The sequence below is a fragment of the Notolabrus celidotus genome, chromosome 15 (assembly GCF_009762535.1).
Source record: "Notolabrus celidotus isolate fNotCel1 chromosome 15, fNotCel1.pri, whole genome shotgun sequence".
NCBI lineage: Eukaryota > Metazoa > Chordata > Actinopteri > Labriformes > Labridae > Notolabrus > Notolabrus celidotus.
Window position 1 is genome coordinate 3,698,227 of NC_048286.1, and position 72,089 is coordinate 3,770,315.

The following is a 72,089-nucleotide window of genomic DNA, read 5'->3' on the forward strand; positions in this document are numbered from 1 at the left end:
TAACTTGAACTAAAACATCACCAACACGGGACAGGTTGGGTTTTGGGGAGATGATTGTTGGGATACCACTTTGAATTCTTCCTTTCTTTCTGACTCTTAAGTTGACAGAAAAGCAGTAAGTGTGGTATAGTCTCTGATTTAGAGATCCCTTACAATCAAAAACAAAATGTTCAATGCCTATATAAACTTTAGACCTCCAGTCCAAAAAAGTACCAAAGCTTCTGCCTAACACAGCTATGAGGACATGTGAACTGGCTCCTGGAGTGACGAAAGTTAAGAAACTCCACCTCCTCCTACAATATTGTGGTTTCACTTTGATGCTGCAGAGCCAAGATGTCAAAGGTTAGAGCCAGACGCCAACTGCTCATATTCCAGATCAAACAGGTACGCAAACTGGCACGTGTTCTTCTTGAGAACTCACCGTGTTAGATTTAGTGTTTTTCTACCTCTGCATCCATCTGCTCTCCCTGCAATCAGTCTTTATTTATATCACGCCAAATCCCAACAAATGTTATCCTAAGACTCTTTCCAAACAGAGCAGGTCTAGACCGTACTCTATGTTCTATTATTAACAAAGACCCAACATTAAGACAGGATAAGATCCAGTCCCATCTTACAGACAGGACTCAGTCTGATCTCATCTTAATCCACCATGAGCAGAGCACTTTGCAGCATTTAGCAAGTTACAGTGGCAAGGACAAACTTCCTTTAACAGGCAGAAACCTCCAGCAGGACCAGACTCATGTTAGACACACATCTGCTGAGACCGTGTTGGAGAGAGGGATAGAGGGAGATGAAGAGAGAGAGAGAGATGATAGTGGTGAGACAGATAGTAGTAGTTGTAGCAGCTGGAGTCTGGCACGTCCACAGCACCAGAGGAACCTACGAGACAAGGGAGCTCAGGGACTCCAGAAAGGTCTATGGTTAGTAACTCAAATGGGACATGAAGAGTTAAAGTAAGAGACAGGCAGAGAGAGGGGATCCCAGTGTGTCAGTTTAAGCCTATAGCAGCATAACTAAGAGCTGGTCCAAGCCTGATCCAGTTCTAACTATAAGCTTTATCAAAAAGGAAAGTTTGAAGCCTACTCTTAAAAGTAGAGAGGGTGTCTGCCTCCAGGACCCTGACTGGTAGATGATTCCAAAGAAGAGGGGCCTGATAACTGAAGGTTCTACCTCCCATACTACTTTAACTGCATATAGAAGATGCGATTAGAATCTGAAAGCCTGCAGATTCACCACAGAGGTAGAATTTTGAGTTTGTCAATCAAAGTCACGTTCATCTTTGCAAGCCACTCAGGGTTCACTCTGCTCTACAGCTCATCTAATCCAAGAGAGTCGGTGTTTTCCGCTGTATCTTAAAATCTTAAAGCTCAGCTCATGTATAATAGAATATGTAGAGAATTTCATAAGCCTTGTGTACTTTACTCTTAAACACTGAGAGTATGAATTGTTAAAGGCTGGTTAGATAAAACTAAGATGTTTAATAAAGCTCAGTCTGATGGAAGAAAGAGGACAAAGAGAATAAAAGATATTAAAGACATTAAGCAAAATCTGTTTGGACTCTGAGGCCGTTATTGTGAAGCTCTGTCTATCGTACCGCTGGGTCATTATGCAATAAGAAGGAGAGGGAGAGGAAGAGAAGATATACCTTACATCATCCCTCAGGGTAATGATGCAGGACGGGAAGAATGAACAGAAGGAAAGACAGGAGGAGGAGGAGGAGGAGGATGGGAAGAGACAAAGACAGAAGCAACTGCAGAGAGAGAGATGGTGTGGGAAGAGGAAAGAAGGATATAGAGAGAGAGGGATGGGGAGGAAAAAGAGATAATGTGGAGGAGGAGAGAGAGATAAGAAAGATGAAGGTATGGAAAAAGTTTGGCAACAACAGAAAGGAGAGACGAAGGAGAAGAAGAAGATATAGGAGGGATGATAGGAAAAAAGAAGAGAGGATAAGAGGGCAGGCAGGAAGAAAGAGAGAGGGAAGAAAGCAGGAGGGAAAAGGTGAGCTCATGGGATAGACAGGGAGTTTGAAAGTGGATGGAAGAGGAGTGTGTGTGTGTGTGTGTGTGTGTGTGTGTGTGTGTTGAGTGGAGGAAGGAAGGAGGGAGAGGGGGGGGGGGCATCCCGTAGGGTTAATTACATCTCTGTTCTCTGTCAGTGCGGCTCGCTCCTCTGCGATCTGAGTCCCTGCTGCAGGCTGACAGGCCACACACACACACACACACACACACACTAATATGCACACTAATATAAGCGCACATTCTCATAAACACAGATAAATACACACAAACATCCGTGCACACTCATACATCATGACGCACAAACAGAAATGATCTCTTGTCTCCTCCTTTTTGTCTTTCTGTCACTGTGTCTCTATCTCTGACACACACTCACACAGACACACACACACACACACACACACACACACACAGTTACCCGCCGCAGCCTGTCCCAGGAGAACATGCGTTGTTCTGTACAGAGTTATACACGATGAAGAGGGCCCCCGCTCGTAATAGCTGTTAATTTTGCATAAATCATGCATAACATGACCCACATGTAAATCACTCATGTCAGCAGGAGATCACATCCCAGCAGCTGCTTCTTCTTCTTCTTCTTCTTCTTCTTCTTCTTCTTCTTCTTCTTCTTCTTCTTCTTCTTCTTCTTCTTCTTCTTCTTCTTCTTCTTCTTCTTCTTCTTCTTCTTCAGCTCCCATTTCCTGTTTAGTCTCGGCTTCTTTGTTTGTCTTTGACTCCTGAAGATGAAAGAGGAAGATGCAGAAAGTTCCAGTCCATAAAAACATTGCTGGCTCTGTGTGTGTCAGGTTTTAGGGAGTAGCAGACGTGTGCTCTGGCAGCCTCATTGAGGTTGTCTCACTTGTTTGAATGAAGGAAATACCTTTATGACATTCCTGGTACTCATTAGCTGAAAATGTGCCTACCTGCTTTGCATTCTGTGCTTTGAGGCTTTTCAAGTTGAGATGTTTGTCTCGTTAGTAGATTTCACTCTCTTGTTGTCAGTCTATGGCGTGTTAAGTGGATGGATATTAAAGATCATAATCCATACAAGTTTTGCAAAAACTAAACTTTTGACCCCCCTTTTAAAAGTGCTTGAAAAACATTTCCTGTTTTAGTGATTTGTAACATTTTCAAGCATGATCTAGAAGTGTCATATGTGTTCTCACTGATGCCCGCCCGGGGGTGTCTGTGCTGCTGCTCTCCCTGCCTTGGCTTTTCATGAACACACATCAAAAAGAGCAGAGATGTGCTCTCCTCAACCTCAGGTTTACGCACATGTCAAGGCTGAGGTGGTTCGGGCATTTGATAAGGATGCCTCACTTTAGAGGTGTTCCTTGGCCCTTGGGTAGACCCAGAACTCGTTGGAGGGATTACATATCCCACCTGGTCTGGGATCGCCTCAGGATTCCCCGGGAGGAGCTGGCAAGTGTTGCTGGAGAGAGGGATGTCTGGGTCGATCTGATGGACGACCCGATCCTGGATAAGTGGAAGTAAATGGATGGATGGATGGACATACACACATGGAAGGGCAGGGAGCTCCCAGAACAGAGCCATACCGCCAAATACAACGTATTGCCTGCTAAAAATTATTTTAACACGAGTGGTCCTGAATGAATACGTTAAAGTGAACATTTCCATTGAAGGTAACGTTAGACAAGGTGAACAAGACTTTGTTGTCCTCACTCAGCTCTCCTTCTTCTCAGTGAATTGCAAGACAGGATGTTGCTCCTCTTTTCCCTCTCAGAGATGGTTGGGGTCCAGTAGCTCCTCAGTCTGCTCTGTCCCCGTTGACTGTTATTATTTCCCCACTCTCAAGACCAGCCTGACACCACACTAACGTCTTTACCACAGTGTCAACAGGCAGAAGGGGAATAAGCCAGACTCCTATCTGGAGATTGATTTGATATGTGTGATCAGGTTGTCGCATGTTGAGAATTAATCACCTTTTTTTTGACCAATCAGAAACATTATATTCCATTTCGTTCTCCTTTGATCTACTGTTCCATTCCATCCATCTTCTTCCGCTTATCCGGGTCCAGGTCGTGGGGGCAGCAGTCTCAGCAGGGAAGCCCAGACACTCCTCTCCCCGGCCACTTCCACCAGCTCTTCTGGGAGGATACCGAGGCGCTCCCAGGCCAGCTGAGAGACATAGTCTCGCCAGCGTGTCCTGGGCCTTCCCCGTGGCCTCCTCCCAGTCGGACATGCCCGAAACACCTCCCCAGGGAGACGCCCGGGAGGCATCCTAACCAGATGCCCGAACCACCTCATCTGGCTCCTCTCGATCCGGAGGAGCAGCGGCTCTACTTTGAGCCTCTCCCGGATGTCTGAGCTCCTGACCCTATCTCTAAGGCTGAGCCCAGCCACCCTGCGGAGAAAGCTCATTTCGGCCGCTTGTATTCGCGATCTCGTTCTTTCGGTCACTACCCACAGCTCGTGACCATAGGTGAGGGTCGGAACGTAGATTGACCGGTAAATTGAGAGCTTTGCCTTCTGGCTCAGCTCTCTCTTCACCACGACAGACCGGTACAGCGCCCGCATCACTGCAGACGCCGCCCCGATCCGTCTGTCAATCTCCCGCTCCCTTTTCCCCTCACTCGTGAACAAGACCCCGAGATACTTGAACTCCTCCGCCTGGGGCAAAGACTCCCCTCCGACCCGGAGAGGGCAGGCCACCCTTTTCTGACTGAGCACCATGGCCTCAGACTTGGAGGTGCTGATCCCCATCCCCGCTGCTTCACACTCAGCTGCAAACCGTCCCAGCACGAGCTGGAGGTCACCGCTCGATGGAGCCAATAGGACGACATCATCTGCAAAGAGCAGAGACGGAATCCCAAGGCCACTGAACCGGAAACCCCCCGCCACTTGGCTGCGCTTAGAAATTCTGTCCATAAAAGTTATGAACAGAACCGGTGACAAAGGGCAGCCCTGGCCATTCCGTTTCATTCAAAGTTTTGTTACAATGTCAACAACTGAGGGGAAATGTGCCGGACTCATTACTGCAGATTGATTCGTTATGGCAGTGTGATCCGGTTGGCTCAAGCGTTGCCTCTGATGTAGAGTATGAATCACCACTGTTATGAGGTTTTGACCAATCAGAAGCATTCCATTCCATCCCATTCTTCTTTGATCTACTGTTCCATTCCGTTTCCTTCAATTCCATTCCATGCAATTCAAACATTTTTGCTACAGTGTCAACAGGCAAAAGGGGAATAAGCTGGACTGCTTTCTGGAGATTGATTTGACATGTCTGATCAGGTTGTCTCAAGCGTTGCTTCTGATGTTGAGAATTAATCACCATTGTTATGGCGTTTTGACCAATCAGAAGCATTCCATTCTGTTCCATTCCATTCCCTTCTATTCTATCCCGTTCAATATAATAAGCAGAAAGGAAATGCGTCCGACTCCTTATTGATTTGATTTGATGTGTGTGATCAGGCTGTCCACGGCGTTGCTTTTGTTGTTTAGGATTAATCACTGTTGTTACAGGCTTTTGACCAATCAGAATCAAGAAGTAAAACAGACTGGAAATAAGAGTCAGAGAGCTTCCAGCAGATCCAAGAGGTGTTTAATTGAAGGATTAGAAAAAGTGTATTTAAACTTAAAGATTCAGAATAAGTATGAGCATCAGAAAACTGGTCTTGAGATGACATTAAAAACAGAAACACCAGAGTTTAATGGACTGGTACGCGTAGGTAGGATTTTTCTAAAACTAGGGAGAGAGGAGGGAAAGTCTCAAAATACCCTGGGATATTTTTTTAAAAGTGTTCTACATTTTTAGATGTATTGGATATGATATTTCAGCAGCACATCATCCTCTTTATTCTTTTCCAGAGTGAGAAAAAAACAACAACCAAACAACTGCAGTTGTTAAGAGTTTTAAGGAGGATCTTCCTTTTAACTTCAAAAAGACTGCAGCTCTAACAGCTCACAGTCACAGCAGTCGTCTTCTTGATTCAGAATTCAAAAGGAAAGTTGACGAAACATCAAAGTGCTCGCTGTGAAGTCTGAAGATTCCTGTCTACATTAAAACGAGCCTTCTGCACAAATAACATGACAGGTCGTGTAATCCTCCTGACAAATCAGTGAATCTCCCTGTTGTTTGCACCTTTGTGCTGGAATCCTGCTGAGACGCGTCCCTCAGAGCCACGGCCTGCTTTATTAAGCAGTTTTGCCTTAATTAGCTAATAGGATTGTTTTAACCATGATCCAAGAACAGAATAGCCCACGGGAAGACAAACACCAACTCTGTGGAAGTGTGTGTGTGCTCGCATGTATCCTCTGCTGTGTGACTCAATGCATGCCCGTGAATGAGTGAAGTGTGTGCACATGTGTGATTCAGTGTGCAGAGGTTGCTGTTTGTGCAAGGTTTAGTACGGGTGTGTGCGCCTGAGCATGTGCGAGTGCATGTGTCATCTAAGGCGCCACAGTCTTCTTCTTCTCTCCCTTAATTAACGCGCCTTCTTGCAAGACTTTCTCTGGAATATGAAACAATTTTACCTGATGATGCAAACGGTTGAAAACAGCAGCGGGTTAGTGCCTCGCCTCCTCACCTGACACTTTCTCTTTATGCGAGAGCGCTAATGTATGCCGGCGCTACACTTGTAGTTTTTATATCCGTGTATTTTAGTGGCTCTGCAATCGCCAAAAGGCTTATTTTGCTGGAGGAAATGTGTGTGTGTAAGCAAAATCCTTTGTACTGTGTGATGAAAAAGAGCAGGCTGTATCACAGCTTGGCAAGGATGGTCGTGCTACACATTCGCACATACACATCCATGCAGTCACACTCACTTTAACTCACAAATGCCCACGCAGAGACACACATAAGCCCCAGTGAAGTCCAGGGAAAAACTTGAAAAGGGGGCAAGAAAGAGGAAACAGCGTTAGAAGGCACAGAGGAATGACGAATATGTTAATCCGCGCAATTGAGCTCTGGGTCCAGCTAACAACAGAAATCATTGCAGTGACTTTATACTGAAATAAATGCAGGAAAGTGCAGCGTCGTGCAATGTCTCTGCAAGATTTCAAACTGCACACATGAAGGGTTATTATGGAGATACTATATGTAAATAAAACTGAGCCCTGGAAGAAGAAAAGAACTTCATATGATACCTTACAGATGAATTCAACAGTGGTGCTTTTTCTTATTTTTCAATGACAGAATCTTTGTCCATGTTTGGTGGAAAGTCTACAGGTCTATGATATCAAACAGGAGCATCTACATAACCTTACCTTCTCGTATTTGCAACAGCTTAGGCTCATAATATCTCCTAAAGATCTGTCACATACACAAACACAGATCTTTCACTGCAGATCAACTGGCTCGAAAATGCCTGAAAATCTGAGGATGCCATTTTGCCAGATCTGTGATCAAGGTGATTTATTACTCTGGTACTCAGAGGGATAAGTCGCAGGATTTACAAACCTACAGTATCAGTTTGAGCATCATTGATGGATCAGATTGCCCTGTAGCTCGTTCTTTCTATAAATGTGTGGGACAAATTCATAAACTTGCATACCACTGAGTTTATTCATAGGTCAACTGTTTTTCTCTAAAGTGGAGCTTACCATCAGGCGTTGAGGTTGCATGTTTTTCTATTTTTTTAAGTACTCAGCAACTGGAAAGACAATAAAAATAATAATCTGGATGCTAAATCTCAAGAACCAACAAAATATTCAATAACCCGTTGGCTAGGAATGCTCTGAATCGACTCATTACCCAGCTGTTTAAACAGGAATATAAATTCTGAATAGCTGAAAAGTCCAAAGATAAGAAAACACCAAGAAACAGTCAATATGAAGCAGAATTTATTTCAGAGCACGAGGCCACAGAGTCTGTGAGTAAACAATGTCCGATTGGTTTTGCTGTGTGTGGCTAACACTAGCAGAGCTAGCACCACCTTGCAGGCTAACGTCCACATGCCTGTGCTTGTTACTCAATGGTCTGGTCCAGTGGCTGTGCAACAGTTTAGCCAGACACAGCCAACAAGATAACATCTGTGATCTGTGTTTGTTTACATCCAGGTAGTAGACCCATTCATCAGAGCTACAGCTCCTCCTAGTGGTGGGAGGCTGCACTACAGCTCTGCATGACAAACATTTCAAGCTTACAATAATAGAATATTAAAAACGTGACTGTTAGCTATACATTAATACAGACATCATGCCTCCATGCTCCTCCCACTGTGAGATGTGAAGCCAAAATATGCCTCGATGGGTAAAAAAATGGACGTAGTATCCGTGATGTCATCCATCTGTTCCAGAAGACTTGTTTTGAAGCCAATCGTCAGCAGGTGCCATATTGGAAATGTGGAACTCAACCTAACTTCGTCCGAGCTAGTGTGAGGTAAAGAGGCGGGTTTTAGCCTTTTCGCTAACAGCTACATGGTGCCCAACTGTCAATCAAGTCAGGCAGGCCCCTATTTGGGCAAAACTTGTATGTGTAATATCTTCAAAAATACAGAATACAAAAAAAATCACCCCTGTACAGTGTGTCCTGATAGAGAAATGAACTACTCAGACCTAAACTGTTTTTTGAACCAGGCTGTAAACATGTTTATTTCTGCTGTAAAGATCGTCTTCTTTGAATGGGTGTGTATGTGGTTTCAGGTGTTTCTGCAGCCAGCCTCTAGTGGACGCTCGAGGAACTGCAGTTTTTAGCACTTCAGCTTGAGCTTCACATTTTAAGACTGGAGGTTGCCGCTTGGTGCTAGCATAGTGCACTAGTGGAGCCGGTCTATTGCATAAACCAGCATCAGACTTGGATGTTTGTGTTTGTAGCAGGGTAGCTATGCTAACAGCAATGTAGCTAACCCCAAATGTTAGCAATACATCGTCTGAATGCTAGCTGTTGGGATTTAGCTCTTTGTTTGTACGATTTGCGCACAGGGACACTTCAGTGGGCCTAAAACAAGATGATAGCGTAGGATGATAGCCCTCAGTTTAACGTCATGATGCTTTAAAGGACTCAGATTATTCCAGGTTCAGATCCTGATTTTTCCAGCATCCCTCCGTTCAGCCAGAGGATGTGCATGAATGTAGGAATCATTGCTCTCTCTCATAAGAGGAATTCCACTCACACACAGGGTTCATATTAAAACATACTCACAATAAAAACACATAATAAAAAAGAGCAGTAAAAACAACATATACACAATAAAGACACAACAAATCACCCCAACAGCCTCCATATGGACAAACACCAGTCAATAAGAGCGGAGAGGGACCGTGTGGCTCGATACAGTGCAATAAAAGATGGCGGCTCACGGCCAGGTCACTATGAAAGGAACTTAAAATTGATTTCCCTCTCTGTCCCTCTGTTGCAGTGTGGTGCATTCGCTTCTCTCAGGAGCCCGCCGACCAGTCAGTGGTGCTGGGAGAACGGGTGGTGCTGTCCTGCGTGATCTTCAACTACAGCGGCATCGTACAGTGGACCAAAGACGGCCTGGCCCTCGGCATCGGAGAGGGTCTGCGAGGTAAGGAAAGGGGGGTAAGATCCTGAAGCGGGAGACGTAAAAAAAAAAAAAACTCACAGCTTCCTCAAGCTGCAGGGATCAAAGTGAAGGGAAGAAGGGGAATAACTCAGCTACGGTTTCGGTTCAGTTTTGACTTTAAGAACCCTGACAAAAGCTATTATGCCTGAAAGTGTAGGGGTTCTTAACATTAAGGGAATGAACAGTGTGCAGAGAGAGGGAGATTTAAGAGCCAAGAGGCGTGTGAGTGACAATCTGGGCAAAAATGAGTCCTGTATATCATGCTGAATTAGAGAAAATCCCTCACACTGCTGACAAAAGCAGACGCACATTCGCATAAGCCGACACGCACATCCAGAGTGACTTACTGTGAGTGCGACAGAGGAGCAGAATAGACTTCATTTCAAATATAGGGAAGCATATAATGCAACCCAAAGAGAGTGGAGTAAAAGGGTCAGCGCCACAATAGACGGAGAAAAGGTATTTTTCTACATGGCCAGAGGAAACTCAAGAGTACCAAAATAAGAGTAGTGGAGGAAGAAGTGTGGGAAATTGATGAAATGCTGCTCGTTTTCTTCACCCATTATGAAGTCAGTGAAATACTTCTGTAAGTGAAAATTATCTTGTGGACTTTTATTGATTAAACAATGGGAAAAAAAGACTCAGAATCATAACTCTGAGCTCTGCTGGATCATGGTTATAGAATATATTAAGTACTGAAGTTAAAGCCCTTTAGAGGAGGCTGAAAAACACACTTAACGTTGTTCTGTCACCTTGATCCTCGTACAGTCATTTCCTTTCTGCTTTGTAGACATTCCTGTTTGGTTGGACTCACTTAAAGATGGAGGACGCGTCTTCCTTTCTAGCTGTTGCATAAAAGTGAAGCTAATATAAGAATCTACCCCTGCACCAGCCGAGCACCAGCCCTGACATGTTGCTCGATTTCGCTCAAATAAACACTGTTTGATTCAGTACACGATTTTTTTTCATTTTCGGTTCAGTAAGCAAAATAAAAAAGCAACTCAACAAATTAATTTCCCTTTGCTAGGACCTTGAAGAACTTTTACTAACTGTCCGAAGTGCAGCATTGACAGTCCAGGCTTGTAGTCCTGCTCAGATGTCTTCACACTTTCGTACACGGTCCGTCTTCCACTCTGCTAAACCAGTGCACACAGCGCTCAACAAAACTGTTTGACTTTACGACCCCTACATCGGATTTCCAACAGATCCGTGTCCAGTTTGTCTCCATGCTCTCTCCCGTCTGTAAACATCCACCGGTCACGTTTTTGGAACTCAGCACAGAGCAGGACTGCCGGACAGCTGGAGTCATGTGACTGAGGTTTTCCCACAGTAATCACTGAATCAAGGATTCTCCTCCTCCTCTCCTCATCCATGTTGTCTTTCTGGTCCTCTGAAAACCTCTGACCTGTTGACTCCAGGCCTGGCTCCGCTCATCATGACGGTCTGTTGTTGTAGTTAAGTGAAATACGATCTGGTGATAACACAGAGTGTTTTATTCTGAAAATTAACCAGATGTTTTTATTTTGTTTTGGTGAAACCTGACTTCCTGTCCCGCTCCATCTGCTCTGTTGAGATTGATGCGTCGTGCTCCAGCATCAAAAATAGAAGTCTTGTTTTGTCTGATCTGGAGGACTCTGACCTGCCTGATCAGAGAAGCAGCTGGAACGCAACGGAGCGGATCCAGTGGAAGTTAACACAGTGACTAGAATAGAAACCTATCAGATCTGGTGCTGTGACGGATCGGAGACGGACCGGACAAAGATTTATTATGAAAAAGGTCCTTGGTTAATCATAAACCTTCACCTGTGAGTGTCAACACTGTCAGACAAGCCTTTCCTCACCTGCGTGCAGCTCGACATGAACGTAACAGAAAACATTCAGTCTGAAATGTCACAGAGATGTATTTTACTGAAGGATCTAATAACGAACAGACTGAACATGACATTATAAAAACAGGAAGTACATTAGCTCTCTCTCACACACACACACACACACACACACACACACACACACACACACACACACACACACACACAGAAGAGAGAGAGACACACAGTCACACAAGTGATGATCCGACGTGATGAGAATCTTGTGTTCGACTCAATTTAATTCACAGGATCAACAAAGGTCAACTTCTCTCTCTCTCTCTCTCTCTCTCTCTCTCTCTCTCTCTCTCTCTCACCCTCCTCCTCCTCCTCCCCTCTTATTTTTACCTTTCCATCTGTCCGTCTCATTCCTTTTTTTTCTCTCGTCTCTCTTTCGTTTTCTTTGTTCCTCCCTCTCACATACTGAATCTTCGTCTATCACTACCTTTATGACTCTCTCTCTGTCTCCCTTTTCGTCCCTCTTCCTTATCTCTCTTTCTGTAATTCCCCCTCTCTTCCATTCTTTTTCTTTCTTCCCATCTTTCTTTCGCTCTTTTCCATCTCTATCCCCTCTCTTTCTTTGTGTCTCTCTCTCCCCTCTCCTTCTTCTTCCCTTTCTGTCCCTCTTCTTCCTCTCTTTCTTTCTTTCTTTCTTTCTTTCTCTCTTCCCTCTCTCTATCTCTTTCTCTCTTTTTGTCCCTCTTCCTTATCTCTCTTTCTCTCTTCCCCTCTCTCCCCTCTTTCTTTCTCTCTTTCATCCCTTTCTCTCATTTCTTCCTCTCTTTTCGTCCCTCTTTCCCTTCTCTACCACCTTCTCTCTTTCTCTCTTTTGTTCCGCACTCTCTCCCCCTCTCTTTTTTCTTTCATTCTGAGTGTCTCCTCCCTCTCTCTGTATGTTTCTGTCTTTTCTCCTTTTTTCTCTCTTATTTTTTCTCTCCATCTCCTTTTTTCTTTTGTCCTTCCATCTATACCACTCTTTTCTTCTCTCCATCTCCTCCTCCTCCTCCCCCTTCTTATAAATCCCTCTCCTCCATCTTCCACCGACAGCTCCATCATCTTCCTTCATACATCTCCCAGATCTTCTCCCCTCTTTTCTTCCTCTCCCTCCTCTCCCCTCCTCTCTTTCTCATCTCCTCCCTCCTTCCCTCCTTCTCTCTGTAATGCTCTCTTTGTCCTTGTAGCCTTCTGCGAGCTCGGCTCTGCTGACAAACACACGGGTGTTTGATAAACACGTTGTCCTCTTTGTCTCTTTTCCTCTGCTTTCCAGCCATCCATCATCACCTTCTGTCCATTATTTATCCTTAAGTCGTCTGTGCTGCCACTCGTCCCTTCATCCCTGACAGACTGTCTCTCAATCTCCCGCTCCTCTGCTTTCATGGTGTGAACACAGAGTCATGTCTTAATGGAGGGAAGTGTGTGTGTGTGTGTGTGTGTGTGTGTGTGTGTGTGTGTGTGTGTGTGTGTGTGTGTGTGTGTTCATGTGTTGTTGCAGCAGCACGTAGTGTTAATGTACTCTGATCTGATGAGGTGTTACTGGTGCATGAAGTCTGACATATTAGAGCGTGTTGTTGTGTGCCCTGTATGATTTCATACAGCTGTTGATGACAGTGTGGGAGTGCAGATTGAGCTGTGAATTCATACCTGCAGTTTGCACGCCCACACGCGTGCAGGAGATGTGTGCTCATTCACTGACAAAACCTGCTTTCCTGACATCACATCGGATCACATGTGAAGATATTCGGCTTTAAATTTCAAGGACGCCCTCCAAATATATATGAGGTGATAATTTCACGTGTTTTATGTGTGCAGGTATCAATGCAAACACCCCAAACACATTGCACTTCCTGCAGGCATCAGTTTATTGTTCATCCTCCTCCTCCTCCTCGTCCTCCTCCTCCTCCTCCTCCTCCTCCTCTTCCTTCTTCTCCTTCTCCCTCTCCTTCTCCCCGGGGTGCTTTCACCTCTGTGGTTGCTATGCTGCGAGGTGCTGGAGTGGATGATGTAATCTCCACTAATACTTTTGCCCCCCTACACCCTCCTTCCTCCTCTACGCACCCCCAACTCCCTGCCTCCCTGCCTGCCTTCCTGCTGCCTCTGCCATCTGAATCCATGATGTCATGTTAGGATTGGGCACGGAGGATCAATGAGTGCCCCCTAGTGGGACGTCACGCTCAATTATGTCTTTGTCTGAGAGGCGAGGGTTCAAACAGGGAGAGGAGGGGGGTGTTGTAATTGGAACGGTGCTGCCTGTAGTTCTGCAGTGTGTGTAGCATACAGAAATTGATGTGGCATCATTGTTTATGTGTCAATGTTTGATCTGTGTGTGCGTGTGTGTGTGTGTGTGTGTGTGTGTGTGTGTGTGTGTGTGTGTGTGTGTGTGTGTGTGTGTGTGTGTGCAGAAACCCTCCAGCTGTTTGTGTACTGTGTGCATGTTTTTGTTTGTGAGCAGCTGTGTTGTTTGTGCAGAGTACATACTTTCATGTTCTCCCGAGTGGTTTACCCAAAAAGGTCAGAAAATAAATGCTACTAATGCTAACGGTATCTTCAAGTGGTTATTAATAAATGCATTTCCTGTTTGCTGCACTCTGACTCTGATTGATGGAGCTAATGCAACAACAATTCAGCTTTATCCTTTTCAGAGGAGTGATTCCGCCTGCTTTATCTTGTGAATGAGTCAGGTGTCAGCAGGAAACACAAACGCAGTTACTGACACTGAATTAAAGACTTTGGATGGTTGAGACTTTTTCAAACCATGTCTTCACTGTCTTGAAACTCGTTCCCAAGCCTTGGCTGGAGCATTGGCTCGCTATTACAACAAAACCAGCCCAAAACAGGACATATTTAGCAAAAAATGTGCTAGCTTTGGCAGAACTTCCACTCTCCACATGCACCAAGCTTTGTTCCATTGGGGCGCTAACTACTGGTATCAGGCCAGTGCATAGACCTGTTTACAGCCTACGTCATCAAAAATATGCGCCTGTGTTTTGCTAACAAAAGCAGCATTTTTGCTCCTTTAAACACAGAATTAAAACTGTCAGCAGCATCAAAATGCCTGTTGTTTTTTGGTCGGTTGTCAGAGTTAGCATTCTCACCGTAGACCCAATTTCTTCTGAAGTCAGGCAGGATCACAACCAGCTTCAGAACAACCTGCAATTTGAAGAGTGACCATGTTAACTTGGAACTTGTTCTCTAGTTTATTTATTATCATTGTTTACAAACTGTAAATGAGTCTACAGGTTAGGGGTGTGTGTATTTAGTCGTCTGAACAATAAATCTTTAACCTCACTAGTTTGCACTTTCACAGTTTACTAGTCGCTTAAACCATGATACATATGCCTAAACATTTTCATGCATGTAGGTTAAACCGTCTTGAGGGGCTGACTTTGTGAATGGAAAATTGAGGGGCAGTATTTAGCAGTTTTTTGAATTTTTGCACAACCAACCAGCCAATTTTTCGCCAGGCCTGATGTGTGTTCAATATTGTTGTGTTTCGGGTCATGATAAGGTCCCCTAAAAAGCGATCCTGTGAGCAGAAGTGCTTGATGCTCTGGCCCTGATTATTACAGGTGGGGGGAAAGCCAAATATGAACCTGGATCTTCCCCTCATCTATGCTTTAAAGTTGAAGATTGTGCTCAGCAAAAAAAACTCCAAGAGACTTTTGTACATCCATGATACCAAGACTGGGGACTTATAATGTATGACCATTGTGGACCAGATCCAACATTTCACATGAGAGTTACTAAGGTTTTAAGTATTTGGCGAATTGGCCAAAAACACAAAACTTTGACCCTTTGACGTACAAAAAATCCCTTAAACTCTTTTCATCATCAATGTGTCTTCAACACACTGAGCCAAGAAGGAGTAGATAGGATAAAAACCCTTGGATGAGTATATTCAAATGTACACCCTGTAAATCGGGCAATCAAAAATTCAACCCCAATTTCTGGACTTCCTGTTGGGATTTCACCCTGACCCTAAGAGGATTTTTTGTAGCTCTTGGGATGATACATATGCCTAGCCATTTTCATGAATGTAGGTTGAATCATCTTGAGGCTGAGTTTTGGGATCATTACAGATCAATACAGGTGGGAAAAATAGCCAAAATATGAACCTGGAGCTTTCTATCATCTGTGCTTTGAAATGTTCCTCTTGTGGAAGGAACTTAAAAACTTTGCTTCTAACCTTGAACAATGTTTATCTATTGTTCCGCATCACTCCATGTTTTTTTAATAAAGACATTATCCTCAGACACAGGTCTTTAGAGAAAGCAGTGCTATACCGATGACTCATCGCTGTAACAGCATCATGTAATGGGCCTTTTCTCTCATGCCAGCCACCATATAAAACAGCAGGTCATGTTTTCCAGGGGGTTCACTATTTTTAAATTACATTCCACAAGTTCTTCCAAATGCGTCAGGTTTTTCTGACCCGTAAATGAACACGCATGACTTACAGCTGAGCTAAAACAGACACTAACAAGCGTATGAATCACAAAGTGAGTCTTCTACTGAATCTCTCTGCATATATTTAACTATGTGTGTGTATGTGTGTGTGTGTGTGTTTCCTGCAGCCTGGCCCAGGTACCGTGTGCTTCGTGCTCTGGATATCGGCCAGTACAACCTGGAGATCTCCTACTCTGAGCTGTCTGATGACTCTCTGTACGAGTGTCAGGCCACAGAGGCCGCGCTGCGCTCCAGGAGAGCCAAACTCAACGTGCTCAGTAAGTCAACTGGCTGCTCATTCAGGGGCCACTCTCCTGACAAGTATTTGCATGCACACTCTTTGATTAAGACTTATTGTTTATTATTGACTTTATTTCATGCATCAATATTATATATATGATTTTATATCCCAAATGTGACCTTTGGAAAGAACAGCTATGGCTGTGGTGTATTGTACACTGTATTCTGGGCATACATGCTGTATTTAAACCTGTAGCTCTGACAGTATGCATGAATGCACTTTTGCATAAATGTGCCCTTTTTAAAGTGTGAGTGTGTGTGTGTGTGTCCTGCAGTCCCCCCTGAGGACCCGGTGGTCGATGGGTCCCCTGAGCTCCTGCTGATGGCCGGGACGCCGTACAACCTGACCTGTGTGACCCGCGGGGCCAAGCCTGCAGCGCACATCCAGTGGACCAAGGATGGAGTCTTAATAGATGGGGCCTACCAGTCAACGGTGACTCACACTCACACACACACACACACACACACACACACACACACACACACACACACACACACACACACACACCTGCACACATGAAGGTAAAAAGAAAACACACCAAGCTTCATGAAACACAAATAAAACCATGTCGTGCAGAATGATCTGCTTCATTTGAAATGCCTGAAAGTGGCTGCAAAGAGCGTTGAACACACTTCTAATTTGCTCTTTAATGACAGCCGCTCAGTCTGTTTGTTTGTTTGTTTAGATGCTTTTTGCTTCTGGCTTTGCAAAGGGGAATTACAGTATTTACACCTCAGGCTGCTCATCACCCCTGGAGTCCTGCATTAGGCAAATACAGTGTGCACTGGAAGCACTCTAGTGCAAAAAAGTCAACACAAGATTATGACAGTTTTTTGCTTGAGAAATTATAACGTGTTTATTGAATAACACCTCTGAAGGCTTGCAAATTGTAGATTGTGACCTGCTTACCTGTGGGTAGCAGGATTGTTTGGTGTGGGAGAACTAAGGACTTAAACATGTGGGATCAGATTGATAAAGTTTTAATATATGTGGCTTTAAAGAAAGAGCACAAACAGCACTTAAGAACATGAGTATGCTTCATTAAAGGTTCATTACAGGAGGGCCGCACGGAGCAGTAAGAAGGTTCGCGGCTCAGATCACTTGGTTCCTTTCTGTGTGCATGGACTCCTCAGCTTCCTCTCACAGTCCTAAAACATGCTCACCAGGTCGATGGTCATGGGTGTACCCCACCTCCAGCCCCTCACATGACCCTGTACTCTATATTCTATTATTAACAAAGACCCAACATCAGGACAGGATAAGATCCAGTCCCATCTTACAGACAGGACTCAGTCTGATCTCATCTTAATCCACCATGAGCAGAGCACTTTGCGTGTTGTGTACGACGTGTAGTTAGAATTAGTGTTTTCCTACCTCTGCAACAAACAGGCAGAAACCTCCAGCAGGACCAGACTCATGTTAGACACACATCTGCTGAGACCGTGTTGGAGAGAGGGATAGAGGGAGATGAAGAGAGAGAGAGATGATAGTGGTGAGACAGATAGTAGTAGTTGTAGCAGCTGGAGTCTGGCAGGTCCACAGCAGCAGAGATCCAGAGGAACCTACGAGACAAGGGAGCTCGGGGACTCCAGAAAGGTCTATGGTTAGTGACTTTAATGGGACAGGGAGAGTTAAAGTAAGAGGCAGGCAGAGAGAGGAGAGAGAGGGAAAGACAGGATCCCAGTGTGTCAGTTTAAGCCTATAGCAGCATAACTAAGAGCTGGTCCAAGCCTGATCCAGCTCTAACTATAAGCTTTATCAAAAAGGAAAGTTTGATGCCTACTCTTAAAAGTAGAGAGGGTGTCTGCCTCCCGGACCCTGACTGGTAGATGACTCCAAAGGAGAGGGGCCTAATAACTGAAGGCTCAACTTCCCAAGAGGAATAGAGGGAGATGCAGAAGTAGTCGGAGCCTGCAGGTGGATGCGAAGGAGGCGTAGACTGGAAATCCTGCAGCTTAAATAGACCTCCTGATTGGGTGGACACTCTGTCAGGTGACTTGGCGATAAGGAAAACAGGTGGATGGATACCACCTGCTTGGCTTAGTTGAAGATTAAAGGTCAGACAACACATACTGTTTTTTTTAGTATCTGGAAAAACAACATCATACACACATTTAAATGAAAACAAATCTGTTTTATTGAAGAATCATTAATAAACTAGAATCTAACATTTTTCCTCCATTGTATGTTTGATCGTCTTTGGGCCTGAAATTGCAGCTCAGTCATCCCCGCTCTGTCACTCAGTGTTATTAAGCTGTTGAACATTTCATTTGATTTGTAATTGAAGTGTTTGAGCATGACAACAATCCTGGAAAATCATAGTAATCATATTTAGGATTTCTTAATGTTAACATGTTTAGAAAGTGAACTGAAGGAAATGAGGTTTGAAATGAAACTTGATTGAAACTGCGTGGTTACTCGTGCTCTGCTGGGTCGTAGTTTTACATTCAGGTTTATAAAATATGTGACAATGACACATCTAAAAGAGTATAAGACAAGGCCAGGGGCACATCCTCTGTTGCTACCCACTGTATCCACACAAAGGAATACATACACACCGACTGTTAGACATCTGGTTCAGAGCTGGTTCAACTTGACCCCTTTTTACTAAGTCAGTTCCAAGGCTGGTCCAGAGCCAGTGCCTGATCTGGAACCAGTTCTGTGTGTTTCAACCACCAAAGAACAGGTTCCAGAGTAGCACCAACTCCCTGCTGGGCTAGGAGAAAGAACTGCATACATCACAACAAACGTTATCAGAAGACTCTTCCCAAACAGAGCAGGTCTAGACCGTACTCTATGTTCCATTATTAACAAAGACCCAACATCAAGACAGGATAAGATCCAGTCCCATCTTACAGACAGGACTCAGTCTGATCTCATCTTAATCCAGCATGAGCAGAGCACTTTGTAGCATTTAGTAAGTTACAGTGGCAAGGACAAACTTCCTTTAACAGGCAGAAACCTCCAGCAGGACCAGACTCATGTTAGATACACATCTGCTGAGACCGTGTTGGAGAGAGGGATAGAGGGAGATGAAGAGAGAAAGATGATAGTGGTGAGATGGATAGTAGTAGTTGTAGCAGCTGGAGTCTGACACGTCCACAGCAGCAGAGATCCAGAGGAACCTACGAGACAAGGGAGCTCAGGGACTCTAGAAAGGTCTATGGTTAGTAACTTTAATGGGACAGGAAGAGTTAAAGTAAGTGACAAATGCATCTACCAAGACAAATACATCAGGGGCTGGAGGCGGGGCTATCGTGGCCAGAATTACACCACACAAAACTTAGTTGTGGCTAAAGCAGTCTAAACATGTGACTGATTGTTTTAATGTTGTTTTAAGTTTACTGTATTAAATCCTGTAGGTGACGGAGGAAAGACGGTTGTGTTTTCGGCGTTAATTTCCACCTATAAAGCCGGCACAAGCAGCAGAGTAGCTATCATTATAGGAGTTTGTGCATCTGAGTATCTGAAGACTGATCTGAATACTTAAGGCAGTGTTCACTTGGTTTAATAACTCCTGAACATCCGTCTCTTCTGAGCCTGATAGTGTGAATGCGTCTCCGTCAGCTCCCGGTGTTCCAGCCTGAAGAGTGACCCTGTAAACTGGAGACCTTCAGCTGAACATGTCAGTGTTTGTGGAGTTTACACAGCTGTTGAAACACAGAGGGAGTTCCTGGGAATGCAAACTAGTTTAGTTTTATTAAAGTGTCAAAATATCCTCATCAGATATTTAATCAGCATCTAAAGACGTTTGTGAGGGATGCATCCGGCTGAAAGTCTCCAGTTAACAGGGTCGCTGTTTAGACTGGAACACCGGTTGATCTCTGGCATGGCTTTTAAAATCTGTCTTCTTGCTTTAAGTTGAGCGTTTCACGAAAGCTGGTCTCCTTTTAAATGTTGATCCAGCTAATCAATTTGCAATAAAGCACGATAGTAATCTCCTTCATGCTAACAGGTTAACTGTAGTGTCACACTTGAGGATGCCGGCCTGTCTGTCTCCTTCTATTGCGTCATCTTTGTTGTGCCCTCGTCTCTTTCTTACCGCCCTCTACTGGTCCGCCGGTGTAGTACGATCACTTTTATTTCTTCTTCATACGTCACTGGCCTGATCTGCATAATCTCCACGGGACCTAAACACAGACGCAGACTGACTCTCACACGCTACATGCAACACTCATACCGTCTGTCAGAGATACACATGGTGACACTTACATTCCCAGTGATGCATTTTGCTCTCTTTCTTCCCACTATCACACTCTCCATGCTCCCATATACCCCCTACACACATGAAACCATGCCTCAGAGCGCTCACACACACATTCACACATGCATATGCGCACTCATGCTTTTATATGCACACAGAGGCAGCAGCAAACAGTGACTCACACATTCAGACACAGATGTTTTTACATCTTGCAGCCAGTTTTCTGCCCCCCACACATGCTCATACATATTGCATGCTGCTCTTATGCTACTGTGTTACTGACCACGCACTTACACTGCTGTGCACGATGCACACACTGAAACACAAATCACCTCCAGAATCTGAAAAGGAAAGGCTTCTTAACGTGCAGGAAAGGATTCATATCTTCTGTTTTAATTATTTCCAACTAATTCAGCAGGGAGAAGGGGATAAGGAGTAGGGAGTAAGGAATAGGGAGTAGCTAGTAGGGGGTAAGGAGTAGAGAGTAGGTAGCAGGAAGTAAGGAGTAGGGAGAAAGGATTAAGGAAGAGGGAGTAAGAAATAGGCAGTAGGTAATAGGGAGTAAGGAGTTAGAAGTCGGGAGTAAGGAGTAGGGGATAGGGAGTAGGGAGAAGGAATTAGGGAATAGGGAGTAAGGAGTTAGGAGAAAGGGGTAGGGAATAGGCAGTAAGGAGTAGGGAATAGGCAGTAAGGAGTAGGGAATAGGGAGTAAGGAGTTAGGAGAAAGGGGTAGGGAATAGGCAGTAAGGAGTAGGGAATAGGGAGTAAGGAGTTAGGAGAAAGGAGTAGGGAATAGGCAATAAGGAATAGGGAGTAGTTAGTAGAGAATAAGGAGTAGGGAATAGGGAGTAAGGAGTTTGTAGTAGGGAGTAAGGAGTAGCGAGTAGGGAGTAAGGAGTAGGGAGTAGGAAGTATGTAGTAGGGAGCAGGGATTAAGAAGTATGGATTAGGGGTTAGGAGGTAAGGATTGAGGAATAGGGAGTAAGGAGAAAGTAGTAGGGAATAAGAAGTAAGGAGTATGGAAAAGGGAGTAGCGAATAGGGAGTAAAGAGTAGGGAATAGGGAGTAAGGAGTTAGTAGTAGGGAGTAGGGAGTAATGTGTAGGGAGTAAGGAGTTAGGAGTAAAAAGTAAGGAGTAGGAGGTCAGGAGTAGGGAGCAACGGGTAGAGTATAGGGAGCATGGAGTAAGGAGTAGCTGGTATGGAGTTAGGAGTAGGGAGTAAGGAGTTAGGAGTAGGGATTAGGGAGAAGGGCGTAGGGAACATTCAAACAGCAACAATAATGAAAATAATTCAAACTATGTCAGAGTCTGACAGCAAAGCAACAGAACTATATTGATTAATGAAAGCCAATTAATAAAGCTTCATCCCGCGCTCATGGAGCATATGGCCTCCATGTTTTAATGATAATTAAATGCATTCAAATCCTTTAATATAAGAGACGTCAAACATTTGAAAAGTGTCCATCACAGGGTCCAAAAGCCCGAGATGATGTCTGCGAATTCCGTCTTCTGTCCAACCAATTATTCAAATCCCCAAATATATTAAATCTGCAGAAACATAAAAGTGAGGACAGCAGCGGTGTGGTTGTTTGAATCAATGAAATGTTTCAGCTCCAGCGTGTTATTCCTCTTTTCTTTTGAAGTGTTCAGCTCTCATTATCAATGCAAATTCCTCTGTCATTAGAAAACTGAATTTCTTGTGTAAATCGGAGGAACATTTTGTAGACAGTTATTTTCCTGCACCAACGTTCAACTTTTGAACCGTGAAGATAAAGTACAAGACATAGGTTTCTTTTATTTGATGTCATCAGGTCTTATTAGTAACCCCCTTGTGTCTCCCGTCCTTCCCCATCCACCGTGCTGCTCCTCCTCCTCCTCCTCCTCTTTGATCATCCTCTCCCCCATCACTCCTCATTTCTTCTCCATGCAGGAGGTGCTCCCAGACAGGAAGAGGGTAACGACCAGGAGCTACCTTCCCATCACACCAGCCGACACTGACAGCAGCCGCAACTTCACCTGTGTGGCCAGCAACCCTGCGGTGCCGATGGGGAAACGAGCCACTGTTACTCTCAACGTCCACCGTATGTTGCTCTTTTTCTCCTGTCAGAGCGGCTCAGTACACTCAAACTAAAAGATATACCCTGTATATCAATTCACTTCCACTTCTTAGAGCATTTTCAGGCTTGAGCTGGCTCCAGGCTCCCCGTGCATTGATTTGACACCCTCCTTTGGGCGGATAGTTTTCTCGCTTAATCAGTCCAGCGTGTTGATTTTCTTTAGCATCCGGAAAACTTGAAACTTTTTGTGTTTAAGAGGATTTCAGTCAGAGAGAAACGAGCACTGATTGCCCCCAAGAAAAACTGAACTTTGAGTATTCAATCAGGAAGATTGATGAGTCTCAAACCCGGTGTAGTTTGTAATTACTGGAACAATAGCAGCAGTAGATATTACTGAACAGTGCTGCGTTAGTGAAGGAGGCTGCAGAGAACATTAGATTTTATTGTGAAGGTTATCGTTCGTTTGTGCAGGAATCAATCACCATCCTGCTTTGCATCACTTACCTTTTTTCCATCTTTGTCTTTGGGCGCACGTTACATATGTGTCTCTCTTCACAGACCCTCCCATGGTGACGCTGTCCATTGAGCCTCGGTCCGTCCTGGAGGGTGAAAGAGTCTCCTTTACTTGCCAGGCCTCTGCCAACCCTCCCATCATGGGCTACAGGTAGGGAACAAGTTGACACCAACCTTATTTTTTAACATCTTATAAGAGTTTTTCTTTTAAAGAATATATATAGTTAAAATAGGTTTCACAAACCCAAAGAAATACTTCATGTTTTGGCACATCAGAAACACACCCTTAAAAGTCTCAGGATTCAGAAAGATACATAAAGGCTAACCATGGACTAAATCACAACATTGTTTGAGAAAGATCATGACATTTTTTCTCATAAATAAGTAATAAGGTGCATTTTTATTAATGTACAACTTTATTCTCATTATGTTTCAACCTTATTCTTGTAGTGTTTTGACTTTATTCTTGTAATATTAAGATTTGATTCTCCAAAAACTTTATTCCAAAAAATCAATGACTTTGTTCTTGGATTTTTTTTTACTTAATCCTGATAACTTTAAGACTTTATTCTCATAAATCTTCAACTTCATTGTCATTATTTTAAAAATGTGTCTGTGTAATTGTAAAATGTTATTCTCATAATTGTACAACTTGTATGTCTTAATTTTGGGACTTATACTAATGGTTTTATGACTTTATTCTAATCATTTATAACATTACTCTCATAATTTTACCACACAAGGTTTTTTAAAAATAATTTTAAGATTTTATTCTAGTTATTTTACAACTTCAATCTCATAGTTTAAGGACTGTATCCTCTTAATTGTACTACTTTAATCTCCTAATTTAAGGAATTTATTCTCTTAATGTTAAGAATTTATTATCTTAATTTTAGGACTTATCCTCTTCTCATAGGACTTTATTCTCTTAATTCTTTTTTTATTTCTTCTTAATTTTAGGACTTTATTCTCATAATTTTACGCCTGTATTCTCAGAATTTTAGGACTTTATTCTCCTAATTTCACATTTTTTAAAATAATTTTGGGACTTTATTCTCTTTAATTATAGATGTCATTCTCATATTTTACCAACCTTTTTTTCTCATACTTGTACAGCTTTTTCCTCTTAATTTCACAACTTGATTATTATTATTCTATAGTTTCAATCTCATTATTTTAAGACTTTGTTTTCCTAATTTCACGACTTCCTTTGCGTTATTTTTCAACATTATTCTAATTAAAGTACAACTTACAACAACTGAACAATATTTTTCCTGTAAATGTATATCATTCTTATTAACTAACACTTTATCTTTGTAATATTAAGACAACATTTTCCTTAATTTGTGAATTTACTCCCAGAAATCTATTGCTGTAATTTTTTTAATTCATCATATCAAATTATGACTTTAGCCTGTTACATTTACGACTCTACTCTTAAATTGTCAATGTTTCTCTTCCTTAATGTGGCGGTTAGTTCGTGTGTTGGTATTGTTGCGGGGCATTAGTGTTTAAAATGGTAATTTACGATACAACAGCACATTAGAAAACACATGAGCCACCTGAGACAGAAGTAGAACAGCAATTCCAGCAGTCAAGCTACTATTTCTGTTAAGATTGTAAGCTATTTTTTTAATAAAATCACATCTTATTTCAACAAAAAAGGTCCTTACTGTCAGGGATTCTCTTTGTGAAGCTGTTGTGCGCTTGGAAAAACAATCTGAGTCAGTCTGCGGCTTCAGTAAGCCCCTTTAGGCATTACGATGTCACACGATTACCCTGAGAGATCATTCTGAACTTGTTATACTGTTTGAGCTCGAGTTGAAAAACATCAGAATTGTCCTTTATTCCTTCACTTTCTGTTTTACTAATTATAAACTTTATGCTGCTACTGACTTTGACAGCATTGTTGCACCTTTATGCCAACTTCAGACTGTGATAGACTTTCTGAAGGTGCCGGATACTCTATGGGGACGGGTTTCATTGATACCTGCAGTCTAACTCCAGGAGCCAGACTGCACTTCTGTCTAATGCCGATAGATTTTCTTTCATTTATTCCAATCTTCTTGTAAGCACCACCTGGAGGAGACCCTGAATCCTAATTTCTGCTTGCAGAACAGAATTGGTGAAAGTATTGAACAATTGTACAATTAAACATTGACTTTTATCTAAAGTGACAGCACTGAGGCAGGGAAATTGCTAAATGCTAAGGCTTTAAGTCAGTGGTTTTAATCTGAGACTCCACCAGAGGGTCCTGCTGTGGGCGCTCTGCCAGGTACTTAAGCTCTGAGCCTATTCAGTGTATATGAGTATGTCATCTGATGGCAGATGTGCAATACGGTTGAATGATTTTGAGCCATATATCTGGGAAGATATAGGATGTTTGACAGAAATGAAGATAGATTTATTTCTCAAACTTGCAATCACTCCTGCAGGTTTTGACACCCAGGCTCTTTAAATGTTGGTTTAATAGCTTTAATTGATAATATAGAAACACTCATTGTCTCATAGAGGAGATCTAACATTTGGATCACCTCCAAAGAGTTATTAAAACCCACCATGCCTCAGAGGTCTACCTCTGTCACAGTGAAATAACAATGATTTGTAACACTTGAATATTTGTGTAATGGTTATGCGTGTGTCTGTCAGGTGGGCGAAAGGTGGCGTGCTTCTGGAGGGGGCCAGAGAGAGCATGTTTGTCACCACAGCAGATCACTCCTTCTTCACTGAGCCTGTGTCCTGTCAAGTCTTCAACGCTGTGGGAAGCACCAACGTCAGCATCCTCGTAGATGTGCACTGTGAGTAACGACGGAGCTAAATGTATGTTTGCTTGAAGCCTCCGGTCTTGAAATATATGAAGCACATGCGGAAGCACTAAAAACTGCAGTTCATCAAGCATCCACTAGAGGCTGGCTGCAGAAACATCAAAAACCACATACACACCCATTCAAAGAAGACGATCTTTACAGCAGAAATAAACATGTTTACAGCCGGGTTCAAAAATCAGCTTGGGTTTAATTTCTCTATCAGCACACACTGTACGGGGGTGAATTATTTTCATAACTTGTCATATTCAAAGATATTAAAGGTGACATATCATGCAAAATGGACTTTTTAATGGTTCTCTACCTGAAATATGTGTCCCTGGCATGTCTACAAACCCCCCGAGAATGAAAGAAATCCATTCTGTCCCTGTTTTGATTTCTCCACCTTTCTGTAAATGTGTGTGAAACGAGCCGTTTCAGACTTCAGTGTTTTTGTTACGTCACAACAATATCCGGTCTGTCACGGAGTCAGAGCTCGGAGCTTGTTCAGCCCATAGACTGTATAAAATACAACTCAACCCCTCCTCTGTTTTTCATTCCCTGCACACGTGTGCTAACAAGGAGCTTAGGAGGGAGGCATGCTAGTTGTAGGCTGTCTTAATAAACACGGAGGTCGGTTTTACTCCCCACGTCTGCAGATTTGAAGATCTAGGGGATGATTTTTATTTATCATGGATAAGTTCTAGCGCTAGTTAGCATAGCTACTTAGCTACATGTCGTAGCTGTAGCTGTGTACCAAGACACACGTCGACATACTGACAAATAAAACAACAAGAAACACAGAATCTGTGACCAATCCTTCAGAAAAGGTCCCGCTGTCTTTCTGGTAGAGGTCGGTTTTACTCCCCACGTCTGCAGATTTGAAGATCTAGTTGATGATTTTTATTTGACATGGATAAGTGCTAGCGCTAATTAGCATAGCCACATAGCTACCTGTTCATAGCTGTAGCTGTAGCTGTGTACCAAGACACACGTCGACATACTGACAAATAAAACAACAAGAAACACTAAATCTGTGACCAATCCTTCAGAAAGGTCCTGCTGCCTTTCTGGTAGAGGTCGGTTTTACTCCCCACGTCTGCAGATTTGAAGATCTAGTGGATGATTTTTATTTATCATGGATAAGTGCTAGGGCTAGTTAGCATAGCCACATAGCTACATGTTCGTAGCTGTGTACCAAGACACACGTCGACATACTGATAAATAAAACAACAAGAAACACAGAATCTGTGACCAATGGTTCAGAAAGGTCCTGCTACAGGCGCCTCTCCGTCAGGATCAGATTCTGGATCAGATTCAGAGGGTTGAAGAAACGCGATCTCTGAGCAGCCGTGTATATTCAGCCAACATGTAAACATTAGATCAACGTGCTGGACAGCCGAGGCACATCCACTTCCTGAGGGGGCGTGGTCAGAGAGAAAACAGAGTGTTCTGAGGAGGACTGAAGAAGAGGGCTTTTCAGGCAGACCAAAATCTGATTTCAAAGTGTTTTTTTGAGCATAAACTTTAAAGACATGTTTTGGGGACCTCTTAGACCAATATATATTGATGAAAAAAGCGTGATATGTCACCTTTAAACGTACAAGTTTTGCCCAAATAAGGACATGACTGAATTGATTGACAGGCGGGCACACTGTAGCTGTTATTGAGCAGGCTAAAGGCCCGCCTCTTTACCTAGCTCAACAGAAGTTAGGTTGAGTTCAGCATTTCCAATATAACACCCACCGGCGATTGGCTTCAGGAACAGATGGGTTATGTCCCGGATACTACGTTCATTTATTATACAATCTATGTTAAAGATCCATGTTGTGTTTGTTTTGTTACAGTGCATACTGGAAGTGCAAAGGGGTAGTGGACAGAGAGAGTGCTGTTACTGGGTGGTTTTAAAGAACTGGGGCGCTGATTTTATTTTATAATGATAATAAGAATAATGATAAAAAAATGAAATAAAATAATAATAATAATAATAACTTTTACATATATAGCACCTTTCAAAACAAATGTTTACAAGGTGCTTTGATTAACAAAGCATGGGCAGGATTCAGGAGGATTACGGAATAAACCTTTAACAGACAGAGTGGAGAAACTATGCAAAAAAAAAATACAACACAAAAGATTTTGAAAAATTAATTAAACAGAATAAAGTGGTGAAACAGTAGACCATTACATCATTGTTATGGAGGTTTTAAGAATAAATAAATATGATAAATTAATAAATGGATAAATAAAAATGAATAAATACAAATAAATAAATGAGTAAATACAAATAAATAAATACAAATAAATACAAATGAATAACTAGTTAAAATAAATACATAAATAAAAATATTTTAAGAATAAGATTACATACCATCAGAGAACATGGAAAAATATTGATCAAGAACATTAAAGTAATAAATCAACTTCTTTGGTCGCCTGTCGTCAACGCAGAGAGTTTGAAGAGTTCCACTCGAATAGCTTCTGCAGGAAATTTGAGGCAAAATGTATTTTTAATCTTTCTTAGATTTAAAGGTATTGGACTAAGAAAAAAAGACTCCTGTCTCCACTTTGCCTGTTTCCGTTTCAATCATTTATCTCAGCCTAACCACAGATTGTCTGTCTCTCTCTCTCTTTCTCTCTCCCTCTGTTGCTCTCAGTCGGCCCAATCCTGGTGGTGGAGCCCAGGCCGGTCACCGTCGACGTGGACTCCGACGTCACGCTGAACTGCAAGTGGTCTGGCAACCCGCCGCTCACCCTCACCTGGACCAAGAAGGGCTCCAACATGGTGAGGGGGGAAACCAGCAGACCTCTCTCTGACCTTTGGCCTTCTCTTGGGAAATGATCAAATATTAAAATTCGAAACGTTACATGTATTTGGGAAAAAAACTCATCTTCAACCCTTTTCAATATCCAAGAGCCAGACCTCATAAATGTTTGCTCGGTTGCAAAGCAGACGATTAGAAGAGAGACTCCGTCTTCATATCTTAAATCTTTAATTCATGGCTAACAAGTGAAGAAAAGCTCCAGGAAAAAAAAACTAATGGAGCCTGCTGAGTAAATCAACATGTTTTATGAATTAAATATAGATCTTCCTGTCGCCCTCCCCTCCTCCCCTCTTTTTAACATCTCTCCCTCTCTGACTGTCTCTGCTCTCCATCTCACAGATCTACTCTCCTGCTCTTTATGCATACTTAAGCTTGTGTTATGTGTATGTGTGTGTGTGTGTGTGTGTGCAGGTGCTCAGCAACAACAACCAGCTGTATCTGAAGTCAGTGAGCCAGTCTGATGCAGGCCAGTACGTCTGTAAGGCCATCGTGCCCCGGATTGGAGTGGGAGAGACTGAGGTCACACTTACAGTCAACGGTTAGTATTTTCTGTGGCGATGATAATCCTGACTTTAGCAAGATTATAACCCATACCTGATAGATATTCCTATGGATGAGGATTTTAAAACACCTTCAGGATTTCTGTTATGAGCTTCTATCATTCTGTGCAACATGTATGCATCTACCTCTCCCAGAGCCCTCCATGAGCCTTTGCCCGTCTGATTTATCCCAGCTCAAGCCTGACCCCAACCCAACAGATAATTCGTCATGCCTAAAAAGTTCTGAGGCCCTTCATCGTCAGGACACTTCATAAATCAGAACAGATTCAGGATGACCCGAGCATAAAAAACTGAGCTCAGATCTACTTCTTAAATCTGCGTCAGACACACCAAAGAGGGGTCAGCGACATTCACTGGCACAGCCTTGCGAAATATGTGGTCCTGAAAGCTTGATGAGAGACTCTTTCAAAACAAAGCAGGTCTAGACCGTACTCTATGTTCCATTATTAACAAAGACACAACATCAAGACAGGATAAGATCCAGTCCCATCTTACAGACAGGACTCATGACTGATCTCATCTTAATCCACCATGAGCAGAGCACTTTGCAGCATTTAGCAAGTTACAGTGGCAAGGACAAACTTCCTTTAACAGGCAGAAACCTCCAGCAGGACCAGACTCATGTTAGACACACATCTGCTGAGACTGTGTTGGAGAGAGGGATAGAGGGAGATGAAGAGAGAAAGATGATAGTGGTGAGACGGACAGTAGTAGTTGTAGCTGCTGGAGTCTGGCACGTGCACAGCAGCAGAGATCCAGAGGAACCTACGAGACAAGGGAGCTCAGGGACTCCAGAAAGGTCTATGGTTAGTAACTTTAATGGGACAGGAAGAGTTAAAGTAAGTTTCTGCTTCAGCGTAGATTTTCCTCTACACAGATTCATGTAAGCCGTGATTGAGACGTCTTAAACATTGCTACCTCTGTTGACAGCTCTTGTAGAATACTTGTAGAATACTTCCTGTACGATCCCTCTTATGTGTGTATGTCTTCTCCAGGCCCTCCCATCATCTCCAGCGATCCGGTCCAGTATGCTGTCAGAGGCGAGAGAGGAGAGATCAAGTGTTACATCGCCAGCACGCCCCCGCCTGATAAGATTGTAAGTCCATCCTTGGAAGTTGTAATCTGCAGCAGAGGTGCTCGACCTCAGACAGATTGAATCTTTCCTCAGACAGAATCCTGATAAGAGTAACCCCTCGTCCACCTTGAAAACAAAATGATTTGTACGTCTTGTATTCGGCTTGTGTTACTATCTACACCATCAGCCCGACGCCGCTCGGTCCTCTGACTGTGTCACGAGGATGTGTGAAGCATCTGTTTTTCCTCTGTGGTGAAAAGTGTGACTCATCAAAATCAGCTTCTGGGTGTTTTGTTGAAGTGAAAGAGGAGATGCAGAGTGCTGGGCTGCTGGAGTGCCGCAAAATAAGTCAAAGAAATCTCAAAACGAGGACAGCGTTTTGTTTTAGCATATTTTAGCCTTTTCATTTTAGATATGTTAAATATTTGGACCGTCTAAGGTGAGTACATCAAATTTTCTCTTAACAAATAGGATATTGAAGAGAAAAAGAAACCAAAGCAAGAATCCCAAACCTGGTTAGTGACCAAAAATGATCAGCCAATCTGTGATCGGCTGTGCAAGAGCAACATTTTGTGATATTTTGTTTTCAGCTGCATTCAATCATCAACAATCAACAACAAAGATAGAGTTAAGAAGAACAAGAACACTCAGATTCAAAACTCATTATTTGTATATTGGAGCATAAATACATGAAGATAGAGAGAGAAGGAGAGCCTATAGCAGCATAACTAGGAGCTGGTCCAAGCCATGCCTGAGCCAGCCCTAAGCTACGGTGGCTGGGAAATGCAAAACAAATTTACAAAGGATGAAACACTTTTACAAGCAATGGAATATTTTTACCAGTCCTAAAACAAAATTAGAAGCAGCAGATTGTGACAGACAAGGAGAAGGAAAAAGTCCTGCCAATCACAGGTCATTCTGATGTGTCCTTTCAAAATAAAAGCCAAATGGAATTTGAGGAAATAGCAATAATTCTGGATATTTTCAATCAGAGATGATGAACAAAGCTCAGTTTCCTCTGAGTCATTTTAATTAGACTAATAGTGGAACACTATTCAGTGGAAACTGTTATTTTGTTCATCATCTCTGATTGAAAATATCCAGAATTATCACTATTTTTTTCAAATTTCAAATGGCTGATATTTTAAATATACACATCAGATCAAGCTGTGATTGGTTGGATTATGCTATGAGGTTGTCCACTATTAGTCTGAAATATAATGTGTCAGTGGAAACTGGGATTTTGCTTATAATCTCTGAAAATATGCAGTATTATGGCTTCGTTACGTAACAACAATATCCGGTCTGTCACGGAGTCAGAGCTCGGAGCTTGTTCAGCCCATAGACTGTATAAAATAATACTGAACCCCTCCTCCGTTTTTCATTCCCTGCACACATGTGTACTAACAAGGAGCTTAGGAGGGAGGCATGCTAGTTGTAGGCTGTCTTAATAGACACAGAGGTCGGTTTTACTCCCCACGTCTGCAGATTTGAAGATCTAGTGGATGATTTTTATTTATCATGGATATGTGCTAGCGCTAGTTAGCATAGCTACATAGCTACATGTCGTAGCTGTAGCTGAGTACCAAGACACACGTCTACATACTGACAAATAAAACAACAAGAAACACTAAATCTATGACCAATGGTTCAGAAAGGTCCTGCTACAGGCGCCTCTCCGTCAGGATCAGATTCTGGATCAGATTCAGAGGGTTGAAGTAATGTGATCTCTGAGCAGCCGTGTATATTCAGCCAACATGTAAACATTAGATCAACGTGCTGGAGAGCCGAGGCCACATCCACTTCCTGAGGGGGTGTGGTCAGAGAGAAAACAGAGGAAAACAGAGGACTGAAGAAGAGGGTTTTTCAGGCATGCCAAAATCTGATTTCAAAGTGTTTTTTTGAGCATAAACTTTAAATACATGTTTTGGGGACCTCTGAGACCATCATATATTGATGAAAAAAGCGTGATATGTCACCTTTAAAGGCCACCATAGATTCACCAACAGGAGGGGTGAGCAGGGGAGCGTTTTGATTTTGAAACTGATGGATAAATATTTCCCTTTCTGCACCCTGTACCCTCAAAAAAGTAAAAAAATAAATCCATAATCAACAAGAGGAGACGCTGTTATCACATAAAGTTATACATACGCTGGCTTTAAAACCACCAACAGTTACTTTGTCATCATGAAAGGTTCAGCGCACAATCCACACCATCTTGATTTCAGTATAAATTGGACCAACCAGCCAAAACCGTTCCAATTCAGTGATCCCTTTCCAAGTGGTGGCCATCTTTACTTGACAGGGAAGTGTTCACCCAGATTGCCTCAGCAGCAGACTGTAATGAAATACCCTCCTGAATGTGCAGTAACTGCAGCACTACCTGCTGTGTTCTCATTCCTCCTCATCTTTGTCTGTGCGTTAAGTAACAAAAGGAGGCGTTTGGCATGCGATATAAACCTTCGAACGGGGAGGAAATACCAGAATTCCTTGAATTATGAGCCAGAAAATGGAAATAAATCCAGTAAGGACATTTGAGTTTGAAAGCTGGAACGGTGGGAGAGAGTGTGAGGGTGAAACAGATTGAAACGAGAGGCAGAGAGATGGAGGGAGGGTAAAATTCTGTACCTTTCAGCGTCAATTATCCAATTGTGCAGTGCCGACATGACAGAAATCAGAGCTTTTAGAAGCTTCAGCCCCCCGCTGCAGTGGCAGAGAGCTCAGAGCGTATAATGTGATATGACATTATAGTCCTGGCTTAATGCAGAGACACAAAGACTTATAAAATATGGAGTATGATGCTGTGTGTGTGTGTTTGTACAAGGAGCAAGTGTGTGTGTAAAAGAGGCAAAAAGAGATTGAAGAAGAAAGACAGGAAACAGACGGTGTGGGGACAAAGTTATTTTGAGAGAAAGTGATAAAGACAGAAGAGAAGATGATTCTTTTTTTAAAAAGAGGTAGCACGAGGAGACGAGAGAGCAACATTACGTAAGATTGGTAGAAAAGCAGCCGCAGCCACTCTTCATCATATTCACCTTTTTTGTTTCATCAAAATCAGGTTAAAAGGTACATTAGCCTGACATATGGCTCTATGTATATTTGATATCACCACGCTCCATATTTAATATCCTCAAATTTCTACCTCAGCAGATTCAAAGTAGAAACACCTGCTTGAGTTTTTATCGCCCATGTACACTGGGTGCACCGTGTGTGTGTTTCCTAACATACTCTCGAGCAGTCTCTCTCTTTCACAAGCTGCACAAGTTTTAATCAGAGACGCATGAAGCCAAGATCAGAGTAGCAGAGGTCTGAGAATATCATTTGATTGCTTAAATATATTTTGCTTAACCTTTCTTAATACACGTCCATCTGTTTGAGAGTTTATTCATGATTTGTGTGTTTGTCTGAGTCCTTCCACTTAACACAACATAAGATAAGATAAAGTCAAATTAGCATTATTGATCCCCGAGGGGAGATGGAGGGGGTTGCAGTTGGAGTTTGGATAGAAATCAAACAAACATACAAATAAGGAAAGTTGTGTCTTTGTGGTGTTAACGCAGAGCTCCTATCCCCTTAAAGGATTCTGCCCGCTGTGTTGATTAGCAGCAGATTTATAGATTTACAAATGTTTCAGAGCCCAGATGTAGAAAGCCTTTGATTTTAACTTAATCCTAATTTGACATGGACCTTCTTTTCCATTTTAATGCACTCCTTTAAAGCAGCAGAGTCAGGTTTAGAGCATGTTTTGCATACAAAGTGCTCTCTAATGGCCTTTAAGAGGCGATCACACAGAAGCAAACACAAATGTTTACATATTTGCCGGAGCTGAGACAAGCGGCAACCTCTGGTCTTAAAATATGAAGCCCATGCGAAAGTGCTAAAAACTGCAGTTCATTGAGCGTCCACTTGAGACTGGCTGCAGAAACACAGAAACCACATACACACCCATTCAAAGAAGACAATCTTTACAGCAGAAATAAACATGTTTACAGCCTGCACACACTGTACAAAGGGTGATTTTGTTATAACTCTGTATTTTCTAAGATATTAAACTTACACGCTTGCCCAAATAAAGGCATGACTGACTTGATTGACAGGTGGGCACCCTGTAGCTGTTAGTGAAAAGGCTCAAGACCCACCTCTTTACCTCACTCTAGTTTGGACGAAGTTAGGTTGAATTCAGAATTTACCGGCATTTACATGGCACCCGCCGACAACTGGTTTCAAAACAATGCTTCAGGAACAGATGGGTGATGTCTTCAATCAATCAATCTTTATTTGTATAGCGCCAAACCACAACAACTTTTATCCCAAGACGCTTTTAAAACATAGGAGGTCTAGACCACTCTATGTCAAATTATGAACAGAGACCCAACACCAAGACAGGGTAAGACTCAGTCTGACCCCACCTTAATCCTCCATGAGCATCGCACCTCGCAGTATTTAGCTAGTTACAGCAGAGAGGACAAACTTCCTTTTAACAGGCAGAAACTTCGAGCAGAACCAGACTCATGTTAGACAGCCATCTGCCTTGAGCGAGTTGGGTCTTGAAAGAGGGATAGAGGATAGTAAAAGAGAGAGGTGATAGTGATGAGATGAGTAGTAGAAGCTGCTGCCACTGGAGTCCAGCATGTCCGTACCAGGAGGATGCCTACGGCAGCTCAGAGGAACCTACGAGACAACAGAGCTCAGGGACTCCAGAAAGGTCTATGGTTAGTCACTTTCAATGGGACAGGAAGAGTTAAAGGAAGTTTGGGGAACGGGAGTGAGATAGGATCCCAGTGTGTCAGTGCGCAGTCTAAGCCTATAGCAACATAACTAAAAGCTGCTCCAAGCCTGATCCAGCTCTAACTATAAGCTTTATCAAAAGGGAAAGTTTGAAGCCTACTCTTCAAAGTAGAGAGGGTGTCTGCCTCCCAGACCCTGACTGGTAGATGATTCCAAAGGTGAGGGGCCTGATAACTGAAGGTTCTACCTCCCATACTACTTTTAGAGATTTTAGGTTCGACCAGCAGGCCTGCATGTTGGGAGCGTAGCGTTCTAGAGGGGTATTAGGGCACTATGAGCTCTTTAACATACGAGGGTGCCTGATTTTTAAGGGCTTTGGATACTACGTCTATTTATTATACAGTCTATGATCTCACAAGGTGGAGCCAGTGGAAGTTAAGACATTGACTAGAATTTAAACCTTTCAGCTTCTGTGCCATGACGAACTCAACATGGATCTGATGGAATTTCGCTATTTGCCTCCTCGCTAACAGCTAAACAGCTGCCGTCTGTCAGCCAAGTCAGCCACGCGCCATGACTAAAACTGATTTTTAAACCAGGCTTTAAACATGTTTATTTTCGCTGAAGATCGCCTTTTTTTCAATGGGTGTGTATGTGGCTTACACTGCCTCTGGAGCCTTCCTCCAGTGGATGATTGGGGAACTGCAGTTTTTGGGACTTCAGCACTGGCTTCATATTTTCAGTCTGGGTTTTTTTTCTTGATTTACAGGGTTAAAAGTGTTAATTTTAAGGGTAGTGTCTTTTGTCCATCTATGGCTTCATGTGTGGAATTTTTTTTTTTCATTTCACAAATGTATTAGTACCCCGTAACTTTTCCCCTTTACTTTTGATTCCAACTTACAAACTATGGGAGTAACTGCTGTACCATGATGATTGCTGTTTTTGTGTGTCGCATGAACGTTGTGTTGGATCAATTAAAATACAACACAAAATCCCTTGAAAACTCAAACAAACAAGAAAATCTATCTATTTGGTCACTGGCAAAATCAAGCACTTTGTTTCATTAACGTACTTTGATTTAGTAGTCATTAGATTGAAGCCATTGCAGCCTGTTTTGCTGCTGCAGGCTGAGGTTATGAGGTTATCCATCCATTAGATGTACAATGTGCAGGAGGTGGGGTACACCCTGGACTGGTAAACAGTCTATAACAGGGCTAACAAGAGACTTTTCCTCACCGCTGGTTCGACTCCTGGCCTCAATACTTCCCTCATGTCCCCTCCTTTCCTGTCTCTCTTTACCCTACTGAGGCTTTGCTGAACTAAAGAACACCATGAGTTAACAATCCCTCTACCGTGTGTTCCAGGTCTGGGCGTGGAAGGAGAACGTGTGGGAGAAGGAGAAGGGCACCCTGATGGAGAGGTACACGGTGGAGCAGAGTAAACCTCCATCACAGGGCGGGGCCGTGCTCTCCACCCTCACCATCAACAACGTCATGGAGTCAGACTTCCACTCGCCTTATAACTGTACCGCCTGGAACTCCTTCGGACCCGGGACCATGATCATCACCCTGGAGGAGACGGGTACGGATAGTGACAAAATCCAGGGTGCAGTTATTGTCTTGCTTTTGAAATATCACTGAGCTAACATTAGCACGGTGAAATATGAGTGACATAAAGTGTAAAAAATGTCCCAGGTACCGTCACACTGTGCCTTAGGTTTTTGTGAAAGCCAAACATCTCTCTCTCCCGAGCAACGTTTTCCAGCTTCTCCTTGGGAATTCTTAGGCGTTTCTAGGCTAGATGGTGTAGGTCTAAATCATGGCCTCCAAACAGGTGGATGTGACTAAAACACCTCAAAAGACAGGCGTCCAGTTGATCCACTTCAACTGACTCTTTTTGATGCGAAGGAGCAGCGTCTCCACTCCAAGCTCCTGACCCTCTCTCTAAGTCTGATCCCTGGAAATTGAAGAAACTCATTTGAGCAGCTTGTACCTGCAGTCTCATTCTTTTGGTCACTGCCCAAAGCTTGTGAGCATAGGTGAGGGTCGTAACGTAGATTAATCTGTGAATAGAAAGCTTAGCCTTAGGTTTTTATGAAAGCTTATCTGAGATTTCATTGCGGGGGCAGCAGTTTAAACAAGGCGGCCCAGACATTTTGCTTACTAGCAACGTTTTCCGGTGTCTCCTTGGGAATCCTTAGATGTTCCTAGGCTAGATCATCTAGGTCTACATCAAGGCCTCCAAACAGGTGGACATGACTGAAACACCTCTAAAGAGAGGCGTCCAGTTGAACCACTTCAACTGACTCCTTTTGATGCAAAGGAACAGTGGCTCTACTCCAAGCTCCTGACACTCTCTAAAAGTCTGAGCCTAGACACCCTTCAGAAGAAACTAATTTTGGCCGCTTGCACCTGCTATCTGTTTGACTCTCGCCCCCTGTAAAGTACCACATCACCTATAAGCTCCTCCTCCTCACCTACAAATCCCTGCATGCCCTCGCCCCCCAATACCTGGTTGACCTCCTCCACCAACACACTCCATCCTGGAACCTAAGGTCTTCGGACCTGGGTCTCCTCTCCATCCCCCGGACTAAGCTGCGGACCTTCAGGGACAGAGCATTCAGTGTGGCAGCCCCTACTCTGTGGAACTATCTCCCTCCCGACATCCGCAGTGCCCCAACCCTGGACAGTTTTAAGAAAGCAGTCAAAACGCACCTTTTCCTCAAGGCCTTTCCCCATTAGATATCCCCACCTATCCCCCAGACCCCCTACCTCACCCTGTGAAGCGACCTTGGGTGTCTTAAAAGGCGCTATACAAATATCAGTCATTATTATTATTATTATTATTATTATTATTAGATTTTTATGAAAGCTTCTCTGAGATTTTGTTGCGGAGGCAGCGGTATAAACAAGGCGACCCAAGCATCTCTCTCCCCAGCAACGTTTTCCAGCTTCTCCTTGAGAATCCTGAGGCATTCCTAGGCTAGATGGTCAGTCAGTACCCAAAGCTTGTGAACAAAGTTGAGACTGGTAACGTAGGTTGACAGGTGAATGGAAAGCTTTGTGTCACGACTCAGCTCCCTGTACACCACGGCAGTCTGGCACCATGATACGCCTGTCCATTATACCCCATACAGGGAACATGCCTAACCCTAACCCCCCCCCCCTTCCAGAGAGTAATCCAGTGTTTCCTGGCAGAAATCACACTGCCAGACGAGGGCACTCCAATGCATGAGTGTGTAGTGCTCACTTCGTCGATGCTACACTGTAGAGTCAGGGATACACTGTAAAGTATAATGACACTGGAAAGTGATTTAAATCTCACTTTAAAAAGACCGTTTGTGAATCTTCTCTATGCTCTTAATCTCCTGGTGAGACCAGACTCAGTAGTAGCTCTTACAGGCTTTAAAACAACAGTGTAGAAGTAATCAGTCTCCTGGCTGATGGTCTTGTTTGCTTTTGTAGCTGGAGAGTTCATTTCAGTCTGTTTCATAAACAGTGGAAATCTCCTCACTGGAGCTTTAGAAATCACTCTGAAAAAGTTGCATTAGAAGAGAAAGAGCTCTCCTTTAGTTTCCCAGGATGACGACACATTACCCTGTGAGTTGAAACAACAAATTTCCACCCTGTATCTTTAATGTCGCTTTGTGTATGATGCTCTCCTTTCTGCCACAAACTGAAGTGCCCTTGAGCAGCGCTGTTTCGCGGTGGCCTCAGCTGGAGGACACACAGGATAGATAAGAGTGTTATGAGTCCATTTGGGCTACGCGTTTTTATTTTGAGAGCGTGCAGTGTCACATTACATTGAGAAAATGATTCCTTCATGCTCTGTCAGTCTTATCTGCCTCTTATTCTTTCAGCTGTCAGATTTCGCAGGCTTCAGAAAATCTACCAAAACATCTCAGAGAGAGAGAGAGAGAAAGAGGGGGCTTGGATTTGTCCGCACATGTGCACTAACAGCGTTTTTATCCGCTGTCTGACTTGCACGCCTTATCAACACAAGCAGCCCTCGGAGATCTAGCGTAAAGCTACTGTAGGACACAACAGGATTCATGCTTAAACGACGCAGGTTTCTGTTACAGTGAGGCAGCAGCTGTCCCTCAACCCCTCGACCCTGTGCTGCTTGTGTTTGTTTCAGATATTGTTCCGGTGGGAATCATCGCCGGTGGTACGGTGGGCTCCTCCATTCTGCTGCTCATGTTCCTGCTGGCGCTCGCCTTCTTCCTCTACCGCCAACGCAAAGGCAGTGAGTGCACACAGTGGTTGTACGGGCGCACACACACATATGTTTTCGCGATGTTATGTGTCTATCACTCTTTCTTTCATCCACTCTCCCTATCTGTCACTCTCCCAGTGTTGAAGAAAGGAACACACACCAGTGTTGTAGCTTTTTATTCAAATGAGATTAATGAATATTCATATAATGTGGCAAACTGCCGTTAAACGCCTACTGCATGTTCCTCCTTTCATGCAACTGACATGCAATTGTGTGATGATTTTTAAAATAAATCGTATTTATGTTGCCTGAGATAAAGTACAGAGCTTCAAATGAGCATTCAGAGGTGAATAGTATTTAAATGATGAATACCTATATGTTATTTATACAGCCTGCGGCAATCCAATCAGCATTTATGAGCACAAACCAGAGCACTTCAACAAACCGGAGAGGGAGGAGAACATGTGCTGCCTTTAACTCGTTTCATTTTCAGCTGTTCTGACGCAAAGAGAGAATTGGGAAAGACAATGAAGGTGACTGGCAGAGTCCCCAGAGGGATTTTCGAGGGATGAGAGTGTATTTTCTGCTTTAAAGACGATAACACCACAACAGAGGAGATATCATTTGGAAATGGAAACTCAAACGAACATTGTTGTGTCTCCAGATAAGCCGTCTCCCATTTGTTGTACAACTTCGGTCTCTACTTTTAAGGTTTCTGCTCTTGGAAGATTGTTGTTTAGGATGACAAATATTGACAGCGCTGTGCAAAGGATATGTCACCCAAAATGAGCGGTGTACTAAAGGTTAAAGGAGGCGGTGTTTCACCCTGAAATGTGCCTGTTTTATTGCCCCAGAATCCAAATGTTGCCTCTGTTGCAGACGTCTGTGTGACTAATCTAAGCGAAAGCCTTTTAATGAAATGACATTAAACTTGTTTAATCTCTACCTGTGCATATTTAACCTTGTGCTGCTGCAGCCTTTATGTTAATGTGACAGCACTCAATTCAGACTTGTGTCACACTACAAGGTTAATAAGATTGCAGCCGTGACTTTTATGTAAAAGTGACTCTGGCGCTTATTCAAATATGAGACACACATATAAATTTTCCAGCACGTTGGGATACAGTAACAAGATGCGGGTCTGAAAGGGGTTTAAAGTGCTAATAGTTCATGTTTTAACAGATTATGTTGACTGTTTTCTCTGTTGCATCTCGTTTTTTTTACGGAAGAGATTAAGAGCCACTGAGGCGAGAAAAAAAAAAAAGCATTTTATTTTAAATTCTGAGACTAAAGTAAGTATTCTGACTTTTTCTCTGAATAAAACAAATATTGCATCTTAATTTTTTTCCAGTGGCCCTTATTCTCTTCCGTATTTTTCCTAGTCAGTAGTCAAAGTAGATGTTTTTAAATATTGGAGGACTCACACGTTTAGTAAGATTGAAACATTGTGTTTTCTATATCTGAGTGATGAAGTCAAATATTCCTTATCCTGACGTCTGAGACGAAATGGCTACTGCTACTTCCTAAATGCAACAAGAAAAGTTTGACTCGTGCAAGCTTATAGGCCGTCGACAGCAGAGATCCTGGAGTCTAGCAGGTCCACAGCAGCAGAGATCCAGAGGAACCTACGAGACAAGGGAGCTCAGGGACTCCAAAAAGGTCTATGGCTAGTGACTTTAATGGGACAGGGAGAGTTAAAGTAGGTGATGGGGGGTTGAGACAGGATCCCAGTGTGTCAGTGTGTCAGTTCCCCTGGCAGTCTAAGCTTATAGCAGCATAAGTAAGAGCTGGTCCAAGCCTGATCCAGCTCTAACTATAAGCTTTATCAAAAAGGAGAGTTTGAAGCCTTCTCTTAAAAGTAGAGAGGGTGTCTGCCTCCCAGACCCTGACTGGTAGATCATTCAAAAGGAGAGGTGCCTGATAACTGAGGACTCTACCTCCCATACTACTTTTAGAGACTCTAGGTATGATGAGCAGGCCTTCATGTTGGGAGCATAGTGTTCTAGAGGGGTAATAGGGCACTATGAGCTCTCTAAGATTTTATGGGGAGCTAGTGTAGAGAAGCTAACAAGATAGAGATGTGCTCTCTTTTCCTTGTTCTAGTCGGTGCATCAGATCATTTATCTCTCTGGCTTCAATGAAGATCCCAAAGAAACAAAGAGACACCCTCAAAAGCTCCTCATGTATCCCTCGGTGTACGATACAAAATATGGACAAGACAAATCCAACAAAGGAACATGCACCACACCACAAGTTTTGTTGTTTTAATTGCTTCTTTCAAACTGGCTGTTTAATAAATCAACAACATGGTCCTGACACTGACCCTGAGGCTGTGTTCCTCTTCCAGGCCGTCGGGGTGTCACCCTGGGTAAACCAGACATCAAGGTAGAGACAGTCAACAAAGAGACCCACAGCCTTGAGGAGGAGGCGGCTGACGTCTCCACAGCAACCCGCATGGTCAAGGCCATGTACTCCGTGAGTAGACACCCATCTCTGAGTCACCTGGGGGCCGAGGAGAGGAGGAGGCGTACGGGTCAATGGCCTTAAATGTACAGAGGCACCGACACAAAGGCCACAACACATGGCAGGAGACAAACACACACACATACATATTATCACACTTTGGGTCCACAAGGCGTGACTGAAAACACATACACAAACAGCTCTCCTACGCACACACACATAAAACATAAGGTTCAGTGAGGACTATCTGCAGGCATTAAGTTATATTTGGTAGTATGGCTCTGTTTTAAGAGCTCCCTGTACTTCCATGTGCCTACGTGGAATGCCAAAGCCTGAGGTTGGGAGAGCACACCCCCCCTCCCTTTCAAGGCAGGGCGAGCAGCAGCAAAGACCACACAGGGTACAGAACAGAGCGAGCATCAGTGACAATATATATGACACTGGTAAAATCAGACACAGCAGAAAGGTGGAGCTGCTGTGGAGGCGGGTTGCAAAGCGGTTTGCAGCTGAGCTGTTGTTCTGTCAGCCGAGCCTGACTATGTGGAGTGCCTGAACTAACGTGAGGCTCAATTTCTGTCCATCTTTTAAAAACTTGTCAAATTAAAAAGTAAAGTACTAAAGAAACATAACAGACCTTAATTACTGTCACATACGCACAAAAAAACACTGACTTCGACATCTTGGAAAAATGGAATCAACCCGATCCAAGATGCTTTTTCCAACGACTTATCGTTTCTCGTCTTCCTCTCTCTTGGGATGAAAAACCTGAAACTCTGTTTTCCTCTCCCTCCCTCTCTTCCTTCTCCTTTCCTTTTCTCACCCTCCCTCTTTCCGTGTGTGTGTTTTGTTGTTTGATGGTTTAGTTTCTGCCCTCTGTTTCCCTCTCTCCCTCCACTCAGCCGTTCAAAGACGACATGGACCTGAAGCAGGACGTGCGGAGCGAGGGCGACACCAGGGAGGAGTACGAGCTCAAGGTAAGACGGCTGATTGCTGACATCCTTTTAGAGTTCTTGTTTTTTGCAGCATCTTTAAATTTAAATCATACGTGGTGTACAAACATATCATATTTCATAGATATGCAGTGCATGCTTGCAGTCATCTCCGTCATGAAGTGCCAACTACCAGTTTCCGCTTTCTCCTCAGGTTGGGCATGAGCACTTAAGGTTCACTGCTTGATTCTCATGATGATGATATTTTTCATCAGAATCTTTGCTATTAAAGCTCCAAAAGACAGACATTGTGATTCTTACTGCACTGCAGGTTTCTACTGGTGCAGAGCGCGATCAACCCTACATAATGTTTTCTTCTAAACTGAACTGCAGCTCCACTTTCATGATAACCTTTACACTTTGCACCCTAGTAGAAGTTTTATTCCAAAGCATCACAAATATAAAAAGTGGACAAAGTCTCTTGTCTTTAAAATATAGCAAATGCCAAAGTGTCAGAAACCTGCAATTTTTGGATTGGCCAACAGGGGGCGACAGCAGAGGTTGCATAAAGGATATGATTATAGGAAGCGATGACAAAGATGGCCTTGTTTTCAGTTGAGTCAGCATTCTTCTGATGACTTTATAGTTTCATTTGCTACTTTTTAAATCTTCTTTAATACATCATAATGTTCAGTTTGTAGATTATGATCCCATTTAGAGTAAAATATACAAAAAGCAGGGTATATGGATGACTTCTCCACAGCAACACGCATGGCCATGGTCGTGTGCCATATCTGAGTCAGGGTACACATCAATGGCTACCTGCTTTTTGAAAGTTTCAGCTGCTTTTTGTATCAACAATGTCATCTATGCACGGACAAATCTGGTCACAAAAAGAATGGGGTGGCTTAAGTGCAGAGGAATTTGGATTTGCAAACTAATGCCCGACATCACAGTAGCTAGCTGCTTCTATAGAGCTAATGTTTGTCAGAGATGGCTGTGGCCCAGGTAAGCTTCTTGCCCTATGCATTAGAAATTATGTTTACGGGGCGCTGGTGTCGGTCTAAGCGCCCCACGTTTAGAGGCTACAGTTCTCGTCGTAGAGGTCGCCGGTTCGACTCCCGGCCGGTCAGTCATTTGCTGCATGTCCTCCCCCACTCTCTACTCCCCACATTTCCTGTCTCTCTTCAGCTGTCCTGTCATTAAAGGCAAAAATGCCCGAAAACATAATTGACGGTCATTACATATTGTGCTCATACACAAAATGAAAGCTACATTTCTCACACCAATGCATTATTAATAAAGCATGAACAACAGCTCACTACCAACTGCATCAACATCACCAACCATATCAGCCTCCAATGTGACTGAGAATATTTTGTACGAACAATATGGGAGGTAAGACTCATGGCTAAGAGAAAAGAACCATTTGATCACAGCAAACTAGGTCTTTCTTTATGATTTATTCCAACACAGGGTTATAAAGACACAAACGTGAAAGCACTGTCATGCTTAGAACTTGTTCAATTTAGACAGAAGGACTAACATCTCCCCTCTAATCGCAGGATCCAACCAATGGTTACTACAACGTCAGAGCCACCACCCACGATGAGGCACGCCCCCAGTCCCGTGCCATCCACTACCAGGGAGAGTTTCGTTCCCCGAACTCAAACAGCGGACCAGCCGGTGCAACTTCCAGTGGACCTCCAGCTGCTGCCAGCGGTGCCGTCCCCCCTAGTGGAGTGCCAGGATCTAGAGCAGGCTGCTATGACCCCCGCCCTCCTTCAAGGATGTCCCACGCCACCTACGCCCAGTTCAACACCTTCACCAGGGTGGCACAGAGCCAGCAAGCACCTCCTAATCCAGCTCTTCAGTCACCTGGAGATTACCCTGGAGACTGCGGGCTGCTGGACAGCAACACCCAGCTGGCCTATGACAACTATGGATACCCCTCCCAGTATCCCAGCTACCGTATGGGCTTTGCTCCACCCATAGAGGAAGGACCAGCATATGAGATGTATCCAACAGGACAAGGGCCCGGACCAGGGCAAGGACCAGGGCCAGGACCTGGGCCGGGGCCGGGTCCAGGGCCTGGACAACAGAGTCCAGAAGCAGGACTAGGGCAATATGGAACCTCCACTCGCTTCTCTTATTCATCACCACCCTCTGACTATTCCCAAAGACACACGCAGAGGATGCAGACTCATGTTTGAGAAACATACTCACACACACTCTTTGACTTGCTTTTGGTGATAGCTGAACTTAAAAAACATCAAACAAAAACATAAATAAATATAAAAAAATCATAGACAAATCCGTTTCTGGTTTCAGCAGTATCCAGTGCATGGGATTCGGTTCACTTTCTGAACCATGGAAACACCTCAACAACCAACGCACAGCAGTTAGCAGCATCACATCTAATTGTTTGCAGCAATACATGAGACACATGCAAAGCAACATTTACACACATTTGCGGAGACCTTCTGTTGCGTGCAGTGTTTATGCTCCAACAAAGCAACAGCGAGAGCCACAATCAAGAGAAAAGAGACAAAAGAAGAAGAGCACTTTGAAAGCAGGAAGAAGAAGATGAAGAAGGCGAGCGCCGGGAGCAGAAGGAGGAGCAGAGGGACCGATTTTCCTTCCTGCAATTCTTATCTTGCTCTTGGATCATCTGCATCCCAGCATCACATTTTTCCTCCCAAACCCATCTCTGTAAATAAGTGCAAATGGAGATTTGGGTCATATTGAATTTCTTTCCTTGTACAAACCTAAACAGTGTGATGCAGTACAGTGACCCACAGCAAACCTCCCAATAGTCCAACACTTTCTGCAAATTCTGACTCAAACGTCCTGCAAAAAAACAAACACACACGCAGATCTCTGAAGACTTGTATGTTTATATGTATTGCAGCAACAGGGCAGCTCGGACTAAAGTTTATCTGGCACTTTTTGATCCTATTTTCTCACTGAAACCTGCCCATTGTTACGAGATGTACCTTGAATTAAGTGGGACAGAGTTTTGTAAAGGGGTGTAGTTAGCGACCGGAGTGCCAACGCTTATGTGCCAACACACAAACTACTAAGGTGTGTCTTCTTTTGTAAAATTGGACAATGAGATGCTGGAGAAGGAAAGGTTTTGTACATGCCACATCTGGGAGCAAGCGGTAGCAAGTGTCTCTGTATGCTTATTCTCCTCTTCATCTCCCATTTTTTATCATCAGGATGCTTTTCTTAACTGAACATGTCACTCAAAGTCAATGCTGTCTGTGTACAGTGTTTGTGAAACGAGGTGTGATGGGAGCGCTTTCTCATTCAGCAAACTTCTGCAATTTGTACAAAAAGATACCTCCCCTACCCTCAAGTGTCATTTGTTTCTCTCACTTGCACAGTAGAGTAGATTTTTTTCCATATTTATACGGAAGCGTATGAAAAAAAAAAACGGCATTCAAACATTTTATAGTATTTTTATAAGGAGTTGTGGACCAAAGGTTCAGCATTTTGGGTGAAACTCACTTTTTATGTGTATGTGGCGAAGTGATCGTTACTGGAAACGTTCTGAGTTTCTTTAAAAAGCGATGGACGGAGTTTCTAAGGTGGATGCTGCGTAGATTTAAATTTAAATTGAAGAGCTTCTTCCCAAAATGATGACTATCCATTAATCAGTTTGGTGGATATCTCTATTTGGTGTGAAACTCTTTCTTTGACTTCCAGTCTTCTGACTGGACTGCCTTTTTACGATGACGACATTCAAAATGATGGATGGGAAAAAAAAGCAGCGGCAGATTTTGAGCTGCGCTGAGAACTTTGTAAGCAACGAGAAGGTTCAAGTGATGTCTAACATATCAAAATGAAGGTACAAATGGTTCTATCTAGCTCATATGGTACTTTGTACATTTCTATGTAAGTATGCTGGTTTGTTCAGTGCAACAGAAAATTTGGTGGCATTTTTTGTCTGAGATTTTTCTTTAAATTGTGTACGCTTTGGTTCATGTGATTCGCCTTTAACAGCATGGGTTCATAGCTATCTGCTTTTAAAATGTTGCTTCTCTACTCTGACTTCTCTGGATGCAGCTGCTGTTCAAGTCCCGTGTTGAATAATTCTTCTTCACCCCATTGTGTAGCCTGGATTTTTAGATGCTCCACTGGACTAGCAATGATGTCAAAACGTAAACATTGGCGAGAAATTTACCATCAAGGTTGATATTCATTTGATTTTGGTTGAAATTGAAAATGCTTTTTGCAGACGATGTGGTTCTGTTGGCTTCTTCCAGCTGGGACCTTCAGCAGGTATTGGGGCGGTTTGCAGCTAGGTGTGAAGCAGCTGGGATGAGAGTCAGTACCTCCAAGTCTGAGGCCATGGTTCTCGGTGGGAAGCGAGTCTCTGCCCCAAATGAAGGAGTTTAACTATCTCGGGGTCTTGTTCCCGAGTTGGAGTTGATGGAGCGTGAGATCGACAGGCGGTTATGCAGGCATCGTACCAGGCCATTGTGGGGAAGAGGGAGCTGAGCTGATAAGATCGCAGATACAAGCGGCTGAAATTAGCTTCCTCTGATGAGTGGCTGGACTCATCCTTAGAGAGAGGGTCAGGAGCTCAGACATCAGGAGGGAGCTCAGAGTAGAGCCGCTGCTTCTTTGCGTTGGACAAGCGGAAGTAATGGATGATGGATTTAAAATGAGACAAATGTCAAAACCCAATGTTGGGCTAGAGATCACCAATATCCCAGCACTGCATTGCTGATGAAAAAGGAAAAAATGGGTAGAAATTAAAACTCAATATTTGGTGTCATCCTCCACTCTCTACTCCCCACGTTATACATCTATCTTCAGCTGTCCTATCCAATAAAGGCAAAAATGCCCCAAAATATAACTTAAAACCCACTATTGGCTTGTTATCAACCCTAACCCAGTTCAGATGTGTGTTGAATTTTGGTTCAAAGCAGTGAATGAGTCAGGCTCCAATTTTTGGTTGACAATAACTAACACAGCAGTGCTTTGAGTGGGCCGGCACACTCTTGTTTGCTGTAACACCATTTCTAAATGCAATCCCTTGGCCTACCTGGACTTTTCAGCGTACAGGGACTTCTTACCAGCAGGTGTACCCCGTCCTGTCCTCTCACTATTACAGATTCTCTTGGCGATTTGTAATAGCACCGAAAAAAAATTACCCATGGTGCACTATGTGACGTTGGCATGATGCTCCTTGGTTGGTTTTGACGGAGAGTTACGTCAAATTAACAGTCTCTGCAGTTTTGGACAAATAAGGAAATTGTGAGCAATTGAAGATTACAGCAATGTAGGTAATTTATAACCTTGAAAGACTCTAGACTATTTTGAGTTCCCCATTTTTTAAACATGTTCATGTTTCAAAACGTCATCATTTAAGAAGCAAACACAACATCCAACTGGCTGAAAACAAGTTAAAAAATGGAAGTCTTGGCCTATTTTTTTTAGATAATTCTCTAGACTCTTATCTCTTAGAGGAAAAAGTTTGACTTCTACCTCTTACTTCAAATGTTGCAGCATGGTGTGAACACTTTCCTGATAACATTTGCCCAAAGCAGCCAACTGTGCTCAAGGAAGCTCAGTGAAATGAAGCCGGTGTTCTCTGCTGTAAAATTTCCACTAGTTGTAGAACTGATTCATGTCGGCACGCCGAGCCGTGTAAAGGAGACAGCACCGTTCAAATTATGGTTACGCAACATCATGAGTTGATAAGCAGCAGCATCAATCCCCACTTTATATTGAGCTTGAAATTATAAGGTTCTGTCACAAATACAACTGTTTTTCTGTTTTCATTTTTAGGGCACGTTAAATAAAACATTTTTTAAACTAGTTTTGGCAGCCACCAGAAATTGCTTCAACATTTTATTTTCACCATATCTCTAGGGCAAGTATTCTTTATTGGATTGTCAAAGTAAAGCAAGGCTTTATTCAACAAAGAGTGGCCCACTTCTCTTTCCACCATACATTTCATAGCAGTTAAAAATGATTGCAGATTAGACAGTGCTTCATAAAAGACTAGAGGCTACAAAGTGAAGTCAGAAATCTCTGCCCCTCCACAGGTAATCATCAGGGTCTTTATATTTATCAGCCACCCTATCAACCCCTCACGGATACAGTATATTATGGTAATTTTGTGCTATGGGGCAGTAAAAACAATATTTATGGCTCTTATTTTGGATGAACACTCTCAAAAAGGAAACCGGAGCCACGCCAATTCTGATTAGAATATTAGATGGAGCCTTGTAGCTCCAAGGTCACTATATAAAGCATTTCAGTAGTTAAGGAGAGAAGAACGGCAGATGGAGCGCCCTTTTAAATTTATATGGTTATCACAGCCTGGGTACTGCATACTATTACTTCTTTACAACCTTTTTACAGAGTTGTAACCGTGCAGTATTTTGCATCTGACTTGCAATGTCATCTTGTCCTTGTAGAATGAGAAAGATTGACGTCAGTGAGGTGCTAAGGTTTACCAAAACACAGCCAGGACATGCAGGTAGTTGGCCATAACTCCTGTAGTATTAAAGCCAGATGTTAAAGCTCCTGTGGGGAGTCTTCAACTTGTTATAAAACACACCAAAATGAAGAAGGCTGTCTCTGCATGAACCATAAAAGCAGACAAGACCATCCGTTACAGGACCGACTATTTCTATTCTGTAATTCTGCTTGAAACCGATGTGAGGGGGTAGGTGTCAGATCACATGACTAACGGCACGCTGAAGATACAGCATGTTACTCTACACTGCAAACAGAGTGAAATGTTTGACTGTTGAAAAACAGCAAGAGACACACATGTACAGGACGAGTCAGCAAAGAGATACCACTTTGTCCACAAGGGGGCGCCAAAACCGATGTTCCCTCACAGGAGCTTTAAAAACGCTGCAGTTTGGGATTACATCAGATTATCTCATGTCTTTTCCCCTCTTTCAAACTAGAGCCACCAACCTGAGGGAGCTTTTCTTTTCCTATAAAAAGGCGTCACAACATAGTTCAGTCCGACAACTCACGTTTAAATTGTTTATTGTAGCATCAAATACATATTCATGTTTGGCGCCCAGGCTCCGGCCTCATCACTCCCTGCAGATAAGTTTACATGCAGACATTGAGGAGTGATGAGCAAAATATACTAAACACCCCACGGAGCCTGCAGGTGGATGCTGGGGAGGCGGTGGGGAAGAAGAAAATATCAGCAATGGCATGCAGCAGCAGAGTCGTTGACAGGCAGAGGGAGAGATGGGAGATTTTCTCAGTTTAAAGAGACCGCCAATTTGAGAGGCAGAGGGCAGGATTGGATGATGGATAAGAGAGTGGGACATTGGCATTGCAGCTCGAGTTGTCTGCCTGAACTAGCTCGCAGGCGTCGCTCCATAAAACCTTTCTCTGTTTTCAAAATGAACAAAGATGTGTATGTTTCGGGGGTTTGGAGTCTGTTTTTGCAGAATATATAGCTACACGAACTCCTAACATCCTCCTTGATGTCATTTTATTTCTCCTCCTATATATACTTTAATTCTTTTTTACAGTCTATCACCAGTAAATGACTTCAGTCAAATGTGTTGGTTTGAACTTTTCTATACTTTATTTTGTTTTAGTTTTGTTTGTTTGCATCATATTGGGGGGCTTTGATTAATCAACCCAGCTTAAAAAAAAGAGGGGTATATGTGATTCTGCGGCCAAACGACTCCTCAGCCAGGCCGCAAATAGCCAGAACTCTGAACTAGGCCAAACTAGGCCTCGATCCGGGCCAGATTGAGCAGCGAACTGATCGGCTCCATGCTGTGCTGTGTTGTGCTGAGATGATCACACCCGGCCAAGACGGACTCAAGTGACTCAGTGTCCATTTTTACCTTTGGAAGTGTTCAGTGGGAGCCAAAAGACTGTGCAAAACTGAGCAGACGAACAGATGCAGCAACCGTTTGTGTTTACTGTGTTTTTATGTCTGTATGCTTGTTGTGGCTGGTTGTGTGCGTGTGTGTGTATGGGCTGCAAGCTTATGTGTCACACTTGTGCGGTATGCATCCATCTGTGAACATGCATGTGTGTGTTTACATGTTTGCAGCCTGTGAAACCAGTTTTTTCATGCTGTCAGAAATGTTTTTTAGGCCGCTGACTGTAGACGTTAGGGTTTGACTGATCACGGTGTTGTCTGCTGGTATGATGGAGAGTTCTCCTGAACTCAGCTACATCCTGACCCGGGTCTTCCACCAGATCCGTGTCCGGTCCCTCTCTGATCCGCTGGGTTCCGGCGTTTTTAGAACACAGCCCGGAGCAGGACCGCCGGACAGCTGGAGTCATCTGACCTGTTGACTCCAGGCCTGGCTCCGCTCATCATGATGGTTTGTTGTTGTAGTTAAGTGAAATACAATCTGGTGATAACACAGTGTTTTATTCTGAAAATTAACCAGATGTTTTCAATTTGTTTTGGTGAAACCTGACTTCCTGTCCCGCTCCATCTGCTCTGTTGAGATTGAAGCGTCGTGCTCCAGCATCCGGCAAAAATAGAAGTCTTGCGTATCTGATCCGGAGGGCGCCGACGGATCAGAGACACAGCCGGATCGCAACGGAGTGGATGCAGTGGAAGTTAACACATTGACTAGAATAGAAACATATTGGAGACAGATCTGGTGGATGGATTTTTTTTTTTCATGAACTGGCCCTTTAAAGGCATTTCCACCATGTAACAAAGAAGACAGTAATTGACCTTTATGAACTCAAATAAGAAAATAAATATTGTCAACAAAACACAACATCAGTCAAACCCTGATCCAAAGCAGGACAGCTGGTGTGACAGACATTCTGTGGCCTTAGGGCACAAGGAAGGAGACGAGCTAGTCCTCTCGTCCTTCCTCCAGCTGCTGAGCCTGTCTACTCGCTGAAACAGCTGCACCAGTGAGCAGGATTAATTGATGCTCAGCTTGGTGTCATTTAGCATATGTAGACAATGATAAGTACAGTGAGACAGATTCCATATTGCACTTGATAATGTCTGAAGTGGAGGTGTGCATGCAGGTGAGAGAGTGTGACGGCGTGTGTTCAGATGAGCAGATCTCCTCCGAGTTATTTCCGTCTCTTGTAACCATGGTGTGCGTTTCATTCATATTGGGTTTGCGTATTTTATTTCACCCCATTTATTCAAGAAAAAACTGTACAAAACGTTCAAGATATAATTAAAATGCTTCTTTATTTTCACGTTACGCTGTTTGAATTCTGTTTTTCTTTTTCAAAATGTATGTAATTATTTTTCCACAGTATTACAGAAAATAAAAGAAGACACGGCTTTCATAAAAACAAGTATTTTGCTTTCTTTATTGTGATTATTATGTAGATTATGTTGTTTTGTATAAGAAGGGGAACAGCCCAAACTGTTTCCATCACAGGCTTCAAATACAGAACCTACGCAGATCGTCTTCAGCTGGTCCAAAACACTGCAGCTTGAGTACTCATCATCAACTAGGCAGAGAGAGCATCTCTCCTGTGTTAGCTTCTCTACTCTGGCTCCCAATAAAATCTAGACTAGAATTTAAAATCCTTCTTCTGACCTACAAAGTCCTTAATGGTCAGACACCTTCGGACCTTCAAGAGCTTTTAGTGCCCTATTACCCCTCTAGAACACTATGTTCCCAACATGCAGGCCTGCTTGTCATATTTAAAGTCTCTAAAAACAGTATGGGAGGTAGAGGCTTCAGTTATCAGGCCCCTCTCCTTTGGAATCATCTACCAGTCAGGGTCCGGGAGGCAGACACCCTCTCTACTTTTAAGAGTAGGCTTCAAACTTTCCTTTTTGATAAAGCTTATAGTTAGAGCTGGATCAGGCTTAGACCAGCTCTTAGTTATGCTGTTACAGACTTAGACTGCCTGGGGAATTAGCACACTGACATACTGCAATACTATTTCACCACCATCACTTACTTTAACTCTTCCTGTCTCATTAAAGTTACTAACCATAGACCTTTCTGGAGTCCCCGAGCTCCCTTGTCTCGTAGGTTCCTCTGGATCTCTGCTGCTGTGGACATGCCAGACTCCAGCTGCTACAACTACTACTATCCATCTCACCACTATCATCTCTCTCTCTCTTCATCTCCCTCTATCCCTCTCTCCAACACGGTCTCAGCAGCAGATGTGTGTCTAACATGAGTCTGGTCCTGCTAGAGGTTTCTGCCTGTTAAAGGAAGTTTGTCCTTGCCACTGTAACTTGCTAAATGCTGTAAAGTGCTCTGCTCATGGTGGATTAAGATGAGATCAGACTGAGTCCTGTCTGGATGATGGGACTGGATCTGATCCTGTCTTGATGTTGGGTCTTTGTTAATAATGGAACATAGAGTACGGTCTAGACCTGCTCTGTTTGGAGAGAGTCTTCAGATAACATTTGTTGTGATATCGCACTATATAAATAAAGATTGATTGATTGATTGATTGATCGTCCGGGCGGTGGCAGCTTTGCTGCAATCTGCAGTTCTTTTTCTGACATTAGCATATCTTCAGAGATGTGCCTCCAGGTTTCATCTGCGTTTACTTTCAGTGTGTTTATGTCTTGCTGTGACAGTTCCTCACGTGGAGCAGCTCGAGTGTGTGTGCAGCACTTGAGGGTATGAGCAGTGTTTACCTGGATGTGACAGGGGAGATTGTAGCACAGAGCTAATACAAACATCTGCAGGGTCCCTCTCTCTGTCTCTGCTCCTCTTCCCGTCTGTCATTCCCTCTTCACTTTTTCCTCCCCTTTCCCTCTCATATCTTTTCTTTGTACGCTCTCCTCTTATTTCCTGAAACTGGGAAGTGGAGTTGGAGGAGAAGGCAGAGGGAAAGGAGGAGGAGAAGTCGCAACAGAAGAAGTGAGAGAGGAGAACAGACAAAAAAGGCAAGGGAAGAGGAAAGGAGAGACAGAGGACTAGAAGAGAGAGGGAAAAAAAAGGAAATATGGGAAGAAAGAGTGAAGCAAAAAAGAGAAGACAAAAAGAGGCTGCACAAGAAGAAGAGAGGAGAAACAGTTGAAGGAGAGGAAGAAGAAAAGGGAAAGATTGGAGATGTGAGGGGGAGAGAAAGCAAATGTTAGGAGGGATGGATGAAGAATGAGAAGGACTGAGGAGACAGGTAGAAAGAAAAGGAAAAATGAGATTGGAGGAGGAGAGGAGACGAATGGAGAGACAGGGCTAAAGGTTGAAAAAGGATGAAAGAGGACGAGATGAATGAATGAAAAGAGCAACAGAGAGAGCGGCAGAAAGAAAGACAAAGACAAGAAAAAAGGAAATGGGAGAAGTGATAGAGGCAAAGGCAAGAGAGATGGAGGGATGGGGAAAGAGAAGAAGAGGATGATATAAAGAAAAGAATAGTGAGGAAACAAGGGAGGAACGAGTGAAACAAAAGAGAGAAGAAAGAAACAGACAAAAGACTTGCCTCTTCTTCTTCTCTTTCACCATCCCTCCATTTCTCCTGCCCTTGCCTCTATCACACCTCCTCCTTCTCCTCCTGTCTCCTTTTCTTTTCACTCTTCCTCTGCCGGTCTCTCTGTTGCTCTTTATTTCTTTCATCTTGTCCTTTTTCCTTAATTCTTCCTTTCATCCTTTTTCAACCTTTAGCCCTGTCTCCTCTCCTCCTCCATTCTCATCTTTTCTTTTTCCTGCCTTCTCAGTCCTTCATCCATCCCTCCTCACCTTTGCTTTCACTCCTCCTCAAGTCTCCAATATTTCCCTTTTCTTCTTCCTCCTCTCATCATCAAACTGTTTCTCCTCTCCTCTTCTTGTGCAGCCTCTTTTTGTCTTCTCTTCTTTTGCCTCACTCTTTCCTCCCTCGCTTCTTCTCTCTTCTAGTTCTTTGCTTTTCTGTCTTACATCACATTTCACCTCCTTTTCTTCTTCTGTCTCTCCTTTCCTCTTCCCTTGCCTTACTTTGTTTGTCCTCCTCTTTCACTTCTTCTGTTGTGACTTCTCCTCCACCTTCTCCTCTTCCCCCCTTTCACTCTCCAGTTTTCTTCTCCACTCTTCCTCTTCTTCCCCCTTTTCTGTCCACCTCACATCTCCAAACTTTTCCTTTTCTTCTTCCTCTCCTTTACTCGTCATCCTTCAACTGTTTCTCCTCTCTTCTTGTTGTGAAGCCTCTTTTCCCTTTTTATGCCTCACTTTCCTCCCTCGTTTCCTTTTCTTTTTCCTCATTCCTACTTCTGTTTTTCTATCTTACATCACATTTCAATTCCTCTCCTTCTTCTTCTGTCTCTCCTTTCCTCTTCCCTTGTCTTATTTTCATGTCCTCCTCTCTCACTTCTTTACTCTCCACCTTTTTCTCTTCTCTCTTTCTCCTCACCTCCACTCTCTTTCACCTTCCCCATTTTCTCTCCTCTATCCTTCTTTTATCTCATCTTTCTTTCTCAATTCGATCCAACTTTCTCCTCCTTTACTTTCATCTTTGCTTCCTCCTTTTCTTTCATTTCTCCCAGGTCTTCTCTTGTTGGACTCTGCAGCAGCTCCTGTCCTCCTTTCTTCCCATTTCTTCACCTCTTCTCTTTCCACCTCTATGACTCTTTCTCTTTAATTCTTCCTAACTTTTAAGCCTCCTTTTCTCCTCTGCAACCTTTTTCCCTCACTCTATCTTAATCTCTTTATGTCCTTTTTCTCCTTCCTTTAACATTTCTTTCCTCCTCCTCTTTTCCTCTCAATAAAAAATGAGTCTGGACGACAGAGCAAGAGCAAATAGAAATAACAGATATGGCAGAAAAAAAGGAGACAAGGACAGGAGAAAGACAGACAGCATTACCCTCCATCCCTCCATCCCTCCCTCCTTCCTTGTCTTTACTTAGTGTGTAATAGTGATTATCGTCTCGGTGCTCCTCCTGCTCTCATTGAGGAAAAATGTCTGGAATAACCTTCAGCTCCACACTCCCGACTCCAGTGGACCCCCCCTCCTCTCCACCACCACCACCTCCACTTCCATTTTATCCCCTTGTTCACATTTGAAGCGGTCGTTGTACGGATTATAGCCCCTCTCATGCTTGGCACGGCTCTCAGCGCTCCAGATATATTATCATATTAGTGGAGAATGATGTAATGCATTTCAAGACATTTGTCCTTCGCACACCCTCTGTCCCTCCGCAGATGATGTCACAGGCTCTGTGTCTCCGAGGCAGAGAAGTTCTCAGTTGAGCTGTGGGTTTGCTTTGGTGCTGTCGCCATCGTGTGGTGAGAGAGGGGAACTGCAGGAAGACGGGAAGGGGGGGGTGAAATAGGATGTAGGTAATTATTTATGACCGAAGCAGAGGATAATGCGAGTCATAATAGATGTCCTTGGTGTAACTGTACTGACGTGTGGACACAAAGAGGCAGACGCTGTGGACATGACTTGATTGTAAATACACTTTTGACTGTACGTATTGTTGAGATTATTGCAAATAAAAAGACTTTAAAGCTTTTATCTGGTTATAAAACAGACTGGAATTCAATGTGATGTTTTTCTAAGAAGTGTAAAAGCAAACCGCGACATCAGGAAAATGACTGACTTTCTATTTCATACTTACAAAGCACTGAAGGAGCAGCAGCTGGTTCCCAATTACCAGAAAACGGAGGGAAGAAACAGCAGAAGAAGAAGACGCAGGAAGAGAGCGCATCTCTCCTGTGTTAGCTTCTTTACTCTGGCTCCCAATAAAATCTAGCCTAGAAATTAAAATCCTTCCTCTGACCTACAAAGCCCTTAATGGTGGACACCTTCGTATCTCAAAGAGCTCATAGTACCCTATCACCCCTCTAGAACAATACGCTCCCAACATGCAGGCCTGCTGGTCGTACCTAAAGTCTCTAAAAGTAGTATGGGAGGTAGAGCCTTCAGTTATCAGGCCCCTCCCCTTTGGAATCATCTACCAGTCAGGGTCCGGGAGGCAGACACCCTCTCTACTTTTAAGAGTAGGCTTCAAACTTTCTTTTTTGATAAAGCTTATAGTTAGAGCTGGATCAGGCTTGGACCAGCTCTTAGTTATGCTGGATAGGCCTACACTGGCAGGGGAACTGACACACTGGGATCCTATCTCACCCCCTTCCCCCCCAACTCCCTCATCACTTACTTACTTTAACTCTCCCTTACCCATTGAAGTTACTAACCAGAGACCTTTCTGGAGACTCCAGCTAATACAGACGTGCTGGACTCCAGCGGCAACAACTACTACTACAACAAATTGTCTCAACACTATCATCACTCTCTCTCTTATTCTCCTCTTTCCCTCTTTCCAACCCCAACTTGGTCTCAGCAGATGTGTGTCCAACATGAGTCTGGCCCTGCTGGAGGTTTCTGCCTGTTAAAAGGAAGTTTGTCTTTGCTACTGTAACTTGCTAAATGCTGCAAAGTGCTCTGCTCATGGTGGATTAAGATGAGATCAGACTGAGTCCTGTCTGGAAGATGGGACTGGATCTTATCCTGTCTTCATGTTGGGTCTTTGTTAATAATAGAACATAGAGTACGGTCTAGACCGGCTCTGTTTCTAAAAGCTTCTTGAGATAACGTTTGTTGTGATTTGGTGCTATATAAATAAAGATTGATTGATTGATTGATTGATTGATTGATTGATTGATTGATTGATTGATTGATTGATAATCAGCTAGCTAGCTTTTACCTCAATGTGTAGCTTCTACTACTCTTGCAGCTCAAATCATGTCAGAGGAGTTAGTAGATGATAACGCGGTGCTCAACCCACATCCAGCAAAAAGTTTCACCAGTGTGGGAGTTGTTTGGAATTCGTGAAGAAGACAGGTCTTTGTGGACACGTCGGTCCGCAGGGTTCGCTGAACAAGTGACCACAAAAGGGATTTCAACACCGGCCTAATGAGTATGACATGGAAATGCAGCAAGTCATCTTTCGTATAGCTAGCAATAGTGGTGAAAGATGCTTTGAAGTTTAGATTTGGATCAAAGACTGTATAATAAATGGATGTAGTATCCTTGACGTCACCCAGAAGCCGATCGCCGGAACTCAAGCTAACTGCGTCTTAGCTAGCGTGAGGTAAAGAGGTGGGCTTTTAGCCTTTTCGCTACAGGGTGCCCGCCTGTCAATGAAGTCAGGCATGCTCTTATTTGGGCAAAACTCGTAAGTTTAATATCTTCAAAAATAACGAGTTATAATAAATTCACCCTGTACAGTGTGTGCAGAGAGAGAAATTACCTATTGAGACCGAAGCCGTTTTTTGTACCAGGCTGTAAACATGTTTATTTCTGCTGTAAAGATTGTCTTTTTTGAATGGGTGTGTTTCTGCAGACAGCCTCTAGTGGACACTCGATGAACTGCAGTTTTTAGCACTCCCGCCTGGGCTTCATATTTTAAGACCGGGGGCTGCTGCTTAGTTGGGACACTGTTAATCAAAAAATTATAAGAGTCAGAAAAACTCTCTCAGACAGTGAATCTCTGAGGGGATTAGCCGTAGCTTGAGGGCAGTCCAGAGTTGTTGCATTACCTCATTATACAATGAATGCATACTGATGGATAAATACCTTTTGTATGTCGTTTAAATGTTGCAAGAAAGTAAAAGAAAAAGTAGGGCATTTAATTTAGGTCCCTGGAGTTCTTAACAAAAGGGATGAAGAGGCTGACTACATGAGGATTTGGAGAGAAGCCTGCAGCTCTGTTTATTCAGAATCCTCTGATGATTATTGAAAACAAAGACAGGCGATTCAAAAGCAAGGCCACACAAAATGAGCTGTGGGGTCTCTATTAACTCTGAGCAGTGTGCTCACTTTTGTCTTCACGTTTTTATGCTCTGAAAGACGCCCTGGCCCTGGTTTCACTGTGTGCAAAATAAACTGAAGATATTCATTTGGGAATATGCAACCTGTGAGGGCAAAATTAAGCGGTAATGATCTGCAAACTAGATCTAACAGCTTCACATTATGTTTCATTGCAAAAAATCCTCTTAACTAAAGGTAATTCAGTCAGGACCACTCTCGTCTAAAGAATCATCTGCATGCAATAAGTTAGATTTGGCGGTATGGCTCTATTCTTGGAGCTCCCTGCTCTTCCATGTGCCGAAGTGGAATGCTAAAGCCTGAGGGAGGCCAGAAAGAGCACACCTCACCCCCTTTTTTTGTGCATACACGAAAAGCCAAGGCAGGGAGAGCAGCAGCAAAGAAGTACAGAACAGAGCAAGCATCAGTGAGAATACATATGACACTACATATGTAAAGCATTCTGCAGGAAGAGAAGGCAGGCTTAAGAAGTTTAAATAGAATGCACGTTTTGCTGTTTGCCAATTGGATGTGTAGATGAATCAGTTGAGCTGAGCCTGACTGAACTAACGCGATGCTCAGTTTACATGTTTTATGCTGCATCCCAAAAAATCTTTACATTAAAACGATTAAGAAATCATTATGAAAATGGACAGGAAGGCAAAAAAAGAGGTCAGGATTGAGGTTATGTCATCTGCTTTTCTTGAACCATTGATCAGTCAGGTTACAGCATTTCAAACTGATTGGAGGCTATGACAGATCCCTTTATTATACCTGAATAAAGAGTATTATAGAAATTCAACAAGGAAAAAACAAAGGCATAAACAACCCTGCATGAACCTTTAAATGATGAGATTGATTTAATTTCATCATCAGAATCAAACTGAACACCTACGTTTCTTGCAGTTGGCTGTTTTGTGAAAAGGGTCCAAGATGGTGAATGTGTTGTATGTAGATATAATAAAAGCAGTGTTCATTACTCTCTTCAAACCCACCAAACACCCTTTGACCTGAATGATTTACACTTTACGTGATTCTGGTCTTCATCATGAACTTCACTTTGTGTTTTTTAGTTACTAACCATAGACCTTTCTGGAGTCCCTGAGCTCCCTTGTCTCGTAGGTTCCTCTGGATCTCTGCTGCTGTGGACGTTCCAGAGTCCAGCTGCTACAACTACTACTATCCGTCTCACCACTATCATCTCTCTCTCTTTTCATCTCCCTCTATCCCTCTCTCCAACACGGTCTCAGAAGATGTGTGTCTAACATGAGTCTGGTCCTGCTGGAGGTTTCTGCCTGTTAAAGGAAGTTTGTCCTTGCCACTGTAACTTGCTAAAGTGCTCTGCTCATGGTGGATTAAGATGAGATCAGACTGAGTCCTGTCTGTAAGATGGGACTGGATCTTATCCTGTCTTGATGTTGGGTCTTTGTTAATAATAGAACATAGAGTACGGTCTAGACCGACTCTGTTTGGAAAGAGTCTTCAGTTTGTTGTGATTTGATTTGATTTGGGGCTATAAAATATAAAATCACAATAGATTAACCAATAAGAGGCAGTGGAAGAGAACTAACTCACAACCTCAAGTATCATGATATTTGAGTTTACTGTTTTCATGTAGCTTTAAGTTGTTACAGCTGTTCCTTGTTTTAAAAACAGCCTTTATTTTTCCTTTAAAAGATATATCTCTGCTGGGATCCATTCTGTAATTTTGGAAGCCTCTTAAAAAGACAATTAGGGCCTGTCGATGGCAAAGAATCACACTTTAAGTGGACTTACTTTGCTCCCCCGTGATTGCCTCAAAGGATTACATTGCAGCTCTAATAGCTATTTAACAGCCGTCCTGAGTCAATCTACTGAACCAACTCAAAAATAGTTTATACCTAAGAGTACTTTATACAAACATTAATTCAACAGAGCTGGGATTAAAAGACGACATTGTCCTAAACATGTCCTCCTCTTCTTCTAAATACTAACACGAATAAGCAAAGATGCATGCAGCAGCAAAGCCATTCTGTTTTTTCAGCATATTTACAAAACAATGTTTTTCACAAAATGTGCCTCTACAAAAGTAGAGCCTCAGAGAATCAAAAACACATTCACACGAGGAGCCGAAGGAACAGGAAGACGAAGACTAAACACACCAGGGAAGGTGAGGGTAATCAGACACAGGTGAGACTGTGATTTAAGATATTTCCCACCACGGAAGTCTACTGAACCAACTCCAAAATGATTCAAGAATCACATCACTGACACCCAAAGTCTTGAAAAATGGTGCAGCCCCCTTAAAAAATGATGAAATGTCCCTGTAATTCATCAGTTTGCTCCTCAGTTGACATAAAGGGTTGAATGGAGGAGCCCAATATTATCACACTTTGTTATTATCAGTAGCTCAGACAGACACTGCTACTTTATTTGTGTAAAGCCGCTGGACAGATAATGATTGAACACTGAGGAACAAAAATAACCTCACTGAGATGCAGTAGCTAAAGGTCAAGTACAAACTTTGAAACACCTCAACTCCTACACAAGTCCAATTAAAGGCTGATTTATACTTCTGCGTTGCGTACCCTACACCGGGGGTCCGCGTAGCTCCCGTACCTACGCCGTGGCCTACGCACGTAGCTGACATGCACCTCCTCCAAAATGTAACTCCACGTAGAGACGACGCGGACCGCAAGCTCTGTGATTGGTCCGCTCGGCGGCTTTGTCTTTCCCGCATTTACAACACTTCTGGGATCCCGGACATCGGCCGCACATCGGCCGTGTATTTCATCTCCTCCTCTCTATTCTTCATGTAATCATGTCTGTATGATAAACAGCAACATGTATCAGCTGTAGATTAACTTAACACGCTCTGAATCTCTGTGGAAAAGTAAACAGAGAGCGTAGTGGGCTGAGAGAAGACTACTGTTACAAGCTGCTAAATCAAGAGAATCACAGCTTCTTCTTTTGAAAAGTACACACACATACAAAAAAGATAGAACAAATAAAAACTAATGAAAGAAAGAGAAATCAAGTGAATCACAGATGTGTGTGATGTTATTGTGGACGGAGGGCGGAATAAAAACACTGTGGTTAATCTACCAATCAGACACGTTCAGCATTGCATGCCCTGCCCCTTGAAAGCCCCGGAACCTTTGAAAAGCACTATCCCCCTAGCAGGGGCTTTTCAGGGGGAGATTATCTACCCCTGAACTACTTGTTCGCCCTGGGTTGGTCGGTTGAAACGCACGTAGTTCAGGGGTAAAGTTCCTCCGGTCAAAAAATGCCTAAATACTACGCCCCTAGCAGGGGCTTTTCAGGGGGAGATTAACTATCTCTGAAGTAAATTTAAGATAAGATAAGATAAGATAAGATACTCCTTTATTCGTCCCAAAACGGGGAAATTCATGGAGTTACAGCAGCAAACAAGAAGGTGTACAGTACAAGAATTTAACAAGAATATATAAGAACAGAAATGTTCATCAAAGACGACAGCTTGGCCATAATCCTCCTGTCAGCCACCACCTCCACAGGGTACAGGACTGAGCTGGCCTTCTTCCCCAGTTAGTTCAGTCTTGCTCTCCTGTATCCTGTCCGCCCACAGCAGGTGAAATCCTTCCAATGTGGCGTTCATGTCCGGTGTTAGCTCTGTTAGCATGATGCTACTCTGCCAGTATTCCCTCTGGTGCTGGGTTAGCTCGTCCACCTTATCCTAGATAGATCTTACATTCCCCATAACGGTGGGTGGAAGGACAGGTCCATGTCGTCTTTTCTTAGCTTGCACTTCAGTACCTTTAGTCCTTACCTCCTTTTCCTCAGCTCACAGGGAACATCGTGCCTAGCATCGTTTAGCATCGACATGCTACGGTCTGCTAACAGCTGATCTCGTATGTAAACAATGTTACCATGGACACACACGGGAACAAAAATATTAAAAACACCACTGCAAACGTAGCCAGTTTGGTGTCTATGGCCAACAAATGAGTCATTAAAAGTCCTGACAGGCTCCAAATACAAAGAGAGCTAAACAGATATGAAAAAAAGTCGAAAAAAGAACAACAAAGAGAGAGCTGCTGCAACAAGCAGCCACTCCAACGGAAAAAAGACACTGGGTCCTCCAGTCGAAAAGCACGTAGTTCAAAGGTAAAGTCCCTAGTTCCGGGGTAAAGTTCCTCGGGTCGAAAAACGCCTAGTCTAACATGAGAGGGCAGCTCGTTCCACAGTTTGGGGGCCACTGCTGAGAAGGCGCAGCCACCCCTGGTTGTCAGCCCGGTCTTAGGAACCACAAGAAGCAGCTGATCAGAAGACCTTGCAGGGGTGTAGCCTTGCAGGAATTCAGAGGTGTACTGAGGTGCTAATCCATTTAAAGATTTAAAAACAAGCAATAAAATCTTTAAATGAATCCTAAAATGAACAAGGAGCCAGTGGAGGGAGGGAAGGATGCGAGGCAGATGTGTGTCTAACATGAGTCTGGTCCTGCTGGAGGTTTCTGCCTGTTAAAGAAAGTTTGTCCTTGCCACTGTAACTTGCTAAATGCTGCAAAGTGCTCTGCTCATGGTGGATTAAGATGAGATCAGACTGAGACTTATCCTGTCTTGGTGTTGGGTCTCTGTTAACAATCTAACATAGAGTGGTCTAGACCTACTCTGTTTGTAAAAGTGTCTTGAGATAACGTTTGTTGCGATTTGGTGCTGTACAAAAAAATATTGATTGATTGATTGATTGATTGATTGATTGATTGATTGATTAGGTTATATTAGATATACTGTATATTGGAACCTCGACATGGTGAGCAGGTCCCAATGCAAAGCTTTACATTCTCCTTCACATGGTTTTGCATTGCATGAGGAAAAGGAGGCTTGCTGAAATAGAGTATCAGACTATAAAAATGCTTAGCTAATCTACTGTAAGTGAAGTGAATAAATTAGCATGATTACAGTAAGGATTCCCGGCGTGAAATGATCTTTCTCTTGTTAAAGTTGACGTCCATGTTGGCAAAGCAATTCATAATGCAAATGTATTCAGAATGAGATCCAAGTTGCATTCTTCCTCTATTTGAAGATGACTTATTTGAGTCATGGTGTAAAAATCCTTCACTGATCAGTATAAAATTGTTGGGAGATTATTCCTCCTCAGAGTTAATTCCGCTAAAGCCTCTTCCTTCACTGAGTTTAGAGATGCAGAGATGCATCTGATGAGGCTATAAACACAGCAGCGTGTCTGTGAGCAGCTCCGGTTTCAGTCCACACTCTGGCAGGACTGGAGGCTGGCCGCCAACACCTGTCCTAAAATAAGAAGGCAGAATTCGATGCGTCAGACTGCCTTAAACTCACTGACATCTGGGTATAAGAAAAGACAGCAGAGAGATTAGCGTTAACACAGCAAATTGGCAGGATGTAAACAAACAATGAAAGGCTGTTGGAAAACATTGTCCTGGCATTGGTAGTGAAGCAAAGAGAGATTTGTTCTTCAGCTCTGTGGGTTTGAGGTCTTTGGATTGAGGATAGAGAGAGATTATGAGTGACTTGTATGCCATCAAAATGCAGACGATGATTCTAAGCAAAACCTGTCATTGTTTGCTCGACAGATTTGGCTTCCTCTCGCTCATTTCTCTACTGTAAGTCAGAATGAAAGGATTCATGTTGTGGTTCTTAAAGCAAAGCTCCTCACACTGTAAACACTGTCACATGGTGTGACTCACAAAACACAAGAAACTGGAAAACCCTGTAGGTGTGACACAATTACTAGAACACTTGAAGGTAGAAAGATATGATGTGTTCAAGACAGGCTGAATGAAGAGCAGTTCGGTTTTTGAGAGGGAGTGGGTGTGGCCCAGCAGAGGAGAGTCAAAGTAAGGCCTGGTTTATACTTTGCGTCAACCCTACGCAGCAGTGATCGACGCAGACGTGAACTCTACATACTCGTGCGTCAATGTGTCCGTGTTCGACAGCAATACTCTGTCGAAACACTAGAGGGCAGTGTGGTCCCCGACGGTCGGGTCGTCTGTTTCCGACCCCGCTACGTTCTGTGTTTCCTTTTTCACAGAGATTCAGAGCGTATTATGTTAATTTACAGCTTATACATGTTTCTGTTTATCATACACCAATGATTACAGGGAAGAATAGAGAGGAGATGTCGGATTTGGAAAACACAGAGCTCTCAGCAGAGCAGTATCGTCAAACAATTGCATCAGACACCTAAGTGCTCTTGCAAGCATCAGTGTTCCTGATGAAGGGAGGCGAAAGGGAGGCGAAAGGGAGGCAAAAGGGAGGCGAAAGGGAGGCGAAAGGGAGGCGAAAGGGAGGCGAAAGGGAGGCGAAAGGGAGGCGAAAGGGAGGCGAAAGGGAGGCGAAAGGGAGGCGAAAGGGAGGCGAAAGGGAGGCGAAAGGGCGCACTCTTGTGGCGATCCTGTGGAAGTGTATAAGTGATAATTTACAGACACCCTTTGCCTACTGAAAGTCCACAGAGCAAGCTGATGAGGCAAGTTTAAATCAACTATCATCCTTTAAATTGAAAGAATAATTTAAGTCTTTATTGAGAACATGTGAAAAAGAAGAAGGAAGGAGTAGGAAGAAGTAAAAACTGATGTAATCCCCCTTTATTCCAGAGTTTTCTGTCATTACTTAAATGCATTCACACAAAACAAATCTTCATATGTAAGCAAACCCCTCATGAATATCACAGCCCTTCTACCTCCCTGTGCCTCATGAGTAGTCTTTAAATTCAACTCCACCCCCCCCCCCTCTTTGAATGTGTCCTGGCAGCAGATTGTTCCTTGCTCTATATGTTAATTTTGCAGAGTACTTCACTGAAATCCACATTGTGTACTACTCTCGTGGCTTTTTTCTTCAGTACTGAAAGCGGCTGCAGAGAGCTTTTATATGTGTATCCTCAAACCTCAGTACAGTAACTGAGATATGGTGAAGTACAGTGGATAGTGAAAGTCTCCACACCCCTGTTAAAATGCCAGGTTTTGTGAGGTAAAAAATTAGACAAAGGTAAATCATGTCAGAACTTTTTCCGCCTTTAATGTGACCTATAACATGAACAATTATTTTAGGGGGAAGAATAAAAAATAAGAAACTAAAATAATGTGGTTGCATAAGTGTACACACCCTCTAATAACTGGGGATGTGGTTGTGTTCAGAATCAACCAATCACATTCAAACCCATGACAAATAGTAGTCAGTATCCACCTGTCATCATTTAAAGTGACTTTGATTAATCCCAATATAGATCAGCTGTTCTAGGAGGATTTTCCTGACATGTCCTCAGTTACATCTTACAGCAAAAGCCATGGTCCACAGAGAGCTTCCAAAGCATCAGAGGGATCTCATTGTTGAAAGGTATCAGTCAGGAGAAGGGGACAAACATGTTATTAAACACATTAGATCTACCATGGACCACAGTGAAGACCGTCATCATCAAGTGGAGAAAATATGGAACAACAGTGACATCACCAAGAACTGGACATCCCTCCAAAACTGATGAAAAGACCAGAAGAAAACTATTCAGGGAGGCTTCCAAGAGACCTATAGCAACATTAAAGGAGCTGCAGGGATATCTGACCTGTACTGTCTGTGTACTACATGTGACAACATCTCTCCTATTCTTCATATGTTTCAGCTATGGGTAGGGGGGCAAGACGGAAGACTTTTCTTACAAAGAAAAACATGCAAGCCCGGCAAAATGTTTCAAAAACACACATGAAGTCTCCCAAAAGCATCAAATGTTTTATGGTCTGATGAAACCAAGGTGGAATTTTTCGGCCATAATTTCAAAAGGTATGTTGTCATAAACAAAAACAACACTGCACATCACATAAAGAACACCAGACCCACAGAGAGGCATGGTGGGGGCAGCATCATGCTTTGGGCCTGTTTTTCTTCAGCTGGAACCAGGGCCTTAGTCAAGGTGGAGGGAAGTATGAACAGTTTCAAACACCAGTCAGTTTAACACAAAACCTCCAGACCTCCGTTAGAAAGATGAAGATGAAGAGGAATTTCACCTTTCAACACGACAACAAACCAAAGCATACATCCAAATCAACAAAAGCATGGCTTCACCAGAAGAAAATTTAAGTTTTGGAATGGCCCAGCCAGAGTCCAGACCTGAATCCAATTGAATATTTGTGGGGTGGTCTGAAGAGGGCTGTGCACAGGAGATGCCCTCACTATCTGATGGATTTGGAGCTTTTTTGTAAAGAAGAATGAGCAAATATCACCACGTCAAGATGTGCCATGCTGATAGACTCCTACAAAAAAAACAGAGTGCTGTAATAAAATCAAAAGGTGCTTCAAACAATTATTAGTTAAAGGGTGTGTACACTTAAGGCTGATTTATACTTCTGCGTCTCCCCTACGCAGCAAGGGATGACGCGGACATGAGCCCCACATACTTGTGCGTCGGTGTGTCTGTGTCGCGCAGCAATTCTCCGCCGAAACACCTGAGGGCAGTGAGGTCTCTCTGATAGCCAGCCGCCTGCTTCCGGTCCAGCTACGATCTCTGTTTACTTTTCCACAGAGTTTCAGAGCGTGTTATGTTAATCTACAGCTGATACATGTTGCTGTTTATCATACAGACATGATTACATGAAGAATAGAGAGGAGGAGATGAAATACACGGCCGATGTGCGGCCGATGTGCGGCCGATGTCCGGGATCCGGGATGCGGGAAAGACAAAAAGTGCTACTTTTTTCTCTAGGCTGCATAAACATTACACAGAAGTGACAGCGTGGACAAAGGAGACACCAGACAGAGTGATGAAGCAGCAGAGGAACTTATAGCGAGTTGAAAACATGTGAATATGTTGGTACCATTTCCCCCCGAGCGGATCAATCACAGAGCTTGCGGTCCGCATCGGCTCTACGGGGAGTTACATTTTGGAGGAGGTGCACATCAGCTACGTGCGTAGGCCTCGGCGTAGGTACGGGAGCTACGCGGACCCCGGCGTAGGGTACGCCATTGATTCAACGCAGAAGTATAAATCAGCCTTTATGCAACCACATTATCTTATTTCTTAGATTTTAATATTTTTTTCAGTTGAATTGTTCATGTTATAGGTCATATTAAAGGTGGAAAAAGTTCTGACATGATTTACCTTTGTCTCATTTTTTTACCTCACAAAAACTGGCATTTTAACAGGGGTGTGGAGACTTTCGCTGCCCACTGTAAGTGGACTGTGGAGAATGAGCAGGGATTTATGATCCAGAGTGTCCTTTGCCTTTGCCAGGACTGAAATAAATGAGGTTTTCATCCATTATCACACCAAGGAATGTGTGATCATGTACTCTTTCTCTGCTGACACCCTCTATCTGTACCTGTTATTGTTTGATTGACTGTTTCCAAATACCCTGATTTTTGTTTCATTTAAATGTTAAATTAAAAACGATCATTTGTTTTTGTCAAATCGTCTTTTTAATTTACAGATCTCTAAAGTGATGAAGTCAAAAAGCTGAACCAGAAACAGATATATTTGAGTCATCAGCAAAGAGTACAAAGTTTAATAACTGAGAACTTTTACATAATTTCCCCTGACTAGTAGAGCGTAATGGTCCCAACACTGACCTCTGGTGGACCCCACAAGTACTGTCCAAACATCTAGACTCAAACTGATGTCCTGTACCGGTCCAGTTAGTTGTTTAATCATGAGTTTTACTAGTGTTGTAGTCAAGATTAACCGAGACCAAGACATGACTGAGACCACATTCAAAGAGAGGGGGGTTATAACTCATCTCAATCTCAATCTTTATTTGTATAGCGCCAAATCACAACAAACGTTATCTCAAGACGCTTTTACAAATAGAGCAGGTCTAGACCACTCTATGTCAAATTATGAACAGAGACCCAACACCAAGACAGGGTAAGACTCAGTCTGACCCCACCTTAATCCATCATGAGCATTGCACATCGCAGTATTTAGCTAGTTACAGTGGTGAGGAAAAACTTCCTTTTAACAGGCAGAAACCTCAGGCAGGACCAGACTCATGTTAGACAGCCATCATGCCTCGACCGAGTTGGGTCTGGAAAGACAGATAGAGGGGAGCAAGAGAGAGAAGTGATAGTGATGAGACGAGTCGTAGAAGCTGTTGCCGCTGGAGTCCAGCACGTCCGTATCAGCTGGAGTCCAGATCGTCCGCAGCAGGAGGACGTCTATGGCAGCTCAGAGGAATCTACGAGACAATGGAGCTCAGGGACTCCAGAAAGGACTATGGTTAGTAACTTTAATGGGACAGGAAGAGTTAAAGTAAGAGATGAAGGGGTTGGGGGGAAGGGGGTGAGCTAGGATCCCAGTGTGTCAGTGTGCCAGTTCCCCCGGCAGTCTAGGCCTATAGCAGCATGACAAAAGCTGGTCCAAGCCTGATCCAGCTCTAACTATAAGCTTTATCAAAAAGGAAAGTTTTAAGCCTACTCTTAAAAGTGGAGAGGGTGTCTGCCTCCCGGACCCTGACTGGTAGATGATTCCAAAGCAGAGGGGCCTGATAACTGAAGGTTCTACCTCCCATACTACTTTTAGAGATTTTAGGTACAACTAGCAAGCCTGCATGCTGGGAGCGTAGAGTTCTAGAGGGGTAATAGGGCACTATGAGCTCTTTAAGATACGAGGGTGCCTGATTTTTAAGGGCTTTGTAGGTTAAAAGAAGGATTTTAAATTCTATTCTACATTTTATTGGGAGCCAGTGTAGAGAAGCTAGCACTGGAGAAATGTGCTCCCTCTTCCTAGTTTTAGTCAATACTCGAGCTGCAGCGTTTTGAACTAGCTGAAGGAAGTTTAATTTTAAGAGTACTCATGAGGCACAGGGGGAAGAAGAGCTGTGATAATCATGAGGGGTTTGCTTTGAATGTGTGGGTAAATATGAAGATTTGTTTTGTATGAATGCATTCAATATAAGACTGAAAACAACTCGTGAATAAAGGGGGATTACATCTGTTTGTACTTCTTCCTATTCATTCCCTCTTCTTTTTCACATGTTCTAAATAAAGACATCAATTTTTCTTTTAATTGAAAGGATTTAAACTTTCCTCATCAGCTTGTTCTGTGGATCATGGCCTGTTTGACTCTTAGGAAGTAAAGGAGGTCTGTAAATTATCACTTTGTCCACTTCCACAGGACCACCACAAGAGTGCGCCCTTTCGCCTCTTCATCATGAACATTAATGCAGGAGCACTCAGGTCTCTGATGCAATTCTTGAATGATACTGCTCTAATGACCCTCCTCCAAGGTGTGCTTTGTCTGATTTTAGTTCATGGTGTGATGACTGTCATATGTTTCTTTGGTTTAGTTTTGATTGCCTTTGTGTTGTTTGATTTCCTGTCATACAGTTTTAGATTTCCCTCGTGTGGTACCTCTTTACATTCTGCATTAGTTTAAGTTCCTGAAGTCCTCCTTGTGTCTCTTGGTACCCTCGATTCCAAGAAGAGACCAAGACCTTAAATAAGTGGTCTCAAGACCAAGACCAATCTTGAGTACTACAACACTATGATTTACTGTGTCAAAAACGTTTTCAGATCAATGAGTACCCCAGCAGTCCCTTTCATTATACTAACATGTGTAAGGGAACCAAACCTCAGGATGGATTAATGATCCTGAAGTTCACCATGAGGGGATGAAGAAACTCTTATTGATCACAGGAGGGCTAGTTACTGAGCATTACCAGTTGCACGATGGTTAAACTGTCAAAATGAGGGTAATGATCAACATTTGCTCGATTATTATCAGCTGCAGAGGCATGGGGTGGCCTCCCTGAAATCCTAAACCATGATTTGCTTTTTTGTCATGTCAGAGTCATTCATGTTGAAATCAACTACTTGGGCTGAGTTTCAATAGGCTGCTAATAGCCTCTGTGCATTTCAATGTGGGACATTTTCTTTTGTTGGTACTTTGAACGGTGGCATCTTTTTTTTGAGTCCTTGCAGAGTCAACCCATTAAAATGCATCTCTACAGGAAACAGTCTTTTGGATTCTTTTATATCACAGAAGTTAAAGTAGACGTGATAAGCAGAGAAAACACTCATAGATTTGGGGTAACAAAGCCTGGCCACCCCTACAGAAGACAGTGCCCCAGTTTGGTGATTGCAGCCAAAAAGTCTGGCTCTGCCCCTGATTTTTATTGAATCTTAACATAACCATAACTGAGGTAACAAAAAATGTCCGGCTTCATTGAATGATGCGATACATGTCTTGATATTGAACCATTTAGGTTATCAAACTAACTTCCTAAACTTATGATTGGCTATTTGTGTTGTAAACTGCAGGTGAAGCCTTCACAAAACCTCAAAGTAATCCCAACACACCCTTTGTCACAGTGCAGGAGGGAGAGACGATCTTCTTGTAGCAACTAACCTCTAATTTCTAGCAGCAGAAGAGAGTGACTGCAAATATTAGGCATGACCTCAACTCTGTCTGTCAGTCTGTCACAGCCACAAATGCAGCCTAGACTGGCAGAACAGGGTCTAGATCACCTTCTTCCCCTCTTTTGAGTGCTTTCTCCCATCAAAAGTTTCAACTATTCAATCATTTCTGAAAGACCAATTAAGTTTCTCTAGTCGTAAGGTTCTTATATTCTGCAACCATGTTTTTTTTCCCTATATGTCACTTGGGGAGGCTTGCAAAGGTAGTTGGCAGCTGTTGGAAACCGGAAACAACAACCCAGATCACCCACCCTAAAGCCCACACGTCACAAGATCCACACCTTCACTGAAAACAGGTTTGAAAAGGTAGGCAAATGGCCCAATCAAGCTCAAACTGAGCTATAGTGTAGACTAAAGCTACAATCACCACACAAAAGGGAGGTGGAGGAGAGCTTGAAATCTTTCAGGGATAGGGTCATTAACTTGAAGCTTTCAACTCAACCAACAGGACTTCACCATTGACCAAGTGGGCCCGCTATCAGTGAAGATTAGAGGGATGAATCTGTACAGATAAGATTCCTTCTTCTTTAGGCGTTACGACAGCTCTGAGGTCAGGGGAATGACCAAAACCATCATCGTCAGCCTGCCATCATATCCACAAAGTGGCTTGGACAACAAGCACTCACCCCCAAGCCCACACTTTACATACCAATGCCCACACCTGCACTGAGAACAGGTCGCATATGTAGATGAGCGGCCATTTAAAATGAACAATTAGTGCAGCCTGAACTGACCATCACCACACAAAGAAGAGGAGAGGGGGGGTTTACATGAACCCTCTTTGCGTAATTCATCAACCAAGTGCCTTCTCCAGGTTTACTCAGGTTAGAGTTTTCTGTGGCTGTGAAGGGAATTCCAACAAATCAAGATGGAGGCAGGAAAAAAATCAACAAATGAAGTTAAGGTGTTAACTTAGATTCGGGAGCAGGACCACGCCTAAACCACACCCTCAATCACCTGACAAGCCTTCTTTAACGTAGCCAGCCTACTCCAACTGCTTGTCCGTGATTCTTCAACCCACCCTCCCTCACCTTACTCTACTGCACTTAACCTATTTCCTTGTCCTCTCCTACTCAACTCGTGCTCGCTCCTTCTATGCCCTGTCTACTTCCAGGTACAATCTGGGTCAAGATCAGCTCCGGCAGGATAACGCTGAGACGGAAGCCCCATCCTGAGTCTCCTTCTGCTGGGCACACCACGCACAACTAATTCATTAAATGTTCAGCTTATATCCGTGTGTGGTGTGGTCCTTGCTAGTGAAGTGTAAACCAGTCACAAAGTATGAGTGCATGCAAATAAACTGTCTGAGCAGCCTTGCAATTGCCAGTGGGAGGCGGACTGTGATGGCAGAAGAGTCTGTGTCAGTGTCAGGATATCCCTGAGATGTTGGTCTTGATGTGTGTGAAAAACCTTGGGTTTTCATCAGACAGCATGTGGAATTTGGATTGGGACCTTATGTTTCTAAAAAAAAAATCAATCTGTTGTGACTTATCTGAAATTCTACATACCTGATGTT

General features: G+C 43.2%; 1 protein-coding gene across 1 annotated transcript; it reads left to right on the top strand.

Moving 5' to 3' along the window:
- Window positions 1-8,225: 8,225 nt before the first annotated feature.
- On the top strand, window positions 8,226-44,784 carry kirrel1b (kirre like nephrin family adhesion molecule 1b). Its single transcript, XM_034702811.1, has 15 exons — window positions 8,226-8,229; window positions 9,338-9,487; window positions 15,942-16,091; window positions 16,389-16,546; window positions 22,250-22,400; window positions 22,935-23,040; window positions 25,539-25,687; window positions 28,351-28,478; window positions 28,930-29,056; window positions 30,074-30,174; window positions 36,246-36,462; window positions 39,019-39,126; window positions 41,444-41,571; window positions 42,459-42,533; window positions 44,054-44,784. Exons 1-15 carry the CDS (start codon window positions 8,226-8,228, stop codon window positions 44,699-44,701), a joined length of 2,400 nt encoding a protein of 799 aa, XP_034558702.1. The 3' UTR covers window positions 44,702-44,784.
- Window positions 44,785-72,089: the final 27,305 nt, after the last annotated feature.

Excerpts from the sequence above, each read along its gene's own strand:
- kirrel1b (XM_034702811.1), top strand. Across the intron at positions 16,092-16,388 it reads AGCCAAACTCAACGTGCTCA|TCCCCCCTGAGGACCCGGTG; the intron begins GTAAGTCAACTG and ends TGTGTCCTGCAG. Across the intron at positions 22,401-22,934 it reads TGTTACTCTCAACGTCCACC|ACCCTCCCATGGTGACGCTG; the intron begins GTATGTTGCTCT and ends CTCTCTTCACAG.